The sequence below is a fragment of the Lissotriton vulgaris genome, chromosome 6 (assembly GCF_964263255.1).
Source record: "Lissotriton vulgaris chromosome 6, aLisVul1.2, whole genome shotgun sequence".
NCBI classification, from domain to species: domain Eukaryota; kingdom Metazoa; phylum Chordata; class Amphibia; order Caudata; family Salamandridae; genus Lissotriton; species Lissotriton vulgaris.
In genome coordinates, this window is record NC_141694.1 from 451,589,592 (window position 1) to 451,661,680 (window position 72,089).

The following is a 72,089-nucleotide window of genomic DNA, read 5'->3' on the forward strand; positions in this document are numbered from 1 at the left end:
AACTAGTGACAGTACACCCCAATAAGATGCAGAACAAAGTCTGCCATACTTGAAATGTATGTAAATTAAATACCTTTTTTCAAGCAGCCTGTCTACATTAAGAAGAATTAAAATGGGAGGCTAATTCTTACAATTTAAAACATGACTTCGATTTTATGAAAAACCATTAACAGGAGCAATATTATATTTACAACTATGATGACGAGCATTCAATTGGCTGAAAAAACAAGCTTTCTATTATTTAGGCCTGAAAAACAAACACTGCATTACCTAACGCTCAGAGAGGCCAGAGGACACCAAAGAACCACCCGGAGACAGAAAAATCCTCACAGTAGGTGCAGGACCAAGTTTAGAAAAATAATATGTAAAAATAATAAGTCAGCTGAATAATATATATATAAAGCGTGGACACTGATTATTATGGAAGATGAGACAGTAGAGCTAAGAAATACAAAGCCCTGAAGATAATTATGTAATGCATTTAAGTGAATTGTAAAAAGGCCATGAACTGAATACACAGCAGAACACTCTAAATGCAGACAGCTTTAGAGATAAAAATAAATGTAGAGAAAAAGTAAAAAGCTGGAGAAATAAAACAATATTTTTAAATGAATTAGACACATAAGTGAAAAATGATTTCAAACGTTTTGTCAACAATGTGAAGCAGGAACACCCATGGCCGCGTCTAATTAACATATTCTCTACTATCCCTACAGATGAAAAGGAGAGGTCACACAATACCAATGACAAAAATCTCACAAGTAAAGGGAATTGAGTGGGATCCACCAGAGAACTCGCTAAATATGGCAAATACAAGGATTGACAGGAAGCATTTTTTTAAACTATGCCAAGAGATACTATAAGCCATTCATAAATAGAATGACTGGAATCCAATATTATTTGTATTCATTACTTTACAAAACCAATCAGTCAGGTCCTTATGAGAACCCCAAACGAAATGTGAGGTTCGAAACACAATGCATTGACAACCATTCATAGAGAGCCATTCATACACATTGAGACAACCACATATAGGCCATCCTGAAAAAAGAAATTGGTTTCCTACCTTAACAAAGTGCGCTAGATAACTCCTATAGTTGAACCATGAGGGTGACTAATAATAGAGACCTCATTAGCAATGCAATCATTTGACTGGTGTAAATGTAACATGGATATGTGAATTTTTGTTCATGTTGGAGATATATTTTAATATGTGGAATGTTTATCACCCATATTTTGGTTTGATGATTTTTTTCTTTTTTTAAGTTTTTTGGTAATTGGAAATGTATTCTGCAGCCACAGAGTGGCTCGATTAATATGAAAAGGTGCATTTGAAATTTCTTTGAACAATATGAAGTCAGAAAATCATTAAACGATTAAGACAATTAAATTACTTGATCTTATGAAAAGGTGTTATATGAATAGTTTCAGATAGGGAACATGGCGCGTTTTTGAGTTTTGAGTGCCACTTTCATAAAAGCCAGTACCTCAAGAACCAACAGGGCCAAGAGTGCTCACCTCAGCCCCTGTGCCCATGACTGAAGACAAGGCATCTCTCGCGAAAATGTCTCATGGATGGATGACCCTAAACTCCTATTCCACGCAAGCACAACAGAGCTATCTTGACTTGGGCTACTCCAAAAACTACTAAGTTGAAATTCTTAATGTACAGATTGGGCCTGTTACCCTGATTCTATCATTTTCCACACTGGCGTAAGGATAAGGCGGGATCCCTCTGTCGCTTATGTGGCATGGCGCCTGAGGAGATGTTGCATCTGTTGTGTTCCTACGACAAATTGCTGGAGGAACGAAAATGTTTGCTAAAATTTAAATTCAACCAGCGAAGAATACGCTCACGAAGACAAGCAGTTCTTGCCTGCTTTTCACCCAATGACCCGCAGTTGAACTGTAGCTTTGTGAAGTTTATGAAGATGGTGGAAAAAAAATGTCAAAATCTGACTCTTAATTGTCCCTTAGATAACATTATAACACAAGTTACACCATATTCTAATAATGATCATCAAAAAATTGCAATTTTATTGATTTTAAAAGGAAAAATTTAAACAGAATATATACCATTTTATGTATACATATGAAATTTTATTGCTTGTAGTGATATACGTTCTTGCATGTAGACAAAAATTTAAAGGTTGTATTGCAATGGTTTTAATTAACTATGCAAAGAAAAAATTACTTACGTACTTACTTACTTACTTACTTACTTACTTACTTACTTACTTACTTACCGTGCCCATGACTGGGGGAGGCCGGAGAATTACCCAGTCGATTGCCTGTCTCCTGCATGGAACTCAGACAGAAGGAGAAGAACAGTATGGTTCCCACGCTGGCTGAAGGAGAAAGTCAAGTGTGAGTGAGATGGCTGGGATCACAGGGGCCTTGTGGCTCTACCTGTAGCCTTCACCACTTTATTCACTGATGTCCAGGTGTGACAGGGCAATCCCAAACAGAAAAAGAGCCCGTGGCACAAGGCCACCTACATGTAGTCTGGTTCTCCCGAAGTAGCAGGAGAGCTGATACATTTACTGTTTCCAGGATGAATGCCCGATAATGCCCTGCGGGACTTGCATTTGAGGAAGTAATTTCTGCTGCTTGTGGTGACCTCAGGAAAATGAAGGACTTGCATTGTTCCTGCTTTCATCCATTTCTGTTGCTGGCAATACCCCAGCCACACAAGTGGGTTGGAATATTTATCAGCATATGGAAGGCTGGGAGGTAGACATTTTGTGCATCTGTTTAGATTCCAGAACTGTCTGACACAGAATGTAATGAAATAAGTGATTTTAGGTAGAAGTTGAGGTTTGCATGACATTTTAGGTAAGGAACCATTGTGAGATCCATGCAGTGCGCACTACCTTTGACTCCTCTAGGTGTCTAATCTTCAAAATATCTGGGTTTGGTCCGCAAAGCCGGGTCCAAATACTGCAAATACCATTTTTGTTTATGTTTCCTTGTTGTGCTGTGGACCTTTGTTGTGTCGCTGATGCTCAGCACGCTCCCTCAAGTCAGTTATTGTTTTTATCAGGAGTCATATGGGAATGATGGGTGGGAGTACATTTGCGGTTCTCCCAGATTCTGAACTTTCCCTCACAGAAGTAAATGTAAGGCAAATGTGTACACCCATCATTTGAGGTTTGCAAGGACTTCTGTATAAAAAAACTTGTAATATCCATGAAATATATACCACACTAGAGTCCCCTTGGTGTCTAGTTGATGGAAAATTCTGGGTTTAGTAGTTTTTCTGGGGGGTAGTAGAGCACAGGCTCAAAGTCCACAGCAAGGCACATTGCAAAAAAAAGGGCCAGCTTTGAGTGGAAAACTGTGATTTGTACCTGCTGCATTTTGGTGGCTTTCTTGTTGTGGGTACAAGGCACACCCACACAAGTGGGGTACTGTGTCTATCAGGAGATGTGTGGGAAATGTGGGGGGGGTACTTTGTGAATCCCCACTGATTCCAATACATTCCTTCACAGAAATATATGGAAAATAGCTGTTTTATCCAAAGTTTGAGATTTGCAAGATCTTCTGGGTGAAAATGTATTGTTGAATCCATACAAGCCACACCATCATAACCTGCTCTGTGTTTCTATATTAAAACATTGGCTGGGCTTGGTAGGTTTCCCTTGGTATCAGGCAAGCAGGACACAACATCTTTAGTTATCAGCATCTTTAAACTAAGACATTTTTCTTTCAGATTTCTTTGTCTCCATGTCATGTTTTCAAGTGTTGTGTGTCACCGATGCTAGTCTCAGCCAAACAAGTTGGGAGAAGTTGGGAATGCTTAATGGTAGGAATTATATCGACCGACCAGCTTCTGGAACTTTCTCTCACATAAATGTGAGGAAAATGGGAGTCTTTACCCAAAGTTTGAGGTTTGCCTTCTGGTAAGAAAACAACAAACAAATTGTGGATCCACAGAAGTCACACCACCCTGGAATCTCCTTTGGTTTAGTTTTCAGATATGCCTAGGCTTGGTAGGTTTCAAATATAAGAAAAATCATGCACCAATTTAGAGATGTAAAATGTATTGAGCCCATAATGACAAAAGTTCAATCTGAAAATCTGCAGTTTTAAAGATTTAAGTGAAAATAGTGCCTAAAGGGACAACACGCCAACTGTGGTTATCTAGTCACACCACTCTTTGCCCATGTCACAACTTCAAGTTAACCACAGGGACCAAGTTAGGCTAGCTGAATAAAGTACCTTAAATCCTGGTTGTGGGGAATTGCAAGATTCCCACACTGAGGATACGTTGCACAGAGGCAGTTCAGAGGATGCTGTGGGGCTGCAATGGAAGTCCTACATTATCACTGAGGAGGCCGTCTAAGAAAGGCTTGAGATGTGAAGTCCTGCGTCAAGGAAGCATACAGCAGTGGTGGTTCTTTAGTGGAGTGGAGTCACTCGTTGGTACTGGGTTCAAGATGCAGGTCCCGTCCTTCTCTCAGGCAGCCAGGCAACAGGCTATAAGTCCTTTTCCACAACAGTGCAGCAGTCCTGCTGAGTCCCCCAAAGGTCCAAAGGAGTATTGAGGAGTTGGGTCAGATTGTCCATTATTCATACCTGGTGCCCAATTTGAAGTAGGAGAAGATTCTAGAGGATTGCACCAGAGGTGCCTGGAACTTCCTGCCTCCCTGTACTTGCCCCAGGTTGCCTGGAGTCACAAAAGACTACTGAAACCCTTTTTGAAAGGGGTCAAGCAGAGGCCCATCCTGCCACCACCTATTTCCCTTTGCCTTAATGACTGGGTATAATACCCACAGACCACCTTCCAGCTACATCTAGTCATATGTTCCACGATACAGGATGCAGTCACCAAATGTTTGGGACAAGAAAATGCAGACTTTCTAAAAGTGGCATTTTCAGAAATGCAACTTCAGTTCCGGTTTTACCACCAAAGAGGGTTTTACATTACAATTCTTCAGATACCAAACTTGACAATCCAATATCAGGACATGTAAAAGTTAAATATACATGTCCAACCTTTTACCTACTATGCACCCTACCTTCTAGATTGTTTAGGTTAAACCCTAGGAGTGACATATGTGTATAAAAAGGAAGGTTTAGGCCTGTCAAAAGCCTTAATTTACCGAAATTGCAGTTTAAACTGCAAACAGGCTGAAATGTTAGGCCTTGGACATGTTTAAAAGGCTACTTATGTGGGTGCCAAAATCAGTGCTGAAGGCCCACTAGTAGCATTTAATTTACAGACCCTGGGTACATGTAGTACCACTCTTATAGGAATTTACAAGTAGATTAAGTTGGGTGTAAGCCAATTTCACCATGTTTAAAGCACAAGCGCTTTAGTACTGGTTAGCAGTAGTAAGTGCGCAGTGTCCGAAGGCCAACAAAAGCAAGATCAGCAAAAATAAGGCAAAATGTTTATTAGAAGAAATCCTTAAAGCTGTCAAATATAACACCCACATTGTTAGAAACATCCTGATTTTCCTGGAGGAAATGTGATGTCTGCAGGTCACATTTTGGGATGTTTTGTGACACAGGTGTGAGGTCCAGCCGTACAAGTGTAGTACAGTTTTTAGCAGGAGACACATGGAAACACATAACAGTAGAACATTTGTTATCACCAATTGTATTTCTCCGCATTTTTTGTTTTTGATATTGCTGTTTTTGGAGAACCTTCAAATCATATTTATCCCGCGACTAGAATGGCCTTTAAGCCATAATGGAACATTGCTTTTAGAAATCTACCATTGTAACAAAAAATTACGGATAAAAACTATGTCATATATGGTTTTTCCCTGCTCATTTTCATAATATTTTATTTCATTGATTAGCTTCTTTGGAAAAAACTTCAGGAATATACAGAAATTGCTGAATTCAGACTTTGTTCAGGAATGAAAATTACCCATCAGTTTAACAGTTTAACACCTGTTCCTGCCACAAGATGCAAGTACACTGAAACCACAACATTTGGAAAAATGCACCACCATTTTTGGAAAAAAGCAAAAACTGTAATTCAAAATGTTTGTTATAAACCCCTGTTGGTTCCTGTAAGCTGTGATGTTGGTGATCCTAGCACATCTATCTACCTATCACAGCATAGCTTTTGTGATGCCATTTGAAGAAAAAAAATATGCTTTCTTGCACAGCATTTTTCGCAACCCTACCCCTCCCCACAAAAAAAAATTTGCTCTGGTGTGACTTTTTTCTTAGTTCCCACCTTTTTGGAATCAAAAAGGTGTAAAAAGCTGCAGGCAAGCCGTGATGATATTAAACCAGAAGAGGTTCAGTTAAATTGCAGACTGATGAAGTTTTTTGACATTGTATCTACAAGACTTACTCAACTACACGGCACAGTGATCAACGGCATGTAATAACTCGCCAATCAAGAAATAGTCTGCCAAGGTCCTGCCAAGCCAAAGCAAGCAGAGAACATTGACTCACACTTTCAATTTCACAAGTGGCTTAGAGACACTGTAATCAAGAATGATAACTTAATATGGTTTTATATACCTTTTTCCTTTAACAATACACGCGTTTTTAAGTTTATAACGATTTCAATGATGTACGTTTTATATTGTGAGTTTTAATTAACTGTACAATAAAGTAATCTAATCTAATCCAAGGGAAGCTACAAACCCTGAGTACCTTTAGAATTCCCAGGATGTTGGAAAAAAGGATGCAGACTTAGTGTGAATACGTTTTGTGGAAATAATGTGAAGGTTTAAGAGCAAACTACCTCAAGCATCCAAAAAGGGGTGGAGACGAATGTTTAGCAGCCAAGTGAGTAAGACCTCCGATATTATACTACTATATATATTATTGAGGGTATATGGTTTTATAAAATGTCATTAAGAACAGTTACTCTCGCACTGATAAATATTTTATCAAGTGTTGATGGTCTAGCATCCAAAATACCAAGTAGCTAGCTATGCTCACACATGGACATATTGATCAATCCATCGCACAACAAAACGCAACAAGCCACCTTGCCGCACTGCAAGGGCAGGAATGCACTGGATTTAACAATATAGAGTGCATTCCTGTCCTAACGCTGGCACAATTTTGGCTGCTTAGTGTTGATGCAGGAACCCTTGAGTCATGGTGCAAGGGTGCCTGAATTGTAGGCAGGTTTTTATTTTTGTGCAGGAAGGTACAACTTCCTGCACAAAATCAATACTGAGAGGCATTTTCCTCTTTTTACGTGTACTACAAGATGCTGCACACAAAGAAAGAGGAAAAAGCAAGGAGAAAAATAGCTATTTATCCCTGTTAAATCTCCCTGTTAAAGGATTTTGATGCATTCCCACATCCATCACTAATGTTAATGAGGGAATATGCCAACATTCCTGGGTGGTACACAAAAGTGAGCAACCCAATATACCCTTGAGTGTTTGGGCAATAGATATGTTATGGTAATTGGACCTTCAAGGGTTTTAATTGTCTTAATGTTTCAAACATTATTTTAAATATCTACAATTGTACGGTCTGATATATTACAACAACTGTGACAAATGTCTTTTTAAGTCAATTTCTGTTTGTCACTGAACAGTGATCTTTTTGAGACAAAAGAGAGCAAAAGAAAGGGTGTATATGAAAAAGTATTCGGATTTAATATTTGTTACAAGGGTACATGATAGATGTACAACGTTGTAAAAGAACATACAAATAAATTGATCTACAAAAATTCTCTATACAACAATTGCAGGAGCTTTTCTACCTATTTACAATCTAATTTATTATCTGGTAGAAAAAGCAATCGTCGACGTTTCGGTCTCTATTCTTGCGTTTCCGAGACCATCCTCAGGACATAAAAAATCATATCTTGGGAGACCCTAAAAATAACAAAGATGCCATTAAAAAACCATCTAAGTATCCTATGCTTAGGAAATAAGCAGTTATCAAAATATAACACCCTAAGCTCTCAATATTTTATAAAACAAAATACATTGTATATCTATTTATATATCATTCTAGAATTTGATTCAGAATTATCTAAGTTATACATCCCAAAAGGTTACTTCCATCAATTGCGATCATTGTATAGATGTCTATTTCACAGTTAAATTGTTTTCTGATTCAACACAAAATGCCTTGAATGATTTAAAAATGACCTTTCAAAAAAAGCGGCCTGCATGATTGTCAAAGCAAAAGGATAAAGAGTCACTCATGCTCGAGCTGTGGTTACATTTACAAGAAAACACTGGTTTGTAATTATACCTCAATTTCAGTTATTAAATAATGTCTATATATTTTGGAACAATGTAATCCATTATTTATTGCATTTACTTGAAACTAGAGCTTCAAAAATTATGTCTTGGCCTTAAAGAGTGTCATATATATGTATATAAAAAAATCATTACCTCAATCACGAAAATTCTGAATATAGTGGTAATGTGCAACAAGGCATGAATCAAAATGATTGTATCTCTCTTAGTAGAGTAACCTGCATCACAACCAAAGGAAATGTCTGTTTGAGAACACTGGGCTTAGAGACAATATTTTGACTGACATCGACATCCGCAAGTTAAATATGTCTTTCATGAAATCGGTCTATGAAACTGCTCTATGTCCTTTGCTAGTTTTTCTGATAACTTAGAAACAACCGGGACTGAACATTAGTCTCTAAAGGATTGAAGACATAACACTCAGTGTAATTACTAGATGCTGGTTTATACTAATTTTTCTAAAAAAACGGGGAGAGTGGGGGGGAGAAGCCTCTATTTCTTTATATCGAGCAACTAAATTAAAGAATAGAAATTTATTTATAAGAATTATCACTGCATGGATCGCATTATCGTACAAGCGACAAAGAACAAACTTTCTCAGCATGGTCAATAAATACCTGTTTGAAGTCCTTATTTGTCTGACTTCATAGATGTACAGAAAAGGAATTGGGCAGATAAAATATTTGTGGACAGGTGGAGAGAAGCGATTAATTCCTATGCTTGTGTTACCCTTAAACAAATATAGTCTATCTCACTATCATCTTATTTTGTACCTCAATCAGGCTGATCCAATATTAACCATTAGGATTTAGTTAATCAAACACATAAGTTAATGTTATGATAGGGGGCCTACAAAAATATGAAATTTAAATTACTAGTGTGGGACCTCCGATATTATGAGGTTTTCAATAGCTTTATTCAGAGAGTAACATACCTAAGAAAATTGTGAAAATCTCCTATCGTATTATTCTGGCGTTTGTAGTTACAACGTTGAGTCTATCGCAGTCAGCTCTCAACAACTAAAAAATACCAAAAATGTGTATTAGTTAAAGGTTCAGTATAGAATTTTAACCAAGCAAGTAGAAGGGAATTAGGGGGGGAATTATCTAAATTGCCTACTCTGTCAAATACCTGAAATTAGTTTGCTGCAGCCCGTCACTTCAAAGTCAGTTCAGGAGCAAGAATGAATGCATGTAACCCGAAGCTTTTTAAAGGGCTTCGTTCGGAGATCAAAAGAGGACTTTCATTTAGAGATCAAAAGAGGACTATCGTTTGTCAATGGGCCCCATGTGTCTGATAGCAAACTGGCGGCCATCTTGGAAGGTGATATTTTACTTATAATTCATATAATTCACATATAATTCGAGCTTGCTAGTCAAAGTATAAGTTTTACTTCATCTTATAACATAAAAAACATAAAAAACACAATATGGCAAAATTACTGTTCCTCAAAGCAAAATATTAAATTTTATCGATTCACTGTAATTTTTCATTGCATAATTACACAGGCTCTTATTAAAATTATAAAGTTCACCCAAGGTTGCCAAACAGTCGCAAACCCTACTAATAACTGCAAAGAAATTAACAACTTTATCTGGCATCAGTGCATAAATCGTTAGGAAGTTCTTAAACCGGCAAAAAGTATCCGTAGAGGTTTTCTGACTACAAAGACTACTAACAATGCTCCATATGTATCTGATAGAAAAAACAGTCTATATTCATATTGGCCAATTATAACCTCCACAGTAAGCATGGTTTATAGGTTTGGCAACTCAGTAGTATTGTTTGCTTCAGTAGATTGTTGTACATTTATCGAAAAAATAATATATGTTAGATGTTCAAAGTAGACAATTAGCTGTGCCACAACAATACGGATCAATCCAAAGAAAAGAGAAAAAATCCCTCCTGGATCCATACCAGTTTACAACTACTGTTGTTGAAAACAATTTTTTGAAATTTGGACACTAGCATAATTGAGAAAAACCTGAAACAACATTTCATGTATCAAAATAAGTCATCAGGATTCACAGACAAACCAAGGAGTGCCATTCTGTAGCACTGTTTAGACCTTTTTCTATTGTGTTGGTATTGCAGATATATTTTCCTTCTCTTAAGGTCAAAATCCGGTCAACATTCTGTTGCCTCTTCGTGGGTTTGACTACATCAATGACCCACCAGGTCATTTCATTAAAGGCATGTCCTGTCCTCAAATAATGTTCAACCAAGGGGGCATTTTCAACCTTGCATCTAATGCGGGATTGATGTTGCAGAATCCTCTTTTTTATGGGCTGAATTGTCTTCCCAGTATAGTGCAAATTGCACGGGCATTTTATGCAATACACCACATTAGTGGTGTTGCAGTTTGAAAATTACCTTAATGTAAAATTTACACCATTGATGTTACATGTTTTCACAGTTTGTGTGGTGTGGCAAACCTGACAGTTACTGCATTTATGATGGCCAACAATAGGAACCAGTTGTTTCATATTATCAACCACATTATTGTCTTTCGTACTGTCATAGGCTCTCACGAGACGGTCTTGTAAATTTGTACCTCTTTTGAAGGCAAAGAGTGGTTTCTGGGCCAACTCAGGAATCGATGCCAGCAGGTTCCAGTGTTTTAGGATAACTCTCTTGATAGCATTTGCATGCGTACCAAAAGTAGAAAGACAGATTAGATTCTCTTTTTTAGGGCGATCTTTCACTCTTAGCAACTCTTCTCTGGGATTGTACCAGGCTCTTTTTAAGGATTGTTTTAGGAGTTTGGACGGATAGCCTCTCGCCTTAAGTTTGTCTTTCAACTTCTTGGCCTCAGCGAAATAATCTGATCGTAGAGTGCAGTTTCTGCGAAGGCGAAGAAACTGGACAAATGGTAACCCATCCTTAAGGGCCTGAGGGTGATGACTTTGATATTTAAGGAGGGTGTTACGAGATGTAGGTTTGGTGTACAAACTTGTATATAGGCGATTAGAGAGATCATGCCTTATGTAAATATCCAAGAAGGTCATTTCATAGGTATTGTATTCAAGAGTGAACTTAAGATGTTGACTCTGGTTATTTAGCCAAACGTGAAAGTTCTGTAATTCCAAATCAGTGCCTTTCCAAACCATAAATACATCATCGATGTATCGCAACCACTTCCGGATATTCCCCAGGAAGAGGTTGGATACATCGTAGATATACTGGGATTCAAAATGGGATACAAAGATGTTAGCTATGTCGGGGGCATAAACGGCCCCCATGGCCACTCCATTTAATTGCTGGTACAAAGTATTGTCATAGATTAAAAAGTTTTCACACAATGAAATGCGTACACATTCCACTATGAAATTTGTGGGGACCTCATGTGGCCTTGGTCTCCCATCTAGAAGCTAACCAAGTATAGTAAGTACTTCTTGCTGGGAGATGTTTGTATACAAACTTTCTATCAGCTGGTTTAATTAACGTACCCTCTAATGACTGGAGATTACGTAGGGCTTTTTGATGTTCTTTAGAAAAATTGGACTTGTACTGAATCTTTTTCTTGAAAAGATTGTCTATTTCAATCAGTACTGTATTTTTGAAAACTATGACTTCTTTTTTCACTATGGAATTAAGCGGATAGAAAGTTGACGGGTTACGTAGACCCGTAGTTCCCTTGTTGTTTGTGCTGATGTTATCTGCAAAAAAGTTTTTAAGTCTTATGGATCTAAAAAATTTGAACATCTCAAGTCTGGTTTCAAAGAGGTCATTTTTGTACGTAAGAACAAAACTCAGTCCTTCTGATAGGACCTCTGTTTCCTGTTCTGATAAGACATGCTTTGAGAGGTTAAAAATAGGGATGTTCTGATTAGATGTTACCACTCGTAATACTGATTGCGAGTTTTCCTGAACCCAGGTGTATAAGCGTTCCGGTTTCATCCTCTCCTCTGAGATTGCTGTTGCGGTCTGTGTTGTTGACCGTTGTTCCTCCGGTCCTGTCCTAAAAAAACCTGTTGGCCAGAGGTGGACGCCTGTTGGTCCTGTTGGTGGAAGTTGCTATCTGTAGATTTTTCACTGCCTGACTCAGAGATAGTGTCAGAGAAGTTGATTCTTTTCCTACTCCTGTTTTGGTGGTTGGTGTTTTGTGGGGCATAAAAATCCTTTTGTAAATAGGGATATGTGCGTTCTTTATTATATCTCCTGATGTCGTTCTGAAGCTTTTCAGTTTTTTTGTGGGAATTAAATGCCTCAAAGTCTTTTATTGTTTGTTGGACCTTGTCCAAAAGGAATTTGCTATTGGTGATAGTAGAATCACCTAAAAAAAAATTCTCTAGAGCTTCTATCTCTGTTGTTAGTAATTTAATTTGTCTAGCAGCTGTTTCAATACTAAGCACTATCCAGGTGCGAGAGCACCGGTTGGCTGAGTAGCTGAAACCTGTCTTGAATTCCTCGTCATCAGTGAAAATTATTGGTATGTTACGTATTTGCAAACCTGTTGGTATTATGTTTGCACTTAAGCAATCTGTAAGAAATTTCGCATGAAGTTCTGTTCTCACAAGTTTCTTTTTCAATCTCTCGAGTTGATTAAGATCTGACTCATGGGCTGGTTGGATTGATGTTGTTTTATTGCCTAATAGTGAAGGACCTCCAGCTATTTTGGCAATATACTCTTCAGAGTAGGCTAAAGTCTCTGCCTCAGACATATAGTTTTAGTTATATAGCTAGAAAAAAACACTTGTGACAGTGGCCCACACCAGACCAGTGTCTGTGCTTGATATGGTACACAAAAGTGAGCAACCCAATATACCCTTGAGGGATTGGGCAATAGATATGTTATGGTAATTGGACCTTCAAGGGATTTAATTGTCTTAATGTTTCAAATATTATTTTAAATATCTACAATTGTACGACCTGATATATTTGATGCCATTAATGCACAACAACTGTGGCAAATGTCTTTTTAAGTCAATTTCTGTTTGTCACTGAACAGTGATCTTTTTGAGACAAAAGAGAGCAAAAGAAAGGGTGTATATGAAAAAGTATTCGGATTTAATATTTGTTACAAGGGTACATGATAGATATACAATGTTGTAAGAGAACATACAAATAAATTCATCTACAAAAATTCTCTATACAACAATTGCAGGAGCTTTTCTACCTATTTACAATCTAATTTATTATCCAGTAGAAAAAGCAATCGTCGACGTTTCGGTCTCTATTCTTGCGTTTCCGAGACCATCCTCAGGACATAAAAAATCATATCTTGGGAGACCCTAAAAATAACAAAGATGCCATTAAAAACCATCTAAGTATCCTATGCTTAGGAAATAAGCAGTTATCAAAATATAACACCCTAAGCTCTCAATATTTTATAAAACAAAATACATTGTAAATCTATTTACATATCATTCTAGAATTTGATTCAGAATTATTAAGTTATACATCCCAAATGGTTACTTCCATCAAATGCAATCATTGTATAGATGTCTATTTCACAGTTAAATTGTTTTCTGATTCAACACAAAATGCCTTGAATGATTTAAAAATGACCTTTCAAAAAAAGCGGTTTGCATGATTGTCAAAGCAAAAGGATAAAGAATCACTCATGCTCGAGCTGTGGTTACATTTACAAGAAAACACTGGTTTGTAATAATACCTCAATTTCAGTTATTAAATAATGTCTATATCTTTTAGAACAATGTAATCCATTATTTATTGCATTTACTTGAAACTAGAGCTTCAAAAATTATGTCTTGGCCTTAAAGAGTGTCATATATATGTATATAAAAAAATCATTAGCTCAATCACGAAAATTCTGAATAAAGTAGTAATGTGCGACACGGCATAAATCAAAATGATTGTATCTCTCTTAGTAGAGTAACCTGCATCACAACCAAAAGAAATGTCTGTTTGAGAACACTGGCCTTAGAGACAATATTTTGACTGACATCGACATCCGCAAGTTAAATAAGTCTTTCATGAAATCGGTCTATGAAACTGCTCTATGTCCTTTGCTAGTTTTTCTGGTAACTTAAAAACAACCGGGACTGAACATTAGTCTCTAAAGGATTGAAGACATAACACTCAGTGTAATTACTAGATGCTGGTTTATACTAATTTTTCTAAAAAACCGGGGAGAGTGGGGGGGAGAAGCCTCTATTTCTTTATATCGAGCAACTAAATTAAAGAATAGAAATTTATTTATAAGAATTATCACTGCATGGATCGCATTATCGTACAAGCGACAAAGAACAAACTGTCTCAGCATGGTAAATAAATACCTGTTTGAAGTCCTTATTCGTCTGACTTCATAGATGTACAGAAAAGGAATTGGGCAGATAAAATATCTGTGGACAGGTGGAGAGAAGCGATTAATTCCTATGCTTGTGTTACGCTTAAACAAATATAGTCTATCTCACTATCATCTTATTTTGTACCTCAATCAGGGCGATCCAATATTAACCATTAGGATTTAGTTAATCAAACACATAAGTTAATGTTATGGTAGGGGGCCTACAAAAATATGAAATTTAAATTTCTAGTGTGGGACCTCCGATATTATGAGGTTTTCAATAGCTTTATTCAGAGAGTAAGATACCTAAGAAAATTGTGAAAATCTCCTATCGTATTATTCTGGCATTTGTAGTTACAACGTTGAGTCTATCGCACTCAGCTCTCAACAACTAAAAAATACCAAAAATGTGTATTAGTTAAAGGTTCAGTATAGAATTTTAGCCACGCAAGTAGGAGGGAATTGGGGGGGAATTATCTAAATTGCCTACTCTGTCAAATACCTGAAATTAGTTTGCTGCAGCCCGTCACTTCCAAGTCAGTTCAGGAGCAAGAATGAATGCATGTAACCCGAAGCTTTTTAAAGGGCTTCGTTTGGGGATCAAAAGAGGACTTTCATTTAGAGATCAAAAGAGGACTATCGTTTGTCAATGGACCCCATGTGTCTGATAGCAAACTGGCGGCCATCTTGGAAGGTGATATTTTACTTATAATTCATATAATTTACATATAATTTGAGCTTGCTAGTCAAAGTATAAGTATTACTTCATCTTATAACATAAAAAACATAAAAAACACAATATGGCAAAATTACTGTTCCTCAAAGCAAAATATTAAATTTTATCGATTCACTGTAATTTTTCGTTGCATAATTACACAGGCTCTTATTAAAATTACAAAGTTCACCAAAGGTTGCCAAACAGTCGCAAACCCTACTAATAACTGCAAAGAAATTAACAACTTTATCTGGCATCAGTGCATAAATCGTTAGGATGTTCTTAAACCGGTAAATAGTATCCTTAGAGGTTTTCTGACTACAAAGACTACTAACAATGCTCCATATGTATCTAATAGAAAAAAGCAGTCTATATTCATCTTGGCCACTTATAACTTCCACAGTAAGCATGGTTTATAGGTTTGGCAACTCAGTAGTATTGATTGCTTCAGTAGATTGTTGTACATTTATCAAAAAAATAATATATGTTAGATGTTCATAGTAGACAATTATCTGGGCCACAGCAATACGGATCAATCCAAAGAAAAGAGAAAAATCCCTCCTGGATCCATACCAGTTTACAACTACTGTTGTTGAAAACAATTGTTTGCAATTTGGACACTAGCATAATTGAGAAAAACCTGAAACAACATTTCATGTATCAAAATAAGTCATCAGGATTCACAGACAAGCCAAGGAGTGCCATTCTGTAGCACTGTTTAGACCTTTTTCTATCGTGTTGGTATAGTAGATATATTTTCCTTCTCTTAAGGTCAAAATCCGGTCAACATTCTGTTGCCTCTTCGTGGATTTGACTACATCAATGACCCACCACCAGGTCATTTCATTAAAGGCATGTCCTGTCCTCAAATAATATTCAACCAAGGGGGCATTTTCAACCTTGCATCTAATGCGGGATTGATGTTGCAGAATCTTCTTTTTTATGGGTTGAATTGTCTTCCCAATATAGTGCAAATTGCACGGGCATTTTATGCAATACACCATATTAGTGGTGTTGCAGTTTGAAAATGACCTTAATGTAAAATTTACACCATTGATGTTACATGTTTTCACAGTTTGTGTGGTGTGGCAGGCCTGACAGTTACTGCATTTATGATGGCCAACAATAGGAACCAGTTGTTTCATATTATCAACCACATTATTGTCTTTCGTACTGTCATAGGCTCTCACGAGATGGTCATGTAAATTTGTACCTCTTTTGAAGGCAAAAAGTGGTTTCTGAGCCAACTCAGGAATCAATGCCAGTAGGTTCCAGTGTTTTAGGATAACTCTCTTGATAGCATTTGCATGCGTACCAAAAGTAGAAACACAGATTAGATTCTCTTTTTTAGGGCGATCTTTCATTCTTAGCAACTCTTCTCTCGGATTGTACCAGGCTCTTTTTAAGGATTGTTTTAGGAGTTTGGATGGATAGCCTCTTGCCTTAAGTTTGTCTTTCAACTTCTTGGCCTCAGCGAAATAATCTGATTGTACAGTGCAGTTTCTGCGTAGGCGAAGAAACTGGCCAAATGGTAACCCATCCTTAAGGGCCTGAGGTGGATGACTTTGATATTTAAGGAGGGTGTTACGAGATGTAGGTTTGGTGTACAAACTTGTATATAGGCGATTAGAGAGATCATGCCTTATGTAAATATCCAAGAAGTTCATTTCATGGGTATTGTATTCAAGAGTGAACTTAAGATGTTGACTCTGGTTATTTAGCCAAACGTGAAAGTTCTGTAATTCCAAATCAGTGCCTTTCCAAACCATAAATACATCAACGATGTATCGCAACCACTTCCGGATATTCCCCAGGAAGAGGTTGGATACATCGTGGATATACTGGGATTCAAAATGGGATACAAAGATGTTAGCTATGTCAGGGGCATAAATGGCCCCCATGGCCACTCCATTTAATTGCTGGTAGAAAGTATTATCATAGATGAAAAAGTTTTCACACAATGAAATGCGTACACATTCCACTATGACATTTGTTGGGCCCTCATGTGGCCTTGGTCTCCCATCTAGAAGCTCTCCAAGTATAGTAAGTACTTCTTGCTGGGGGATGTTTGTGTACAAACTTTCTATATCCATGGTGACAAGTATGTCAACCATGGGATCAAAGTCAAAGTTTTCAACTTCATTGATGACTGCCATTGTATCTCTGATATATGATGGTGAATCTGTGGCATATTGTGCCAGAGGTTTTAATATAGAGTTACAACCGGACACAATAGGTCGTCCTTGGGGGTTGTTAAGGTCCTTGTGGACTTTAGACAATAGATTTATGGCAGGCACGATGTATCCAACCCCTTCCTGGGGAATATCCGGAAGTGGTTGCGATACATCTATGATGTATTTATGGTTTGGAAAGGCACTGATTTGGAATTACAGAACTTTCACGTTTGGCTAAATAACCAGAGTCAACATCTTAAGTTCACTCTTGAATACAATACCCATGAAATGACCTTCTTGGATATTTACATAAGGCATGATCTCTCTAATCGCCTATATACAAGTTTGTACACCAAACCTACATCTCGTTACACCCTCCTTAAATATCAAAGTCATCACCCTCAGGCCCTTAAGGATGGGTTACCATTTGGCCAGTTTCTTCGCCTTCGCAGAAACTGCACTTTACGATCAGATTATTTTGCTGAGGCCAAGAAGTTGAAAGACAAACTTAAGGCGAGAGGCTATCCGTCCAAACTCCTAAAACAATCCTTAAAAAGAGCCTGGTACAATCCCAGAGAAGAGTTGCTAGAGTGAAAGATCGCCCTAAAAAAGAGAATCTAATCTGTGTTTCTACTTTTGGTACGCATGCAAATGCTATCAAGAGAGTTATCCTAAAACACTGGAACCTGCTGGCATCGATTCCTGAGTTGGCTCAGAAACCACTCTTTGCCTTCAAAAGAGGTACAAATTTACAAGACCGTCTCGTGAGAGCCTATGACAGTACGAAAGACAATAATGTGGTTGATAATATGAAACAACTGGTTCCTATTGTTGGCCATCATAAATGCAGTAACTGTCAGGCCTGCCACACCACACAAACTCTGAAAACATGTAACATCAATGGTGTACATTAAGGTCATTTTCAAACTGCAACACCACTAACGTGGTGTATTGCATAAAATGCCCGTGCAATTTGCACTATATTGGGAAGACAATTCAGCCCATAAAAAAGAGGATTCTGCAACATCAATCCCGCATTAGATGCAAGGTTGAAAATGCACCCTTTGTTAACATTATTTGAGGACAGGACATGCCTTTAATGAAATGACCTGGTGGGTCAATTTGTAGTCAAACCCATGAAGAGGCAACAGAATGTTGACCGGATTTTGACCTTAAGAGAAGGAAAATATATCTACAATACCAACACGATAGAAAAAGGTCTAAACAGTGCTACAGAATGGCACTCCTTGGCTTGTCTGTGAATCCTGAAGGCTTATTTTGATACATGAAATACTGTTTCAGGTTTTTCTCAATTATGCTAGTGTCCAAATTTCAAACAATTGTTTTCAACAACAGTAGTTGTAAACTGGTATGGATCCAGGAGGGATTTTTTCTCTTTTCTTTGAATTGATCCGTATTGTTGTGGCACAGCTAATTGTCTACTTTGAACATCTAACATATATTATTTTTTTGATAAATGTACAACAATCTACTGAAGCAATCAATACTACTGAATTGCCAAACCTATGAACCATGCTTACTGTGGAAGTTATAATTGGCCAATATGAATATAGACTGCTTTTTTCTATTAGATACATATGGAGCATTGTTAGTAGTCTTTGTAGTCAGAAAACCTCTAGGGATACTATTTGCCGGTTTAAGAACATCCTAACGATTTATGCACTGATGCCAGATGAAGTTGGTAATTTCTTTGCAGTTATTAGTAGGGTTTGCAACTGTTTGGCAACCTTTGGTGAACTTTGTAATTTTAATAGGAGCCTGTGTAATTATGCAACGAAAAATTAATGTGAATCGATAAAATTTAATATTTTGCTTTGAGGAACAGTAATTTTGCCATATTGTGTTTTTTATGTTTTTGATGTTATAAGATGAAGTAAAACGTATACTTTGACTAGCAAGCTCGAATTATATGTGAATTATAGGAATTATAAGTAAAATATAAATATCACCTTCCGAGATGGCTGCCAGTTTGCTATCAGACACATGGGGCCCATTGACAAATGATAGTCCTCTTTTGATCTCTAAATGAAAGTCCTCTTTTGATCTCCAAACGAAGCCCTTTAAAAAGCTTCGGGTTACATGCATTCATTCTTGCTCCTGAACTGACTTGGAAGTGACGGGCTGCAGCAAACTAATTTCAGGTATTTGACAGAGCAGGTAATTTAGATCATTCCCCCCCCTAATTCCCTCCTACTTGCTTGGCTAAAATTCTATACTGAACCTTTAACTAATACACATTTTTGGTGTTTTTAGTTGTTGAGAGCTGACTGCGATAGACTCAACGTTGTAACTACAAACGCCAGAATAATACGATAGGAGATTTTCACAATTTTCTTAGGTATGTTACTCTCTTAATAAAGCTATTGAAAACCTCATAATATCGGAGGTCCCACACTAGTGATTTAAATTTCATATTTTTGTAGGCCCCCTACCATAACATTAACTTATGTGTTTGATTAACTAAATCCTAATGGTTAATATTGGATCGGCCTGATTGAGGTACAAAATAAGATGATAGTGAGATAGACTATATTTGTTTAAGCGTAACACAAGCATAGGAATTAATCGCTTCTCTCCACCTGTCCACAGATATTTTATCTGCCCAATTCCTTTTCTGTACATCTATGAAGTCAGACGAATAAGGACTTCAAACAGGTATTTATTGACCATGCTGAGACAGTTTGTTCTTTGTCGCTTGTACGATAATGCGATCCATGCAGTGATAATTCTTATAAATACATTTCTATTCTTTAATTTAGTTGCTCGATATAAAGAAATAGAGGCTTCCCCCCCCACTCTCCCCGGTTTTTTAGAAAAATTAGTATAAACCAGCATCTAGTAATTACACTGAGTGTTATGTCTTCAATCCTTTAGAGACTAATGTTCAGTCCCGGTTGTTTTCAAGTTATCAGAAAAACTAGCAAAGGACATAGAGCAGTTTCATACACCGATTTCATGAAAGACATATTTAACTTGCGGATGTCGATGTCAGTCAAAATATTGTCTCTAAGGCCAGTGTTCTCAAACAGACATTTCTTTTGGTTGTGATGCAGGTTACTCTACTAAGAGAGATACAATCATTTTGATTTATGTCGTGTCGCACACTACCACTATATTCAGAATTTTCGTGATTGAGGTAATGATTTTTTTATATATATATATATATATATATACATGACACTCTTTAAGGCCAAGACATCATTTTTGAAGCTCTAGTTTCAAGTAAATGCAATAAATATTGGATTACATTGTTCCAAAAGATATAGACATTATTTAATAACTGAAATTGAGGTATTATTACAAACCAGTGTTTTCTTGTAAATGTAACCACAGCTCGAGCATGAGTGACTCTTTATCCTTTTGCTTTGACAATCATGCAGGCCGCTTTTTTTGAAAGGTCATTTTTAAATCATTCAAGGCATTTTGTGTTGAATCAGAAAACAATTTAACTGTGAAATAGACATCTATACAATGATTGCAATTGATGGAAGTAACCATTTGGGATGTATAACTTAGATAATTCTGAATCAAATTCTAGAATGATATGTAAATAGATATAAAATGTATTTTGTTTTATAAAATATTGAGAGCTTAGGGTGTTATATTTTGATCACTGCTTATTTCCTAAGCATAGGATACTTAGATGGTTTTTTAATGGCATCTTTGTTATTTTTAGGGTCTCCCAAGATATGAATAGAGACCGAAACGTCGACGCTTGCTTTTTTTACCGGATAATAAATTAGATTGTAAATAGGTAGAAAAGCTCCTGCAATTGTTGTATAGAGAATTTTTGAAGATCAATTTATTTGTATGTTCTCTTACAAAGTTGTATATCTATCATGTACCCTTGTAACAAATATTAAATCCGAATACTTTTTCATATACACCCTTTCTTTTGCTCTCTTTTGTCTCAAAAAGATCACTGTTCAGTGACAAACAGAAATTGACTTAAAAAGACATTTGTCACAGTTGTTGTAATATATCAGGTCGTACAATTGTAGATATTTAAAATAATATTTGAAACATTAAGACAATTAAAACCCTTGAAGGTCCAATTACCATAACATATCTATTGCCCAAACCCTCAAGGGTATATTGGGTTGCTCACTTTTGTGTACCACCCAGGAATGTTGGCATATTCCATCATTAACATTAGTGATGGATGTGGGAATGCATCAAAATCCTTTAACAGGGAGAATTAACAGGGAGAAATAGCTATTTTTCTCCTTGCTTTTTCCTCTTTCTTTGTGTGCAGCATCTTGTAGTACACGTAAAAAGAAGAAAATGCCTCTCAGTATTGATTTTGTGCAGGAAGTTGTACCTTCCTGCACAAAAATAAAAACCTGCCTACAATTCAGGCACCCTTGCACTATAATAATAATAATAATAATAATAATACTAGTATTTATAAAGCGCGAACAGCTGCCTCAACTAGGAGGCGTCCCGGCGCTGTGAGGGCTCGACAAGAAAGCTAGCTGGGAGTCTGCAACTTATAGATGCTCCGAGAACAGCCACAACTTAAGCTGTCTCCTGAAACTTGTTTCTGATTGGGCCTTTCGCAGCTCAGGAGGTAGGGAATTCCAGAGACGGGTCACGTTGGCTGAAAAGGTCCGGCCACCCAATCTGGCCCTTTTGACTCGCGGCACACTCAGTAGCACCTGATCATTTGAACGAAGGGAGCGGGACTGTGTATATCTAGGCAGACGGGCTCTCAAATAATTAGGACAGGTGCCGTAGAGGGACCTATAGGCCAAAGTAAGAATTTTAAATTTTATTCTACTGGCAATCGGGAGCCAGTGTAAGGCCCGAAGATGGGGAGAAATGTGCTCTTTAAAAGGAATGACTATGACTCAAGGGTTCCTGCATCAACACTAAGCAGCCAAAATTGTGCCAGCGTTAGGACAGGAATGCACTCTATATTGTTAAATCCAGTGCATTCCTGCCCTTGCAGTGCGGCAAGGTGGCTTGTTGCGTTTTGCTGTGCGATGGATTGATCAATATGTCCATGTGTGAGCATAGCTAGCTACTTGGTATTTTTGGTGCTAGACCATCAACACTTGATAAAATATTTATCAGTGCAAGATTAACTGTTCTTAATGACATTTTATAAAACCATATACCCTCAATAATATATATAGTAGTATAATATCGACATTAGTCACAGTTGTTGTGCATTAACGGCATCAAATATATCAGGTCGTACAATTGTAGATATTTAAAATAATATTTGAAACATTAAGACAATTAAAACCCTTGAAGGTCCAATTACCATAACAACATTCCTGGGTGGCTACATGGGAACACCCTTGCTCCATTAATGTAAGACCTCCCTTGGGCACAGTAATGCAAGGAAGTGATTGCCACTAGCTGGCATTACTCTAGATTTAGCTTGCTATATCTCACTTAGGTTTTGCGTCGCCCTTGCTCTTCCTTGCATGGCACAAGGGTGATGCAAAACCTTGAAAAATATAGGACAAAGTGTGCAATGCTGTCATGATAAACATTAAAATAGGGATTATTTAGCTCAAAACACTTCAAGGTCAACCACAAGATGCACAGGACAATGAAATGAGGACCACCAACAGTAACAATTATACAGGTGATAATACATCACCACTTTGGTTATCAAGGCACATCACTGCGCACATAACTGCCACAAAAGTCAAAGAAAGAATCATCAAATTCTTCCGTTAAATGTTCTCTGCCCTAGGTACAGTCTGTTGGTAGAGAAAACAGGGCTAAACCATTCATGACTGGTGGAGATTGCTCCAAAGGAAGGACTTAGATCTTTCTCCACAAATTGTGGAATTTTCCACTAACACCCAGACGTAAACCAATCTCGTAGCACCTTGATGCTTGCCATTGCTTCAGAGTAGTAATGCTTTGCTTTGTACAAAATATCAAGATTTCCAGCCATAGCAAAATGTGCAAATCCGTCTATACAGCCGCACCTATTGTGAGGAATAACATTTAGCGAGAACTACTTCGAGAATGCTTTATTATCAATGCACTGAGTGTTTGACAGATCACGATCTTAACAATAATGTTATTATTTTTTACATGTTGTTGGGATGCTTAGTTTCGATTTGTTATCATCACTATGTCTGTGGCCCAATAGTGTAACTTGTTCAGGCTTTACAGCAAGCACCACGGTAGAAGCATTTGATGTATGCCTTTGATGTAGTAAGATACCATGAAGGTAAAACTAAATGTATGTGAAGCATTGCTTATAATATTTTTTCCATGCTGATTAATACATCGGGAGAACTGCATGATACATAGGTAATTCAATCGTAATGGAACAGTGTGAGGTGTAACACAACAATGATGTTGAATTAGTGGAACACTAATAAAATGCGAAGTTTTTGGTTGACATAATGTTTAACATAAAGCAGATACATACAAACAAATCGTGTTTGTTTTATTCCAACGTCTGCATTTAATTTTAAAATATACTGTTGTAATTCTGATGGTTGAAAACATGTATATGACTCCATGCTGAGAAAACATAACAAATGATGAAGTACGTTCTATAATTAGTGCTTTTATGGCCATCGGATTTTAATTGACATATTCCACTGTGGTCTCATTTGTCAATAATTGCACACATCTATTGAGATGTCAAGTGCTAAGGAAGCCTTGTTTAATTTCAGTAGTTTATTTTATGATGAGAATAAAGCATCGTTATTCTGTGAAACCTGACGAGAGGTATTTCTTTGTGAAACAATTGCCATGTTCCACAATAATCTATTCAGCAGTTTTTGATTAATGAGCACATCAAGAAAATATGCATGGTTATTGACAGAGTGATACATTTGCAGTCATTGTTTCTTTCTTGTAACTCATAGGGTCTCAGTTGCTTTTACTTTCAATTTGCAGAAATAACGTTCTGATGATTTAGCTTCCTTACCCTGCTGTTGTAAAATTGCTATATTCAATTTTGCAGTAGCATTGGGGCATAACCTTAAACTGTATATTCTGGCAACCATTCGTTCCTGAATTCTTCAGAGAGACAAGTCTGAACACGTTTAGTGTTTGGCTTATTCAAACTGCTTACACATTTTGCATGCAATTTAAACTGTAATCTCTCTCTCTCACATCTCCCACATAATATCAAGATCTCATTAGCACTCGAAGTGACAGAATAACACGCAGACTACACGAGAAAATGTATGGACATCGATTCAGCAACATGCCAGTGGTAGCGGAAGTGGCATCAAACACCTATTGACATGAAATGACATTACAGGAAGTGGCATCATATGACGTTGAATCTTTACAGGAAACAGTCATATGACCTTGACAGGATAACATCATAAATATAATTAACATAATTGAAGTATCATAACAATGGTATGAGTGATAACATGGCACAAATGTCTATTTTAGATACACTTGTATTAGGGTACTGACATGATCTTGAAAGCGGTGGGGTTTAATTAATACGTGCCCTAAATTGTAGCAAGCAAATTAAGTGAATGAGCTAGATCTCTTCTAAAGGGTTTGGGGAGCAGGATGATCTCCCCAGAGAACATCTTGAAAGCAATGGGATCAAATACTGCGTTTAAAATTTTCAAATAGATATACAGAAAATCGGTGGACTTTGGAAGGACACTCGCAAAATATTCACGTCCTTTCATGGTGAGCCAATCCAATTATACCTGTCCATCCTCAGGAGTGGACTCTCCATTTTTCTAAATGAGTTATTGGTGCCGCTATGTGTCAAAAAACCTCCATAATACTAGGGCTAGCACTTTTTCATGGGTGTCACCTTGTGCTAACAATTACATACAATATACCAGAGCCTGAACTATTTTCCCAATAATGCAATCTATATTTCAAGGGTGATCCTCATGTAAAAATGTACCTCTAGTACGTCAGGACCAGCATTTTGTTATGGTTATCCCTTTGCTATATGGACTGTTGTTCTCCATTACGCCAATAATTACCTCCAATCTGCTGGTGCCAGAATTTTGCCATGGTTACCCCCTCTGCCAAGAATGTCATCAAGTATGCCAGCACCAGCATTAATCCTCAGGTGTCCCAAATTACCTCTAGTATGCCAACACCAACATCTTTTTGTGGGTGCCCCTATGCCAATAATGACTTCTAATATGCCAGCCTATTGTTATGGATGTCCCATAGGCAAAGTATTACCTTTATGATGGCAGTATTTTTTCACAGGTGCCAGACATAGTAAGAATTGCCTCCAGATTGCCACTTACTCATCCATTCACACTCATTCTCTTGCACTCACTTTTACTCACTATCTGAATGTACTCTTAGCACTAATTTTGTTGCATCTGAGGCCATGGATCTCAATTAGTAAGTCAGAGATGTAAATGTAAATGTGAATGTAAATGTTTTTGTACTTGTATAGCGCACAGCTACCCGCAGTGGGTTTCCCGGCGCTTGTACGAATACCGCAAGGGAACCCTTCCTGAACCCTTCCTGGCTTTCCCTGTGAGGTGTCCACTCCTGGGCACCCCCATGGTGCAGACCAGGCATCCCTTGCGTTGTGGGGGCCGCTGTGGAGACTAAGCAAGCTATTGCCCAGAGTTGCAGCATGGGACCCATGATCAGAATAGGAACTGAGGCGAGAATATCCGGTCAGGGGAATTAATGAGCCCGAGATCCACCAGGGCAGGAATCGAACACTGGTCCATGGCCAGAGCTCTGCATCGAGGTCTGCCTGCTCTAACCATTGAGCCACACTTCTCCACACACAGCTGCGAACTCTGGTGACACTTAAATGATGCCCATGAGAAACTATTTTGAGATTTCAAACTGTCCACAATGCAGCTGGTATTCTGAATAACAGTAATCTCTCCATCACTGTTGAAAAAGGTTCATGGATAAAGGGGCTCATTAGAATGGCGGGCGGATTGCCCCGTTGAGCAGGCAGATGTACCGCTGGCCCGGCTGGGGTGATCCACCCGCCATCCACACAGCAAAGACCCCATCATATTATGATGGCTGGGGCGGTCTGCGGCAGACGGAAAGACTGTTAATATGGTGGCGGTATCTGCAAGACACCGCCATCCATATTGCAATGCCTGCGGAGATGTGCCTTTCCATGGCGGTGTTGCCGCCATGGAAAGACATGTGGTCTTTTCCTGCGGGGGCCTGTAGTGGGCCCCCAGGATGTTGGGGGCTTGGGGGTGCACAAAGGGGGTACCTATGGTACCCCCTGATTTGCAAGCACAAGATGGCAGGGACCGCGCGGTGCCTGTCACGTTGTGCATGCAAATGCACGACGTGCATTCCCAGCATTGTGGTGGGCGGTCCTGTGAACACCGCCTGCCACAATGCTGGGTATAGAGTTTGCCACGGTGGCGGTGGAATCCTAATGCCAGGTGCGGGACCGACGCACTCCTTGCAGACGGTCCCACATTCCGTTACGGTGGCGGGCGGACTTTGTCCGCCCCTATCGTAATAAGCCCCAAAGGTCTTTGTATTCAAATGGCATGCAATTTAGCATAAAAGGAACCAACATCAAGGTCTCTCACATTATGTAAAATGTTCCCTCCAAATGGATGACCCAGTAAGATCTTCAACTGCCCCTGTGCTCTCTGGGACCATAATTCTACTTACAGCTGGCTTGTGTTGCTCCTTAAGGAATTGATTCAGTACCAGTATAGCTATTTCAAGTTTTAGTAGAAACTGGGATCGCAATGTCATAATATTGTGATGCTGAGACTATTGAGACAATAGGTAGTAACAGGGCCATGGAGGAATGAATATATATATATATATTCACTTAAAAAGCCAAAGGTTACAGTGACGATATGATTAGGCTCAGATGTCACTCGTACAAAACCAGTGAAATTCAGATGTATTAGTTACCTGAGCTAACTATAACTTACTCCCCCGCAATGCACTGCTTATGACCTCACATATTACATCACTCATGACATGGTCAGTGAAATCACTCATGACATCCCTGATGACATCTCAAATGACATCACTGATGGCATCATCAAGTGCATGTAAGTGTTGAAGAGTAATAAACATATCTACTAACCTACTAAAAAAGTTCAATTAGTATACAAGGTTCACTACTGCTCAAAGATACTATTATGTGAGTGGATGTGTAATTGTATCCTTGTGTGTATGGGTGTGTAAGTGGCTGTATGGGTGTATAAGGTGGTGTGGGAGTAGCTGTGTGAGCGAGTGAGATGCTGTCTGAGTGGCCGTCTTGGCGAATGAGTGGTTGTGTCAGTAGCTGTATGGGTGAGTGAGTGGTGGTGAGTGGGTCTATGGGTGGGTAAGAGGGTTTGTATTGACTGTTTGGGTGAGTGAGTGGGTGTCTGAATGGTTGCACGAGTGAGTAACTGAGTGTGTAACTGACTTTATGGGTGAGTGAGTGGCAGTTTGAGTGTGATTTTCGCTAAGTGAGTAAGTGTCTATGTGGCTGTATTGGAGAATGTCTGTGTGAATGGCTGTATGGGTGACTGAGCGGATGTGTGAGTGCTTGTATGGGTGTGTGGATGGGTGTGTAAGTAGTTGTGTCGTTGTGTGAGTTAGTATGTAAGTGTTAGTATGAGTTAGTGAGTGGCAATGTTAGGTTATATGGGTGAGTGACTGTGTAGATGAATAAGTGGGTGTATGAGTAGCTGTATGGGTGAGTGTGTGGCTATGTGAGTGGCTGTATGTGTGAGTGACTGGTAGTATGAGCGGTTGTATGGGTGAGTGAATGGTTATGTGAGTGGCTGTATTAGTGAGTGGGTGTGTGTGTGCCTCTGGAGGAATAAGTGGGTATATGAGTACTGGTATGGATCCGTGAATGGGTACATGAGTGGATGTTCGGGGGGTGTGAGTGGCACACAAGAGGTAGTATGGGGGATATGAGTGGGTGTGTTAGTGGTTTCTGTGGAAGATGTCATCAGTAATGTCATCAGTAATGTCATTTGAGATGCAAAGTTATTCAAAGGTTTTTTCAGATATACAACTGGGGATGTGGAGGATCTGTGCCCCCACCCAAGATCTGATGCTGATATCTGTTTGGCTGGCAGCACTTCAAACCAGGAAGTGTTGGAAGCCATCTTGTGGCTCGGTTGGGACGAGTTACGGGAAATAACGTAAACAAATTAAAGGGCAGGGCAGAAACCCTCTGACCCCCTAGGTTTCTTGGTAAAAAAATAGGCCTAAAAATAGATATTTTTTAAGTTTTCAGCGGGAGTTGTGCTAGACCCACAAATCCTGCCAACAGAATTGCAGTCTCTTGTGCTTCTTCAAATATAGGCCCCGAGTGGGCCAGGTCACGGGAACAGGATATATGGGCCCCGCCTAGGGTTTATTATGCCCTGGGGTCCACCATCTCCATTGAGCTCACTATATTTAATGGGTGGGGCATCTCAGACAACCCCAATCCATATGCAAAATATAAATTGCTGGGCCTCTTTAATCCCCCTGTGCCCCAGGGACCACTATCTCACAGACACCAACATTAATATGCTTTTGGGAGGTCTCAGAGAACATCCCCAAGCCATGGGGACCAACACCTCCCTGAAACCATCTTAATTTTAAATAATAGGAGGGGGACCAACTCCCAGGCCAGGCCCAAAACAAAGCAAAGGAGGGACCCCTCCTTGAGCCACCATACATGGCCCTGGAGACCACCACCCCCTCGGATGTCCACACATGGGACACTACTGTTTGCTATGGCTTGGCAGGAACTTTACTTGCTGAAAGCAGAGTAGAAACGCTTTTGGACAGAGGAAGCTGCATGTTCAGCAGCTCCCAATTTCTAAAAGCAATGCCGGCTCCTGCAGGACGTGGGGAGATGGCAGGGACTTTCTATTCTATTTCCTAACTATTGCAGCTCAGTAACCTTTGTTTTTTTCAGTGAATTTCTATGGTTTTTTAAAGCTAATTCCTAACTATAACGTCCCTCTAACCTTTGTTTTTTCAGCTAATTTCTTAGGTGTTTTTAAATGCTGTTTCCTAATTGTAACATCCACTTTATTTTTTAGGGAGCCTCTAAGATTTTCATATGTTGTTTCTATTATTGGATATTGGATATTATATTCATATTATACACCACTCATTTTTTATTTGGTATGTGTTTTTATCAGAAAGTACATTGATAACTGGTTTTATGTTTATAATTTTTCTTGAGTCAGCACAACATTGTCGCATTCACTGTGGAGAATCTTTGATCAGCAAATGTATTTCACATACTGAAAAATACATTTTGAGAATTTCTTTTAAATAAAGTTTAACTGTAAATATTTTATAACATATTGTTTTAATTTTTCTTTCTGTGATCAATTTAGAAGAAAATGACCTTTAAAAAAAAAATGTCACATTTGTGACTACTGACGTCATCACAGTGACATCGGTAGTCGCGAAGTGCTTGTGTTTTGTACAAAGTGTGAAACACATATATATACATATTCTACAGTAGATTTAACAGTAGAGCTTTATTAGTGAACTTTTAAAACTCATATTTTTGTAGTGAGTTTCCAGAAAAATTGACTTGAAACACTATTTTCTGTTTATGCGAAGAGAGCAAAAGTCGCTATGACTTCGGTAATTGCGGATACTGCGTGTTTTTCAACAAATGAAACACATATATGGAGGTATTATGACAAGTTTCGATATAGCTGTTCACTGTTCTAATATTGAAAGCTCTGTTTTTCCTTCCATTTTTAAAGAAAAGTACTTTAAACTTGTATTTTGGATTTTCAATGCGGCTTGTTAATCACGAATATTTTGGTTACTGTGAATAACACATTACTGGGAAAGCAAGGAATATCATTGGATAATATACTTTTTAGCAAAATCAATAGGAAGTACACACCCACTCCTCCTTCTTGAATCTTCTTTCATGCAACTTTAATCCGAGCAGGTGGATTGAACTTGCTGTGGAAAGTTAGTGCCCTTTTTCATAATTAAAAACAGCACCACAGGAAAGAGATGGGGTCAGCAGCTACAACAAAAGGGCCAGGATGTGGAGTAGGTGAAGCCTGAATATTTTGAAGAAGAGGAGCCTCCTCAAAAGAGAGACTTTTCAAAATCCCATCCGGTTAGTCTAAAACTGCTGCAAAACTAGTGCAATGCACAGTCTGTGACAATACCCTTCGTAGGTAAGTGGACAACTTTTTTTCATGTGGGATGACGTCCATGTTATATCATCTTAAATCCTATCATAGAAAATGTCTCCAACTGGTGATGAAGCAGAGGGAAACTAGAGGGCCATCTACATAAGTGGCAGCAGCAATTACCGGCTGGAAAGTCCCTTAAGAGGTGCCGAATTCTACAATGGATGGCTCCAGAGTTTTCAAAAACGGCCAAGTACTACATGGACTGTAGTGTTGTTGTAAGTGCTGGCGGGCAGTTTGTTACAGCTATTGGCAATTCTGCAAAACATCATACATTATATTTTTCCCCTTTTAATTTTTTTGCACATGTGCATGTTTTTTAATTCCTCCTGTGCCAGTTGCCATTTTTGCTATCATAAAAAATAAGAAAAAAATTATAAAACTTTACAAAAGCACAAAAAAATCAAGAACAAAAAAGCTCTTGTTGAAACCGCATTTTGCAGAAAAACTATGTATATATGTTAGAATGAGTGTATGGCCAGTGTATCGTAGATTGAATGACTGTTTAACTGGTGCTTGGATGTTAAAATGAGTCCAGCAGTGGTGTCTGAGTGAATCTATGAGTGCATAAGTAGTGCTTGTGTGATTAGATGAGTGCATGGGTACTGCCTGTGTAATTGGATGAGTGCAAGGGTACTGCATGGGTGATTGAGTTAGTTCATGGATAGTGCATGGGTGAGTGCATGCATGGTTCCTGCGTGAGTGGATGAGTGCATGTGTAGTGCCTTGGTGATTGGATGAGTGCTGGGTAGTGCTTGGGTCATTGGATGAATGCATGGCTGGTGCCAGGGTGATTGCATGAGTACATGGGTAGTGCCTGGGTGATTGCATGAGTGCAAGGGTAGTGCCTGAGTGAATGGATGAGTGCATGAGCACTGCATGAGTGAATACATGAATGCAATGCTAATGCCTGGGTCATTGAATGAGTGCATTGGAAGTGACTCAGTGAATGGATGAGTGCATAGGTAGTACTTGACTGAATGGATGAGTGCATGGGTAGTGTCTGAGTGAATGGACAAGTGCAAGTTAGTGCCTGAGTAAATGTATGAGTGCATGTAATATAGTTGTGTGAATAAATGAGTGAATGGGTAGTGCCTGGGTGATTGAATGAGTACATGGGTAGTACCTAAGTAAATGAATGAGTGCAAGAGTAGTGTCTGGGTGAATTTATAAGTGCATGGGTAGTGCCTGCCTGGGTGATTGATTGAGTGAATGGATAGTTCATGGGTGATTGGATTAGTGCAAGGATAGTGCCTGGGTAATTGGATGAGTGCATAGGTAGTACCTGTGTTACCGGTTGAGTGCAAGAGTAGTGCCTGGGTGATTGGATGAGTGCATGGGTAGCACCTCATTGAAAGGATGAATGCAAGGGTAATGCCTGCATGAATGGGTGAGTGTTGGGTACTGCCTGGGGGATTGGATAAGTGCATAGGTAGTGCCTGGTTGATTGCATGGGTAGTTCCTGAGTGAATGATTGAGTGCATGGGTACTGCCTGGGTGATTAGATGAGTACACTGGTAATGCCTGGCTGATTGGATGAGTGCCTGCATTGTGCCAGAGTAAAAAGATGAGTGCTTGGATACTGCACGAGTGATTGCATGACTGAATGGGTAGTACCTGGGTGATTGGATGAGTATGTTTGCAGTGCCTGGGTGAATGAATGAGTGCATGGATAGTGCCTGAGAGAATGAAAGACTGCAATGGTAGTGCCTAGGTGATCAGGTGAGTGCATGGATATTGCCTGGGTGAATTTATGGGTAATGCCTAGGAGATTGTATGAGTGTGCGAGTAGTGTGAGGGTGATTGCATGAGTGCATGGGCAGTACCTGAGTGAATGGATGAGTGCAGGGGTAGTGACTGGGTGATTGGATGTGTATATGGGTAGTGCCTGATGAATTGCATGAGTGTACAGGTAGTGCCTGCGTGATTCACTGAGTGTATGGATAGTGCCTATGTCATTGGATGAGTGTATTACTGATGCATTGGTGATTAGATGAGTGTATGTGTAGTGACTGGTTGATTGCATGAGTGCATGGGTAGTTCCTGAGTGAATGGATGAGTGCATGGACACTGCCTGAGTGACTGGATGAGTGCATGGGTAGTGCCTGGTTGATTGTATGAGTCCCTGGGTAGTGTCTGAGTGAATGATGAGTGTAAGGGTATTGCTTGTGTGATTGCATGAATGCATGGGTACTGCCTGCCTGATTGCATGAGTGCATGGTTGGTGCATGGATGACTGTATGGGTGTATCGGTAGTGCCTACGTGAATGTATAAGTGTACAAGTAGTGCAGTGGTGATTGTGAGAGTGCATTGGTAGTGCCTGAGTGAAAGGATGAGTGCAAGGGTAGTGCCTGGATGAATGGATGTGTATAGGGGTAGTACCTGGTTAATTGCATGAGTGCACAGGTAGTGCTTGGGTGATTGGATGAGTGCATGGGTAGTGCCTGAGTGAATGGACAATTGCATTAGTAGTGCCTGAGTGAATGGATGATTGTATGGGTATTGGCTGGATTATGCAATGAGTGCATGTATAGTGCATGAGTGAATGCATGAGTGCATGGGTAGTGCCAGGGTGATTGCATGAGTGCATGGTTGGTGCCTGGTTGACTGTATAAGTATATGGGTAGTTCCTATGTGATTGTATGAGTGCACAAGTAGTGCAAGGGTAATTGCATGAGTGCATGGGTAGTGTCTGAGTGAATGCATGAGTGCAAGGGTAGTGCCTGGGTGATTGGATGTGTGTATGGGTAGTGCCTGGTTAATTGCATGAGTGCACAGGCAGTGCATGGGAGATTGGATGAGTGCATGGGTAGTGCCTGAGTGAATAGACCATTGCATGAGTAGTGCATGAGTGAATCAATGACTGTATGGGTATTGGCTGGATGACTCAATGGGTGCATGTGTAGTGCCTGAGTGAATGGATGAGTGCATGGGTAGTGCCTGAGTAAATGGATTAGTGCATGAGTAGTGCCTGGGCGATTGGATATGTTTAGGGGTACTACATGGGTCATTGGATAAGTGCATGCATAGTGCCTGAGTGAATGTATCACTGCATGAATAGTGCCTGAATGAATGGATGATTTTATGGGTAGTAGCTGGGTAACTGGAGGAGTATATGAGTAGTGCCTGAGTGAATGGTTGAGTGCATAGGTAGTCCCTGAATGAGTGGATGAGTGGAAGTATAGTGCCTGGGTCATTGGATAAGTCAATTGGTAGTGCCTGAGTGAATGTATGAGTGTATGGTAGTGTTTGAGTGAATGAATGAGTGCATGAGTAGTGTCTGAGTGAATGGGTGACTGCATGAGTAGTGCCTGAGTGAATAGATAAAAGCATGGGTAGTGTCTCAGTGAATGGATTAGAGCAGACGTAGTGACTAGGTGCTTAGATGACGGCACGTGTACTGCCTTCGTGAAAGAATGAATACAAATGGAGTGCCTGCATGAATGAATGAAAGACTGTAAGTGTAGTGCCTATATGATTCCATTATTGTATGAGCAGTGACTGAGTGAACACATTACTTATGGGCCGGGATGCCCGCCACCCCTTTCACCACCAATCCCAATGGGAGGAGACAGACACAGTTTGAACTTTTGGAAGGCAGGGGGGCCTCACGACCCCCCCGGCCGTATTTATTAAAATATGAAACAAAATTTAAAACTTTAAATTAAAAACGTTTCATGTATCATGTACAAATTCAACATTGCATTACATTTGATGAAGACAGGTATTCAGGCTAACCTTAAAAAATCTCTAATACAAAGATTTCCTAACAGAGTCTAACATCATGACAAATGCATTATATACGAATTTGACATCCTAATGTTAGGGGCCAACGGCAAGGTCTTAACCGGTGTCAGATCCCTATCACCAAATTCCTGCCCTCACGTGTGAGTGGCGCATGCGCAGAGGACTTTACCCTCGTAGCCAACTGTAACTTCCCTTGTCGTGGGGGCCCCCTTTCACTCGACGCCATCTTAAGGTCATCCGAGTTCCCGTGCGGGGTATCCGTAAGAAGGACAGCGCGGACTCCCCCCTTTTCCCCGCACTCTCTTCCGCTGGAGCGGATATCCGGCCCCCGGGAAATTCTGGGGAGGGGCATATACCCGACTCCCCCTGGGAGGGGCCTATGGCCGTCTCCCCCTGGGCGACCCATCCGTAATGGGTGCCGCCCCCGTGGGAGGGGCCAATGGCCGCCTTCCCCCGGGCGCTCCCATCCATAATGGGTGGCGCCCCCCCTAGGGACCTTGAAATCACTGCTCACCGATCACGACCTTACCGCCCGACCGAAGACTAAATAAATACGACAATTAGTTACCTACTAGGGGAAAGAAACCTGTGCTTACTCTTGTAGTACCACTCGATATATCCACTGACTTCAACATTACTACAAGGGAAAAAAGGTCCTATAGCACAAAACAATTTTTATTGCATACATTCCTTAACATTTCTATAAAGGAAAAAAAAAGGCCTATAAGCAAGTATTCAGTTACATGCATACTCTTGTCATCAATTTAAGATGAAAGCAATGATTCCAACAAAACATGTTTTATTACAATCAAATAGCAACATAAGACTTTGTTCACTCCAAATATTTTGCAACAGGGGCTGGTGGGTGGGTCAAAAAACTGCAGCTTGTTCCCTTGAGGGCTCACGAGCGACGAGTGGTGCCCCCTTCAAAGCGCATGAACACGAGGACGTTTTCCTGGATTCCCACGCCTTTATCCAGCAGCGGGAAGGCGGGGCCGCGCCCCTATCCCACCCATCGGTACACGGACTTCCGGGCGGGTGTTTAGGACATCCCTTTTAGGCGGCGGGGGCGTGCTCCGACCATGCCGCTATGGGCATACCGGACGGGACAAGCCCCCCGCCCGCAACGGTTTCCCGGGGGATCGGGGCACCAATCCATACATTTGGGGTGACCGAGTGGTCTCCCCTTTCCATATGGGCCGGGATGCCCGCAGCCCCTTTCACCACCAATCCCAATGGGAGGAGACAGACACAGTTTGAACTTTTGGAAGGCAGGGGGGCCTCACGACCCCCCGGCTGTATTTATTAAAATATGAAACAAAATTTAAAACTTTAAATTAAAAACGTTTCATGTATCATGTACAAATTCAACATTCCATTACATTTGATGAAGACAGGTATTCAGGCTAACCTTGACAAATCTCTAATACAAAGATTTCCTAACCGAGTCTAACATCATGACAAATGCATTATATACGAATTTGTACATCCTAACGTTAGGGGCCAACGGCAAGGTCTTAACCGGTGTCAGATCCCTATCACCAAATTCCCGCCCTCACGTGTGAGTGGCGCATGCGCAGAGGACTTTACCCTCATAGCCAACTGTAATTTCCCTTGTCGTGGGGGCCTCCTTCTACTCGACGCCATCTTAAGGTCATCCGAGTTCCCGTGCGGGGTATCCGTAAAAAGGACAGCGTGGACGCCCCCCCTTTCCCCGCACTCTCTTCCGCCGGAGCGGATATCCGGCCCCCGGGAAATTCTGGGGAGGGGCATATAGCCGTCTCCCCCTGGGAGGGGCCTATGGCCGTCTCCCCCTGGATGACCCATCCGTAATGGGTGCCGCCCCCCCATAGGAGGGGCCAATGGCCGCCTCCCCCCGGGTGCTCCCATCCATAATGGGTGGCGCCCCCCTAGGGACCTTGAAATCACTGCTCACCGATCATGACCTTACCGCCACAGGCCAGATAGTTGACCGACTATCTGGCCCCCCCACACCTCCTATAGGTCATGTCTCCTCAACCCCACTAGCCAAGCTATCATGTCTCCTATCAATAAGTCATTTCCCACCCTGGACAGGTGTACCCCATCATCAGAATAACAGTGATCACCCCAGATGCACCCATGAGATATGCTTTGAAGATGAGCAGAGCGAAACAATTTCTCCATTTTATTGTTGACCCTCTTTACCGAATGGTTCAACGCTGTTTTGGACAAACCACCCCGCCATACCCTCCTCGGAATCATGTGAGACAAGGCTATTGTACATCCCTGGAGCCTCTTTGCTAACCAGCTAACTGCAGACAGTATGTGCTCAACTAAAGCTTGTCTGCCCAGTCTCACCAAGTCATTGCCCCCAATGTGCACTATCTCTACAGATGGCGGTGACCTGTGCCACCCTAGTAATTCTTCCACAAAACTTTGCAGTCGGTCAATACACAGGCCGCCCTTCCCATGGAAGGACACCCTGAACCCATATTCCTCAGATGTGTGGATCGCATCACCTGTCTTGAATATGTCCCTGGCACGCCTCACGTATGAGTGGCCCACGACCCAGACCACACGTCTTCCATTCCTTATTCCTGGAGTGGTGGTTAGCTGATGCTGGGCCGGTCCCAATTTTCGCCCTGCGTCACAGGCTTGTGAAGCTGTAATCCAAACAAAAGACAACAAGCGTGAGTGCACTTCATCAGTAACTTACAACATGTGCAGTCGCACGTACCTCTTGAAACAGTTCGAAGACCAGCGTCCTAACTGCTTAACATTGTCTGCCTGCAGACCTTGAGCCGTAGCTTCTGTAGCGGCCCCTATCCTGAATGAATGGGTCCCAAAATCACTCGGGTTCAAGCCCGCAGCTGCAATCGTGATTGCCAGCACCCTCTGAAACTGAAACCCAGTCAACGGGAGGCCGTCCGTATGTTGCAGCAAGCCCCCCCCCACGTTGTCACCCTTTGTTTTAGGTAGGCTTCAACATGCCTTACTGGACAACCGGGACTACCTGGAGCGCGGTGCAACAAAACGCTATTCCCCTGTGCCTCTTGGTCCGTCTTTGACCTGGCTATCGAGATCAGCAAAGAATCCCCCCTTACTTGGATGTGATCCCTGCGCAGACCCCCTTCTGTATCTCTTCTGTTGGCAGCCACTAGTTCACTCACCAGCAGGGCCCCATAGAACGCCAATGCGAACGCTGCCCGAAATAGTATAACCTCGCTAGGTGAGGAGCAAGTCTCCTCTAGTTTAGCCAGCATGGAGGTCAACTTGTCAAACTCTATTGGGTGCCTGTTATCCTTTCTGCACCCTTCTAAGCGCCGCCAGCCGCGCAGAGCCTTCCTGACTAGAAAGGAGTCCGTCGGGTCGCTGATCCTATGGAGCTGAGGCATAAATGATATGGCGGCCTTATACCGATTTGAGGTTGCCGCCGACCGGCCTTCCTCATGAAGTGCCACAAAAAATTGGACAAAGGACTCCTCCTGACCCCATCTATGCTCCCCTGCCTGGCCCTTTAAGGCGCAGTACGAGAGGAACGCCCCTTCATAAGATTTCCTTGTCCTGGGCGCTAAACTGGCTGCCACAAGGTTTTGTAGTCCGGGGCACCGATTTGCCATAGTGCTTCGGGAAATGGAGCTGCCACTAGCTCCGCTGAGGGTAAACAATCCCTGAAAGCCTGCATTTTGAAAAGAGAGAGCGCATCAGCTGCATTATTCAGTACACCCGGCACATGTTTTGCCCTGAATTGCACGTTTAATCTCAAGCATTTCAAAACAATTTCTTTCAACAATCGCAATATCCATTTGCAGCGTGCTGCCTGCTGATTAATGCACTCAAACACAGTCATGTTATCGGACCAAAATACCACTGAGCGATCTCTGAATTCCTCCGGCCATGCCGACAGAGCCACCCAGATGGGGAAGAGCTCTAGGAAGCCAATGTTATTCGTCAAACTGCTTGTTTCCCACCATGCTGGCCATCTCTGGGCCGATCAATGGTTTCCGAGGATCGCTCCAAACCCCACGCTGGCCGCCGCGTCAGTCCATAAGCCCAGTTCCACCGACGAGGCCGGGGGTTTGCTCCAGACCACTCGGCCGTTGAAGTCCGCCCGGAATGCCAGCCAGATGAGCATGTCCTGGCGAACCTCCGCCGACAGTCTTGTGCGATGGTGCCCTTCCTTGAGGCCTACCATGGACTGGGCAATGGATTGTGAGAAAGGGCGAGCCATCGGTATCACCCTTAGTGCAAAGTTAAGCTGACCCACTGTTTGCTGTAATTGGTGCAATGTCACTTTCTCGTTCCGGAGACACTGCAACAAGGAAGCCCTGAATTTGGCGATCTTCTCCGCCGGCAAGCGGAAGCAACCCTCCACGGAGTCTATTTCTATGTTCAAAAACTCCAGGGAGGTAGCCGGCCCCACTATCTTACCTGGCGCCAATGGTACCCCGAAACCCCGCATGAGCACGCAGAAGTCCTGCAATGCCCGTGAACAGTCCCGAGTGCCCGCTGGGCCGGGAAAGAGGAAATCATCAAGATAATGCATCACATGTTGGTGCCCTGTGGCCTTTGAGAACACCCACTCCAGAAAAGAGCTAAACATTTCAAAATAGGCACACGAAATTGAACAACCCATTGGTATGCACATATCCATGTAGTATTTCCCCTGAAACGTAAAACCCAGCAAGCGCTGATCTTGGGGATGCACCGGAAGCAACCTAAATGCAGATTCAATATCCGATTTTGCTAACAATGCTCCGGGACCTAAGCGATTCAACATTACCACTGCGTCATCGAAAGATGCATACTTTACACTGCAAATGTCAGGATCGATCGCCTCATTGACGGAAGCCCCCCTCGGTGCCGACAGATTATGGATGAGCCTGTACTCCCCCGGGTCCTTTTTAGGCACCACCCCTAATGGGGAACATACAAAATCAGCCATTGGTGGGTCACCAAAAGGTCCTGCAACCCGCCCCAAGCTAACCTCCTTAGCGATCTTTTTGGCGGCAACCGCCGGGTTGTGCTGAACAGACAGTTGGTTCTTACATGAGGGGACCCCCCGAAAATCACCCGCCTGGATCCTGAAGCCATGTGAGAAGCCATCTCGCAAGATCCCAGCGGACGCATGATCAGGGTATCTGTTCAGCCATGGGGTCAAAGCCAGGATATCTACGGGTGAAGGTGTGGACTTCCGGGGCACTGTATCAATCCTGCTTGGTACCCCCTTTACCTCCAGTACGATTGGCCCTGGATCGGCAGCTAGTTTCAGGGTGTGAGGTGTTACCACAACTGGAGCACGCATGCCTGAACTTACACATTCCTTGCAGCCTGCTACACGTCCCCTTATTGAAACCCCAACACACTCCTCGCTTACTTCCGTTCCCGCCCGATCTAGGCTGAGACTCCCCCCCCGTAGCTTGGCCGAAAGGGCTGCAACTGTTTCTGTGGAAAGGCCCTGGAGCCGTTTGTGCTTGACCCTGAACCACCCGCTGATCCCGGCAAGAGCTGCGCATGCCAAGTTACCGTATCTAAACAATCCCAAGTTAGTGTTTCATTAAACTCTTTTGCTTTTCTAAACGCCATGTCATACCCTTTCCATTCTTCTCCTCCATACTTCTCATGGAAGCTCGTGATCCTGCTCTGGTAACAAGCCAGGTCACTCAACACTTCCGGTGTACTTTCAGCGAAAATCGCTACAAAAATAGAAAAGGCCCTGATCCAGTTCATCATCGACTCCTCGACCCTGAATTCCACCATTTTTCCCCGCCATACACTGGGGTGCCATAAATCCTTCTGAGTCTTGGCATATTCTAACTCTCGATGATCAGGTAACAATGAAAACATGTTAATATACTTGTTAGCCAACACCATCTCCTTAGTAACCATGAGAATATGTTGCGCCAAGCTTTCCCGCCTTGAGGGTGCCGTGCCCTCACTCATTATTGGGAGTGATCCCTTACCGGCTTCCGCCGCACCTCCAGCCGACTTATTCTGGTTTTACGCCTGCGACCACCTTCGCCACCTGTGGAGAGATAGAAGGCACGTTCGCCGCCCCAGCACCCCTTGTCTGCCTTAACTGCTCAATATTCGGTCTAGCTTCTTCGTCCGGGTCTTCTACAGCCGCGGATCCCCCCGCTCCCTTCTTTAACCAGGGTAACACAGCCGCCAACTGAAGCTCTAATTCGGGAGGCAATTGGTTGTCATCCAGCGGTGTGATAACCACCGGGATTGGCAATCCCCCATTCGGTGTGGGTACCGGGCTGGACGCTGGTGCTACTGGGACCGTGGGACCTCCATCGGGACTGGGTCCTCGCTAGGACCCGCTTTCACCCTCTTCTTTTTCCCCTTATCCCCCCATTGAGTAATGTTTGGCAAAGCAGGCCCTACGACCCTCTTAGGTCGCCCCGAGGGCCCCGCTTGTGTCTCAACTTGTTTCCTGAGGGCCGCTAAGCCGCGACCCAGCTGGTCTACTTTACCGAACTTCCTGTCCATCGCGACACTTGGTTCACCAATGTGCGCAGCATACGTTCCACCTCGGAGCTCTTTCCAGTCTTCTTACCAGGCATGTCCGCGTTCAACGTTAGCTCAGCCTGTCCTCCAGAAGTGACTTGGATCCCAGCTACACCTTGATGACTGAAACAGAAAAAACAACGATTACTCGTTCAAAAAACTGCAGCTTGTTCCCTTGAGGGCTCACGAGCGGCGAGTGGTGCAGCCTTCAGAGCGCAGGAACAAGAGGACGCTTTCCTGGCTTCCCGCGCCCTTATCCAGCAGCGGGAAGGCGGGGCCACGCCCCCATCCCGCCCATCGGTACACGGACTGCCGCGCGGGTGTTTAGGACAACCCTTTTAGGCGGCGGGGGCATGCTCCAACCACGCCGCTATGGGCATACCGGCCGGGACACCCCCCCGCCTGCAACGGTTTCCCGGGGGATCGGGGCACCCATCCATACGTTCGGGGTGACCGAGTGGTCTCCCCTTTCCATTATACATGCCACCTGGGTGATTGGATGAGTTCCTCAGTAGTGGCTGGGAGATGGGAAGGCTGCAAGAGCAGTACCTGAGTGATTGGATGACTACCTCAGTAGGTACTGAATGATTGGATGACTGTAACTGTACTACCTAGGAAATGGGATGAGTATATGAGTAGTGACTTGAACAATCACAAGATTTGTGATTTGACATACATTATATATCCCGACCTCCGAACACTGTGAAAAAATATAAACAGATGTAAATGTATTAGAATTTAATTTTGAACACCAAGCAACAAAAAACATACAATATTTTTTCGACACAACTTTAATTCAGCATAACAACATGTTTTACTGTTTTTTAATGTTTTCATCTTTCAAAATTCTTCAATATCAATGGTGCTTCGTATGAAGCATCGTCATTAAGCAATGGGAAAAACAATGGCTTGTAAAAAAAAAGGTGAACACTACATCTTTACAACTATGTCCTAATGTTCACTGCACTCACTGCAAGCTTTTTAATACTGGCTTGCTGATAGGTTAGTCTATGTTAAAACTGTTTCTAATATTTTTATATCAGGTAATTATGAAACAGTGTTAAAATCGCATATCCTTTTGTAAACATCATCCCTGTTAGGACAAACTATGGTAAATAGATTGTTTACATGCAACTTAGGGCTTCTGGTATTATAGTACCTCCATTTACTTTTTATCTGTAGTAAAACAATATAGTCCTCAAATGTTTTATGAATTCCTTTCCCGCAGTTAAAAAGAGTCTTTCATTTGTAACAGCTTTCTCTGGACAATACCCCTAATAGGCCAAATAATGTCTCGGAAACACATAAACAATATATATGTCAACATAATACCACATTTTCTTTCCCTAAATTCTCTTTAGAACTTCAGTTCTAGAAATAGCAGATATGAGTTTGGTAACTTTTTAGGTAGTCTCGATTTGAATGTCACTTGTATGCCATTGCACCCTGTCCATCCTATTTGGCATCTTAAATATATTGTGTAGTGCCCAGAGGTTCTATTAACTCCTTCATGATATATGATTGCTATAGTTCTGAAAGTTTTGTTTGAGATGGAAATTTGTATAGCTTTATAGCTTGTAATTTGAGGTCATAATTTAGTACCATCCACTCTGCATTGTTATAGTATAACTATGACATATTTTCTATACCTTTGTGGAACCAACGTTAACCATAGTTTTGATATGCAGTTTGGGCAGGTTAAATTTTCAAAGGACACATATTTACAAACTAGTAATGTCAAGTAGAGGAATCATTCTGAATTGCTTTTAGTGCTATCAGTAAAATCACAATCTCCTCAGTTATTGATCCATGTATAAGTTAAAGCAAATATTTAATTGATTTTCACATCTTCTTTATCTAATAGTCCTAACATTACCATTAGAAATTGTTCAGCATCCTGCTGAAGATTTTGAGCGTACACTATTAATCCAGTCAGTGATCTGTGAGTTTTCTTATTCCAGTAGCAAAATGTATAATATTTCTGTCACCTCTTAATTCTTCAAGTAAACTACACAGTTGTGTAGACTTTTTTTATCTACGTTTTCTTTTATAGAATTTGTGAAATGCAGCAAATGGTATACTGTATTTACCTTTACATTAGCATAACAGTTCCTCCGGATTTATTATCAAAATTATACCCACCCATTTGCTCGTTGTACTGTAGTTTTCTTTTCTTTCCTCCTTGTTTTTTTCTTATTGTTCATCTTTCCATTCAACTCGGATACACTGCTTTGATAATTTCTGCTTTGGACACAGTATCGTTTTTTGAAGCACAGGATACTGGCCCAAATGAGGAGCATATTGAGCTCTTTATCGATTATACTCCCATCCACAACTCACATAAGCACCTATTTTCTTCTCATTAAACTCCATCAGGAATAAACTAGACAATATTCTAATTCGTGACAAAGCACCATATGACGTTCCTTCTTTGAAAACACTACTATCAATATTAACAAGACCTGTATCTACACTTAAACCTTGTGATTTGGGAATGGTTAGTGCATATGCTAAAGACTCTGGGAACTGCTTTTGCTGGACATACAAGTCTTTCACAAGTAGGAACCGTACAACTCATATACCAATCTGCTTAACTTCAGAAATGTCATCATAATTTATGGATATATATTCCACATCAATTATGTTTGGATAATTAATACATTTCATAGCTTTACCCATTGCATCATTCACTACTCCTTCGTCAACATTTAAATTACAATGTAAGATTAAACAAGAATTTATATAAGTACATAATGTTTTTTTAATCCTGCAATTTTCGACACAGACTTTTCTAAAATATCCAATTTGCATTACAGTTTTTCTGTTAGTAGCACTGTAACTCATTGATGTTCTATTTTGTAATATGCTGTAATTTAGATGAGCTCTTCTTTTTCCTGTGATAAAAGTCGTTCATTGAATTTACTACACTCCTCAAGGGTTGGCATCAAACGATAGACTTCTCTTCCTTAGCATATTTGTACATTAGGTCTGCAGCTTAAACATTACTTGGAAACACATTTTTGATGGGACAGGTTTGTAACACTGCCTTTCCCTCTTTTGTGAAGACTTCACTCTTACGTCATTTAATATTTCTCTATAATGCATATCTGATGTTAGGCGAATATTTTGGAGTAACTCTTTGTATTGAAAGCTTTCCCAAATGTTTACATTTCCAATACTTTCTCGTAAATTCTGTGTTTCTTTATGTAGTAGTTTTTTTTTGATACAGGTTGTCCTTTTATGGGACTTAGTTGTAGCAAGTCTTCATGAATATCAGGGGCTTGATTCACAAAAGTAATCTGAGCCAAAATCCTATTTTACGACTATCTGTATCCAGAAGGCATTTAGTAGTAGTAAATTTAGGATTCCTAACTTTACTACTACTAAACTCAGACAATATCCTAACTTTGTGACTTTCAGTATTCACAAAAGGCATTTAGTAGTAGTAAAGTTAGGAATCCTAACTTTACTAATACTAAATTCCTGGATGCGCTGTAGGTAAAAGGTTGAAAATGTACCTTAACTGTGAGCCATGTCACGGTAATTAAAAACAAACTATTTGGTTTCTCACTGCTTTGAGGCTGCCCTCTTATAAACATACATTGGGGATTCCCTGGCATATGGTTCAGTGGTAATTCCTGATATGAGAGGGGTGGCATGATCAAGTTTGGTATGTTGGAATAGTGGCAATAAATGCTGCGTAATGGTATTTGCAGATTTATTATCACCATTTTTGAAATGCATCTCTTAGAAGTAGGCATTTCTGTATGGTGTGTGTCTTTGTGCCTGCCTGTTGTGTATTGCATGTCTGGTTTTGAATGGCACGGGCTGGGGAGGTGCAGTGATTCCAGAGGGCCTGTGTGAGTCAGTGCTAGGCTGAATAGGCCTGATCTGTATTGGAGCAGTGGGAGAAGTAGTACCTGGACATGAATAGGACTCTGCTTGCCTTCCACAATGCTGGCTCCACCCCCCTGTGGTGTGTCTGGGGTCAGAGCCTACACTAACAATGGCAACTGTTGTGCACTTGTCAAGTTCCCCCCAGAACTGGTTTGTACTGGGCCCAAGGCCCCATGCCAGGGCACAACAAAGACTTGAGGATATAAATATTGGGGCTGTTAACACATGTACTGGTGGTACCTGCTTGGAACTGTGCTTGCTGAAGGACTGCTGGGCACCAGGAGGAACTGTCACTAAGGACTTCCTCTCTACTGGAGGGGCCTGTGAGCTGGCATGCCTGGGCCCAGCACTCCTCTTTGCCAGTCTTGTGAGAGGGGCGCAGTCTGCCCCTGGCTGTGTCTCGCCGTTGGGGACACAAAGTGCTCTACTTTTCCTTGTACCTGGGGCCCTTTCACTTCTCCAATGAGAGGAGCATTCTTGTGGCTCTACTCCCTGCTAGACGTGTGGGGAGCACTGTGCCTGGAATCCAATGGTCTTCAGAGGTGCAGGAGAGGGGTTGTGTGTTCCGATCTGAGTATAATTAATTTATGCCAGCGTGGTTGCTTGTAAGCAAACCCAGCGTGATGAGAGGCCCCCAAGGGAGAAGCTCCCGTAGCGGACCAGATGTCAGGCGGAATGAGCCTGACCATGGGTGGAGCAGGAGCCAAAAGTCAGGCGGAGGTGCAGCCTGTTTGTGGGTGGGGCTCCCGTATTGCAGAGGAGACCCCCTTGTGCTGCCTCAGCCTGCTTGTGGGCAGGGCCGGGAACAGGAATGGTTCGGAGCCTCGTGAGCTCCTCGTGCAATCCAGAGAAGGGTCAGCTCTCCCGCAAGAGACAGAGGAGACCCCAATGAGGAGCCCTGCTACCTTCATTTGACTAGAACCTTGCAGGCTCTATTCTACAACTTCCCACCCGGTGGAGGGAGAGGCCCCGGTGAGTTGGGCCGGCGAGGCACAACATTGTCACACCTGTGTGGCAGGGTTGTGGGCAGCTGCAATGTTGGGGGCATTCTCCAAAGTGGAGACAAGGGTGAGTTGCACCCCTGCTCCATTACATTATGGGCCTGTTGGAGGCACTGTTTTCGCTGCATCTGCAGCTATGGGGGTAGTTGAAAGCCTCGGGTCCACAAATGGGACATGCAGTTTGGAGAACCCTTACTTTAAACTAGGGCAATGCAAGGAAGCTCAGGACGGGCCCCGAGGATGAGACTATCCAATGTCTGCCCCCATGTTTTGGTGGGACATAATGTCATTATGTGATGTTTGCACCTAATAAGTTTTCATGGTATTATTCTGCTGATGAGGTATAGGCCAAAGGCGTAACTGATGTGAATATTATGTTTTGCATAATATGCTGTATTAGGTGATGCTATGATGTTCATGCCTAAGGTGTTTATGCTAAGTTCAATGTTAACAATAGTTACTGGTTCTCTGCACTAGCTGCTAATTTTAATGGTTACAGCAGTGGCCCGATTGGCACTGTAGTGTATATAATCCCTGTAAAGTCATACCGAGTGTATATATGTAATATGTTCTAATGTATTTTTTATGCGAATACAAGGGCTATTATTATATAACCTTGTGTGGAGTTAGTTTTGTGCTTTACACAATGCTTCTGGGATAAACCTGTCAGCTCTGCCAAGTTACCAATGGGGTGAGCACGCGTTATATCAGTGTTTATCTTCTTTGCTCTTGTTAAATATTGCAGGGATTTGTTAGCATGAGCTGAAAGCCATTTTGTAATTCTGGCAGCCATCTTGTTTGCCATGAGCTGCCACGTGCTCGCCATGTGCTCTGTTCTCCCTCAGTGTTGACTGCTCTTGTAATCTGCCTAGAAACGAACTATATTTAGCATCTTCTACCTTCGCACATGCTCAGAAGGGCCTAGCTAGTAGAATGCACCTGCCTCTCTAGTATAACTGTCAGGCTATTTTTGCTGCCGTATGGAGAAGTAACTTTCCTCCCACTTTGTTTAGCAAGCAGATCGTGCATGCCCATCTTAGGCATTTTGCATGCTTACATGAACCAGGACTGCCCCTTGGTCTTATGCTGACTATGTAACCCTAAGCATATATAAGGACACTGTTTTCTGTACTCCTGAGACTGCTTCATTCAGTTGCTAAGGCTTCTGTGTGACCTCGTCTCCCTCATCTGAGGTGAATAAATGCATTCTTTTTATATTTCGGATTCTGTGGCAATTTCTTCTTTGTTCGTTTGAAAGGACCAAGTATCAGTGGGACCCCTGAGAAGGTTTCTATGGAGAAGTATCAGTGAGACCCCTGAGAAGGTTTCTATTTTCTACACCCTGACTAGAGTGGTGGTTTCTGCCTGGCTAAGGCGCATGCCTTAGCCATCCAGAAATCCCATTTCTAACCTTATCTTTCGATGGTTGATTAAATTTCAAAAAGACACATTCTTTCCAGATGAAGACTTCTTCTTGGATAGTATGTATCAAGCACGTTTCTTTTTAGAATATCTGTTCTGTGTGGCTCAATTTGTGCAAGAAATTGAAATTCAGGAAAAGGCTTCAGTACTCTGTTACGAGTATTAGCAAGCCCTAAACTCACCCATAGAACTCTAGATTTATAAAACAAACTCCTCCCACATCTCCTTCATCTCAGTTTGCTCTGACTTTGTAATATAAATGTAACATACCGAGCAACAGCAATTGAGTAGTCTGCAACAAACTGTACATTCATATTTGCATTACACATCTTCAGAATCACAGGGTTGTAGTAACTAATGTATTTGAAGGCTTTTGTTTTTCTTAGGTTGTATGTATTTTGCATTGATTTCCTTTTAAGTGTATGCCTGACTACAGACAAAACGCTGTTGACTCTTCCTAGTGAGATGACAGGTGGCGGGAATCTAAAATGACATCTTGTATAAACTTTCCCCTTTTGCTCTGTATTTTCACTGACAGTATTTTCCACATCTGTGATTTAGGAATTGTAGAACTAGTTGTCTTACTATGTTGTCAATACTCTACTTTGGGATGGAGCAAGTTACAACAAAGGCGCATCACTGTCACAACAGCATGTGAATATGGGGAGCACCTCTGGCTTGGTACTCTTTAAGACAAAAGAAAGCAATCACTTCACCAAGAGGAGGTTTTCTTTTGTTCAAGATGAAAGACATAATTTTTTTTAATCTGTTTTAAATCTGTTGTTAAAATATTTGCAAACATTTGCAGGGTCTAGTGAGCACAGTTCTTCTGGTGTCTTCAGGTGAATGTCTTTTATATTTGAATTTGCCTCCTGCCAGAATTCTAGCAGGTCATCCCACGTATATTCAGCACAACTCAGCATCAGGAACCAAGTAGGTGCTCCAAGGCTCCTCAACATGCACTTGAGTTCACCATGACACGGACACCAATAATAATTAGTCCCAAGCTAACATACCATTAGGTTTGTTAAATTGTATTACAAGTGCTCATCTTTTCTTTTTTTTTCTTATTTCTTTTTATTAAACTTCGCCATCGACATACACAAATTAAATTAAACATAGGAGACAGTTATATTGTATTGCAGGTATAGATTCCAATAGATTCGTACAACAGCTCACAATGGATACAGATTTATGGGGTAAGCGCTTCCTGTTGGTCAGTCTATAGTGGGGGGTGCAGATATCCCCTCTATAGCTGTTCCAAGGACTCCATCGGCGAGACCACTTTTTTGGACAGTCCCGGGCAACATACACCGTCTTTTCCCTGAACATGCACGGCTCCGCTCGCAACACTGTATGATGTCATCGGAGCCATAAGAGGATCTTGTTGGATTGCTGACGTCAGTTCCACCCATTTTTTCCGTGTCACCGAAGCAAACATGCAGACTGACACATTTTCACATGTATACATAGTATAATAAATATATATATATATATTCACTGAAAAAAACATAGGTTTCAGGCACCTTATAGTTAGAAATTAGCATTTAAAAAACCTTAGAAATTCACTGAAAAAACCATAGGTTTCAGGCACGTTATAGTTTGAAATTAGCATTTAAAAAACGTTTGAAATTTCCAGAAAAATACATAGGTTATACTTAGTTGGACATTTCACTCGTACAAAACCATAGAAATGTTCCCATTATAGTTAGTTCCGCTAACTATAACTCGTGCACCCTCAATGGACTGCTAATGACGTCACATATTACATCACTCATGACATGGTCAGTGACATCACTGATGACATCACAGATGACATCTCAAATGACATCACTGATGACATCATGCAGTAAATGTGTGTTTTTCTGAAAATTTAATATGTTTTATATATGTAAATCTCAAGGTCGATGGAAGAATAAATGGGTATATAAGTGTCTAAATGGATAATTTGTTTGTAAAATTGATTGTATAACTGTCTGATTAAGTGTATCTTAGTCAATACAGGGGTTAGTGAGTAATGTTTAAATATGTAAATATCTGTTTCAGTCTCTCTTTTTGTGTATAAGTGGCTGCATGGGTTGGCAAGTAGCTACATGAGTGTCTATATGGGTTATTAGTTGGTTTTTTGAGTATCAGTATGAGTGTCTGAGTGGTTCGGTGGGGGGTATTACCTAGTGCCTAGATGCATGAATGAGTGACTCACTGTTTGTATATGTTGAAGAAAGCATGTGTGCAGGACTGTAAAGGTAGATGAGTGTAAGTATTGGTGTGTTAGTGAGTGAATGACTGTCTCAATAGTGTATTTCTGAGTAACTACATATGTTTTAAACTAGTATATGTGAGTATTGGTGTATATAAGTGAGGATAAGTCAGTGGGAGAGATTGGAAGAGTCCCTGTACAAATAGGTACGTGTTTCTATAAGTGATTGTTTAAGAGAATAAGTATGTGTAAGTTTCTGTAGAAGTAAGTGTGTTAGTGTTTGTGTATAACTGTAAATGCAAGTAAATGGATGTTTGATACTTTGTTTGCATGTGTGACTATGCGCCTGAGTAACTCTATGGATGAGTGGTGGTGTGTAACAGTATGTATAGGTGTAGGAGTACATATGATGAGTGAGTACATGTATTTGTAGATCTTGGAATTACTGAATAGATGTGTTGTAACTGCTATTGTTAAGTACATTGTTTTGAAAATGTTAGTTTGTATTTTTGAGTGTGTGTATCAAAGGTTATATTAGGTTGAGAGGAGGTCTGCCACTCTATCACAAGGATGATGTCATCAGTGATGTAATTTGATTTATCATCAGTAATGTCATGAGTGATGTCATTGACCATGTCAGGAGTAATGTAAAATGTGACGTCATCAGCAGTGCATTGCGGGCGCACAAGTTATAGTTAGCTGAAATAACTATAACAGGGGAATGTCTATGATTTTGAACAAGTGAAATGTCCAACTAACTATACCGCCCCTGAAACCTATGTTTTTTTCAGTGAATTATATATATATATATATATTACCTACTGGCGGTCGCCAGTAGGTAGTTATAGTTAGGACCTAGTTTCCATAGGAAATCCGCAACATTCTACTGGAATAACTTGGCGCCAGTGGATTAATCTTTGCGAATTTCTCAAAGAAGATGGCCCGCTCCGCTCCTTCCCTGAAAGTTTTGGGGGGATTCGTCAAGTTGGGGCTGAGATAAAAGGGGGGGTCCCAAAACGTGTTTCCCCAGGTTTTTTCCATAGGACGATTAGACACGGCTTCAGCCCAAACGGCTGAACAGAATTACAAGATATTTGGCAATCGGGTAGAGTTTGGTTCGCAGATGACCCTTTTCTTTAAATGGTGTAAATCCCTCCAGTAGTTGCTGAGAAAATTGAAGTTGAAACTAATTATATATCTATAAGTGCGCACTCTGCGCGCACCCGTGCGCTCACCCTTGTGCACGAGCAGAATTCTGATTTGCTGTTTGATGTCTGTCAACATTCGATTCAATGGAAGTCAGGAAGTGTTGTCCGCCATTTTGTCAGTGCGAGGCAACATATTGAAAAAAGCAAAGGTGCATAATGTGAAAAGGGGGCAGGGTGGAGACTCCCTGAGCCCCTAGGTTTTCTCAGGGGGTTCATTAAGGACCCCGACAGCCCAAAAAACCCTTAATTTGTAAACGATCGCGAGGTGCGCGCACGTAGCGCGCACCTCCGAGACACAATAGTGGGAAAAACTATAGTGGAGATCGTGGAAAGGGGGTAGGGTAAAGACTCCTTGACCCCCTTGTTTTTTAGGGGGTCCCTGAAGGACCCCAAAGGGCAAAAAACATTATTTTTTTCGTAAAATATCACGAGGTGCGCGCACGTAGTGCGCACCTCCGTGTTTCAAGAGTGTGAAAAACTATAGTGGAGATCTTGTAAAGGGGCAGGGTGGAGACTCCCTGACCCCCTAGGCTTTCTGAGGGGGTCCCTGAAGGACCCCCAAGGCCACAAAAAAATAATTTATTTTGTGAAAAAAAAGTGAGGTGTGCACATGTAGCGTGCACCTCCGTGGCTCAAGAGTGTGAAAAACTATAGTGCAGAACGTGCAAAGGGGGCAGGGCACAGAGTCCTTGACCCCCTAGGATTTCTCAGGGGGTCCCTGAAGGACCCCAAAGGCTAAAAAAAACATCTTTTTGAGAAAAAAATATAGCGAGGTGCGCGCACGTTGCGCGCATGCTGAAAAAAAGAGAAAAATGTACAGTTAAATAACATGTTTGAGTGTTTAGATTTTGGTTTGCTCTAAAAAGAGCTGTTGTGTTTATAGTGTTTTTTGTACCTACAAGTAAGTACCGATGCAGAGTCATAAATTCAAAAGAAAGACTCTGTTCCCGTCATCTGTGAAATGTACACCGTGTCCTCTATAAATGCCTTGCATGTTGTAATGCAAGTTGTTTGTCTCTGAGGAAAGCAGAAACAGACTTATTCACATGTTTCCTTGCTTTCTCAATCTTTGGACAATATTGGTTGGACCAGTTCCATTTTTGCCTTTGGCATATATTAGAATATACCAAGGCAGTTTGCCCAAAGGTGTCCTTTAAAAGCATTTCCAGAACTACCCCAGTCAAAGTGCCGAGTCATTTCCACCACAGTGCACAATTATGAGGTCAGGGTGTGGGAAGATGTAAAAAGGATTTTACCAATGGCATCAATTGGTGACATCTTAATCCTCTTTGGCCAATCCACATAATATACACATTTGGTAAATCAAGGTTGAGAAAGCATCTATTTCCTGCATACCTTTTACTCCAGACAATATAGCTGTGTCCTATAATCCAAACTTTAAATTTTTTTAAGGCAGATCCGGTAGTGCCCAGATGGGCTGTGGAAGTCAAATGGCAGTTTGAAGCTGAGAGTTTAGAAAAAAATGTGGATGAGATTCAGTGCAATTGAAAAACTAGAACTGATTGGTTGTTTCTTAAAATTTAACATTGAAAACTAATGCTAATGTTTTTTTAAAAGGATAAATGCTATTGGTTAGGAAAACGTCATCAAAAGTAACATAGCACTGGATAAGCAGGTGTATTGCAAGGTCAAACAGCCTTGCTGGATATATTTGCAACATTGAGATATGAACTTCTGACCTGTGTGTCCACCCAGGCGCTGTATGGAGTGTTACCATGGTAACAGGCAGAGAGGGCAGAGGGGGTGGTTGAACTGTATGTGAATTTTCAAATGTTGAAAGGAAGAAACAATTGAAATGTTAGTTTGGTTTTGAAATTGTGTGGGAAGAAATTTGATTGGTTATGTACAAGAATATGGGTCTGAACTGAGAGGGAATCAGTGCAATTACTGGTTGCAGTGTCTGAGGTACATTTCAGAGATTCTGCTGAAGAAAATCTGGTGTGTGATTGACACTGTTCTAAATCTTCAAAAGCATTTTTAAAGGTGAGATGTTAATTTATAAGGGGATCTATGTTTGTGCAGTTTAAGTTAATAAGATACGTGTGTTCTAATGTGGCAGTCCCTCACTGTCCCTGTGTTTGTCTCTCCCACTGTTTCTTTCAATCACTGTTCTTTTTCTTTCCTCTCTTTTTCCATAAATTTTTATTTTTCCCTCCTTTCCCCTTTCTCACCTTCATATATCTTCCCTTACTGACACTGTCTTTCATTGAATTTCTCCACTCTTTCCCCACCTTATGTTCTCTTCTTTGTACATCACTCCCATTATTTTTCTCCTGTTCCCATTCCCTTACTGCCCCTCACTTTTTTTTGTTCCCTGCATCTGTTAATCCACTTCTTTCCTCATTCCCCTCTGTTTGCTTTATTTAGCCTCTGTATGCCACATTGCTTTCAATGTTTTCTGCATTTCTTCTGTGGTGTATCATTTCACTGTGTGTGTGTACCTTATCTGTGTTTGCTTGCGCCATCTGTGTCTCTCCTTGAAGTATGTCGCCTTCTCTGTGCACCATCTTTACTTTCTGTGTGTGCACTATAGCTCTCCCTCTGTCTGGCATATTGTCATGTGACTAAGATCACACTCTGCATCAAGATTCATTTAGGACATGTAGAGCTAGAAAGACATATGCAGAATGTGTGTCAGGCCTCTTAATTTCCCAATTAGTGTCTATGCTGCTCAAAAAAGATAAAGGGTGTGCTCTTGCAATGAGAAAGGAATGTAATGTCTTGCTTATATATATGGTCTCTGCTCTGCCTCTAAAATATAGTTTTTGCTTGCATCATGTTCTTTTCTGTGTGCACTATAGCTCTCCCTCTGTCTGGCTTATTGTCATGTGTCTAAGATCACACTGTGCGTCAAGATTCATTTTAGATGAATCTGGTTGAATAATTTGCTTAGTTGATGTGTTTAAAAATATGGTAATGATGTATTCTTGTAGTGAGTAAGGCTATAGGACATATATAACTAGATAGACCTATGCAGAATGTGTGTCAGGCCTCTTAATTTCCCAATTAGTGTCTATGCTGCTCAATAAAGATATAGGGTGTGCTCTTGCAATGAGAAAGGAATGTAATGTCTTGCTTATATATATGGTCTCTGTTCTGCCTCTAAAATATAGTTTTTGCTTGCATCGTTTTCTTTTCTGTGTGCACTATAGCTCTCCCTCTGTCTGGCATATTGTCATGTGTCTAAGATCACACTGTGCGTCAAGATTCATTTTAGATGAATCTGGTTGAATAATTTGCTTAGTTGATGTGTTTAAAAATATGGTAATCATGTATTCTTGTAGTGAGTAAGGCTATAGGACATGTAGAGCTAGACAGACCTATGCAGAATGTGTGTCACGCCTCTTAATTCCCAATTAGTGTTTATGCTGCTCAATACAGATATAGGGTGTGCTCTTGCAATGAGAAAGGAATGTAATGTCTTGCTTATATATATATATGGTCTCTGTTCTGCCTCTAAAATATAGTTTTTGCTTGCATCATGTTCTTTTCTGTGTGCACTATAGCTCTCCCTCTGTCTGGCATATTGTCATGTGTCTAAGATCACACTGTACGTCATGATTCATTTAGGATTAATATGGCTGAATAATTTGCTTAGTTGAAGTGTTTAAAAATATGGTAATGATGTATTCTTGAAGTGAGTAGGCTATAGGACATATAGAGCTAGACAGACCTATGCAGAATGTGTGTCAGGCCTCTTAATTTCCCAATTACTCTCTATGCTGTGCAATAAAGATAAAGGGTGTGCTCTTGCAATGAGAAAGGAATGTAATGTCTTGCTTATATATATGGGCTGTGTTCTGCCTGTAAAATATAGTTTTTTCTTGCATCATGTTCTTTTCTGTGTGCACTATAGCTCTCCCTCTGTGTGGCATATTGACATGTGTCTAAGATCACACTGTGCGTCAAGATTCATTTTATCTGGCTGAATAAGTTGCTTAGTTCATGTTTTGAAAAATATGGTAATGATGTATTTTTGAAGTGAGTAAGGCTATAGGACATGCAGAGCTGGACGGTCCTATAAAGAATGTGTGTTAGGCCTCTTAATTTCTCAATTAGGCTCTATGCTTCGCAATAAAGATACAGCGTGAGCTGTTGAAATGGGAAAGGAATGTAATGTCTTGCTTATATATATGGTCTCTGTTCTGCTTCTAAAATACAGTTTTTGCTTGCATCATGTTCTTTTCTGCGTGCTCCCTCTGTCTGGTATATTGTCATGTGTCTAAGATCACACTGTGCATGAAGATTCATTTAAGATGAATCTGGCTGAATGGCATCAATTGGTGACATCTTAATCCTCTTAATTCTCCTCAGGGGTCTCACTGATACTTAGTCCTTTTTAACCCACAATAATAAGAAGTTGGAACAGAAGCTGAAATTTAAAAGATCATTTTTATTAAACTCAAATGAGTTGAGATTATGTCTCATAGAGGCCTTAGCAATTGAATAAAGCAGTTTAAAGAGTAGAGAACACTGGGGCCTTATATATGTGAGGGTTACATACTCAGCATAAAACCGAGGGGCACTCCTGGCACATGTAAGCATGCAAAATGACTAAGTTGGGCATGTAAAATCTGCTTGCTTAGCAAACTGTGAGGAGAATTACTACTCCATATAGCAGCAAAAATAGTCTGGCAATTATATTAGTGTAGCAGGTGTATTCTATTAGCTAGGCTCTTCTGGGCATGTATGAAGTGGAGGATGCCAAACATAGGGGCCGATTATGATCGCGGTCTTCCCGCATCTTCCGGGCCTGCGGAAGCCACCGCCGGCCCGGAGGATGCGGGAAAACCGCTGCGGAGCCTTCAAAGACCCTCCGCCAAATTAGGATGGCTGGTCGGTCTTGAATTCCGTCCGCAGCTTTTCCGCCGCGGGTGCCTCGTCTATCAGACACCGCCAGCCATATTAGGATGGAGGGAATCACATGCTTTTCCGCCGTGGAAAAGCATACAGATATTTACTTCGGGGGCCCGTTGCGGGCCCCCTGGGTGAAGGGGGATGGGGTACACATGAGGGGTACCTATGGTACCCCCCTGCCTTTGCGTGCACGAAGCGGTTGGAACCGCACGATGCCTGCCGCTTTGTGCATGCAAATGCACTGCTTTCGTTTTTTACATTGCTGCAGGTGCTGCTTCAAGCAGCACCCGCTGCAATTTAAAAAATACAGGATGTGCCCGCCAGGGTGGCCGTCAAATCCTAATTGCCATGGAGGGACCGACGCTGCCCATGCGGATGGTCCCTCTTACTCAGGGGTGGCGGACGGACGCAAGTCCGTCCGCCATCATAATTGGGCCCATAGTTTGTGTCTAGGCAGGCTAGAACAACAGTTAACAGAAAGGTAGGGCAGAGTACATGGCAATCAAAATGGCAGCCAGAAATACAAATTGGGTGCCATGTTAAATCTTTTTTCTTCTGTGGGTGTAGTCTCACACCCTCTGCTTGTACCATTTTCACTATCTTCCCCTTTGCAGAGGCCTATAATGATATGGCTGCTGGTGTGTGTTACACAGTGCTTACATGTTAAATCTTTACCTTCTCTGCCTGTAGTCTCGCCCATTTTGTCACTGTTTGCACTTTGTCTCCCTCTGTTTGCTAAATCACCTAAATCGGTGCACAGACATAATATCGACTCCAAAATATCGTTTGGACAGAATATCGAGTTTTAAATATCGTTTGGACAAAATATCGACTAGACAGAATATCGACAGCCAAAATATCGTTTTTAAGGTAAGTGAAGTAATATCGACTGTAAATAATATAGACAGTGAAAATATCCAAGTATATAATCTAGATAGTAAAAAATATAGTTTTTAAAATAATATTTAATTATTTATAGTGTTTTTATGTAATAATATGTGTGAAAAGTGTCATTTTATTTTATAATTATTTTTAATTAATGATTTTTTTAATTATTGTGTCATTTTATTATGTAGCGGGTTGTGGGTTTATAGGGGAATAGGGTGGGAAGTAATTTAATTATAATTAATTAAATATGTAAATTCATTAATTGGTAGTAATAATTAATTAATTGGTAATTAAATAATATATGTTAATTATTTAAAATTTAATTGGTAATTAATTTAATTTAATTGAGTAATTTCTAATTATGTAAATTAAAATAATGTCTTTTCTGTAGCGGGTTGTGGGTTTATAGGGGAATAGGGTGGGAAGTAATTTAATTATAATTAATTAAATATGTAAATTTATTAATTGGTAGTAATAATTAATTAATTGGTAATTAAATAATATATGGTATTTAATTAAAATGTAATTGGTAATTAATTTAATTTAATAGATTAATTGTTAATTATGTTAAATTAAAGGGGTATTTTTAGGGTTCAGGGTCAGTTTTTAGTTTTTGGGTAAAGGGGTATTTTTAGGGTTCAGGGTCAGTTTTCAGTTTTTGGGTAAAGGGGTATTTTTAGGGTTCAGGGTCAGTTTTCAGTTTTTGGGTAAAGGGGTATTTTTAGGGTTCAGGGTCAGTTTTCAGTTTTTGGGTAAAGGGGTATTTTTAGGGTTCAGGGTCAGTTTTCAGTTTTTGGGTAAAGGGGTATTTTTAGGGTTCAGGGTCAGTTTTTAGTTTTTGGGTAAAGGGGTATTTTTAGGGTTCAGGGTCAGTTTTCAGTTCATGGGTAAAGGGGTATTTTTAGGGTTCAGGGTCAGTTTTCAGTTCATGGGTAAAGGGGTATTTTTAGGGTTCAGGGTCAGTTTTCAGTTTTTGGGTAAAGGGGTATTTTTAGGGTTCAGGGTCAGTTTTCAGTTCATGGGTAAAGGGGTATTTTTAGGGTTCAGGGTCAGTTTTCAGTTTTTGGGTAAAGGGGTATTTTTAGGGTTCAGGGTCAGTTTTTAGTTTTTGGGTAAAGGGGTATTTTTAGGGTTCAGGGTCAGTTTTTAGTTTTTGGGTAAAGGGGTATTTTTAGGGTTCAGGGTCAGTTTTGGGTTTTTGGGTAAAGGGGTATTTTTAGGGTTCAGGGTCAGTTTTCAGTTCATGGGTAAAGGGGTATTTTTAGGGTTCAGGGTCAGTTTTCAGTTCATGGGTAAAGGGGTATTTTTAGGGTTCAGGGTCAGTTTTCAGTTTTTGGGTAAAGGGGTATTTTTAGGGTTCAGGGTCAGTTTTCAGTTCATGGGTAAAGGGGTATTTTTAGGGTTCAGGGTCAGTTTTCAGTTTTTGGGTAAAGGGGTATTTTTAGGGTTCAGGGTCAGTTTTTAGTTTTTGGGTAAAGGGGTATTTTTAGGGTTCAGGGTCAGTTTTTAGTTTTTGGGTAAAGGGGTATTTTTAGGGTTCAGGGTCAGTTTTGGGTTTTTGGGTAAAGGGGTATTTTTAGGGTTCAGGGTCAACAAATAAGATTTAAAAAAATTATTTTTATTATTTTCATTTATTATTTAATTATTATAATTTAATTTAAGTCGTTTTAAGTATATTTTAGTAATTAAAATTTAATATTAATTTAATTTAACACTGTTTTTAATAAAGTCGATATTTTTTACATCTATATTTTTGTTAACGATATTTTTAACTCGATATTTTTGTACTTACCTGTTTGTAGATACAAACTCGATATTTTGACTGTCGATATTTTGTCCACGATATTTTGGCAAGTCGATATTTTGTCAGTCGATATTATTTCAGTGATCCACCTAAATCATGAACTGAGTCATGGTTTAGGTGATGTTGTTGTAGAAAGTCCTATGCAGTATGTGTTTCAGGCCTCTTAATTTTCCAATTGTGTTTAAGCTGTGCAATTTAGATGCTGGGTGTGCTGTTGAAATGCAAAAGCAACTGTGTAGCATGTAGTAATCATTTCAGTGAATTTGATTTGTACATTCTCAGTCCCACCTTAACGCACTACACTGGTTTAAGTCCACTTCATTGTCCTAAACACTGAAACTCCATTCCTAGAAAAATATTCAAAACTCTTGCAACACAACTGCAGTGTTTTGATTAAATGCTGGTATAGAAATAGTGCTGTAAATTGGAAAAGATGGTGCAGAGAGAGGGTGAGATGGTTCAAGCATAGACACAGATAGTGCAAGCAGACACAGACATGGTAGACACAGAGGATAGATGGTGTAGGGCTGCAGACAGAGGGACAGATGGTGCAGTCACAGAAAAGATGGTGCAGAGAGAGGGTGAGATGGTTCAAGCAGAGACACAGGCAGTGCAAGCAGACACAGATATGGTACACACAGAGGATAGATGGTGGAGGGCTGCAGGCAGAGGGACAGATGGTGGAGTCAAAGAAAAGATGGTGCAGAAGGAGGATGAAATGGTTCAAGCAGAGACACAGATAGTGCAAGCAGAGATAGACATGGTACACATAGAGGATTGAAGATTGAGGGCTGTAGGCAGAGGGAGAGATAGTGCAAGAAGACACAGACATGGTACATACAGAGGATTGATGGTGTAGGGCTGCAGGCAGAGGGACAGATGGTGCAGTCACAGAAAAGATGGTGCAGAGATAGGGTGAGATGGTTCAAGCAGAGACACAGACAGTGCAAGCAGACACATATATGGTGCACACAGAGGATAGATGGTGGAGGTCTGTAGGCAGAGGGACAGATAGTGCAAGCAGACACAGACATGGTACATACAGAGGATAGATGGTGTAGGGCTGCAGGCAAACTCCTGCAACACAACTGCAGTATTGTAAACTCTGAAAAAATATTTACATCAATATTTCCTACAGTGTGAGTTATTTAAGAGGAATGTGGCAGAACAATTTGTGTAGTTAGTGTGTTTAAAAATATGGGAATGCATGTACTTATACAATTGATAAAGGTAGTTTTTCATTATCTATTAGTGAAAATGATATTATTAAGTGTTTATATTTTTTTCAAGGTGCAACAAAATTCTCATATTGGTACAATGGAACAGCATCAGGAGAACTTTGCTTTAAATGTTGACCTCTCAAATGAACTAATAGAGGAGTTAAATGGACCTTTTGTAGAGGAAATTAATAATGAAAATACAGATTTCTTTGATGAGACTTTGGACAGTGAATTTCTGGAAGCAGTGGAAGAAATTGCATTTGAAGATCAAAATTTAGAAATTGAGGAAAATCAAAATGAAATACCAGATGAAGTGATGTTGGAGGTTTTATTAGAATATGAAAAAATTGATGAATACATTTATAATTTATAATAAAAAATTATTCCGTACCATGTAGTAATCATTTCACTTCCTCGGTGTATGTGCTTTAAGACATGTGAATACATGTACTCAGGGAGTGAGTTAGACTTTAAGACATGCAGTGCTTTATAGTCCTAGCCCTTGCATGATACCATACACTGCCGAAGCACAACTGTATTGCTCTAAAGTCAGAAATATCTATCCTACCATGACTTTCTACACTGTCTAAACAGTACTGTACTGTTCTGAACCCTGAAACACCATTCTTAACAAATTACCCAACAATTTTAAAACACCATTGCACCGCCATAAACTCAGAAACAGCACTCACTGCATGATTTCCTACTTTGCTCAGACACTGTTGCTGTATCTTCATCTTACTTATGACATGAATCAGTGTTTACATTATATAGTTGTTCTAATTGCTATACAGTATGTTAGTAGTGGTCTCTAACATGTTTTTTTTCTTCATAATAGATTGTTATTATCTACAGAAAGAAAAACAAAGATGCCTACCAAGGATACTAAAAGAAGAAAATATAAACAGGCTTTATTTTCCAAGAAAACACAATTGCAAGATGTATCTAAACAGCATTGTACAGAAAAAAATAAGAATGCTCTTGGTAAGATAACAAAGGATTTTTTAAGGAAATTAACTGCAAGAAAAAAAAATGTGGATAATGTGGAAAAGATTAACAAAACATCTGTTAGAGGAAAGAAGTAGGAATTAAAAAAGTTGCAAAAGTGTCTGGCGATGAAAATGGCTATAGTAATAGGCGCAGAAATCAGTTTCTTGAAATTCGTGAGAGAATGTTTTATAACAGAGTAATTTATGGAAAAGTGGAAAGACTTCTAAAAGGAAAACAGCTTTTTATAAGCTAAAAAAAAAGAATAGAATTTATTGTTGATCAGGCGTTTGAATTGAAAAATAAAATGTTTATTTTAGTCATCAATAGACTTCGTACACTAGACAAGGCAATTAATCTTTTGAAAGCGAAAAGTAAGTGGAAAAGAGTAATTAATAGAACTAATTTGTGTAATGTTTTTTTCTGGAGAATGGAAGCATAGTTCAAGTTCTGAGCCATTTTATAATGAAGAGGATTACTTTTACACAAATGATTTGTTGCATGCTTTTGACACCAGTGGTCGAGCATATGAGGTGAAGTATGGTTGCCCAATTGAAAAAGAGAAAATTGTCCCAAGGAATTCAGAAGAGGTGTTAGTTGATGAAGTTTTAGGGAGACGTCCTCAGGCTCCAGTGTAGTCAAATTTGTAGTGTACGACTTGATTCAAATGATTTTATCTGCAATTTCTTACGTAAGTATACTAAGAAAAGTATTAAGCAGAAGATTAAGATGTTGCAAGAATTAGACCCCTGCAGAGTGAGAGAAAAAACAGGTTTGCAAGGTCATTCTCTGGCTTGTCTTTCTAAAAAAGTATGCCAGAGTGTTTTTCACTATTTTAGGATGTTAGCAGTGCATCATACTGAAGTGAGGAAATTAGTGAAAAGGATGTATTATGCAAAAAGTCCAGCACTTAAACTAAAACAGTTAAACTGTGCTCTTTTACATGGATCTGTATTAGAAGTAAAGAATGTTTGTGAAGACATTGAGGTTAGTTACTTTTGTGAAAAAGAGGACAGTGCAGAAACTGATACAGTAATAGACGGAAATGTGGAAGAAAATGTACAACATTTTAGTACAGAACATTTTGACCAAGAAATTACAGCGTTTAAGCGGTACAAAAGGGGGTGGTAATGGACAGAGCATCTGAATCAAGTCAAGTCAAAACCACTTTATTCGATTTAGTTAAAAATCATAAAAGCATTCTACAATCACAAAGAGAAAAGGGCAATACAAATTCATGAGGAATTACAGAAATCATCGATCAATAATATTTACATATTCACAATATAAAAGATGATTAAAAAACATCAATAGTAATTAATTAATTTACAATATAAAAATACAGTTTAAAAGAGTAAATACTCAGTAAATATTTTTTAGATAAAAACAACATTTCCATTTCAACCTTCTGTACAAAACCCTTATGTTGCATTTTTAAGTCTTCTCCTCCTGATCCTAACCGCAGCAACAAGATAATTGGCCACGCTAAACATAGCCAAAGCAGAGTCCAGTAATTGGAGATACAGGAGGGCAGGTTTTGCCTGGTAGAAGGCTTTATCCTTCAGTAATGGTACCAGGTATTTCTTTCTGGGCGAAGTAAAAAAATTACAAAACAACATAAAGTGCATATTATCTTGCGTTGAAAAGTTATCGCAATTACAGACAGGGGCGTCCTCCTCCTTATACCAGCCTTGACTATCACAAAGGACTGTGTAAATCTGATTAAACCGAAGTTTAACCAGAAGCCACCTATGAAAGGGGATGTTGACGATGGTAAGGTACGGTTGTATAGTAAGGCAGGTAATGGTCAAGTAGTGGGCTCTGGCCATGGGCTTAAGCAATTGACGTTCCTCCCTCTCCACATTTTTCAATGTAATAAAATTGACCTTCACCCAATCTAAATCAGATTTCTTTAGACCCTGAGGGACCAAAAAAATATCAGGACGTCCCAGGTCCAGAGAACACTTTTGTATGTATGATAACCAAATAATATTTTTGAAATTGTCCAGTTTTAAACAGTCCACCAATATTTTATGATTTAGACCTAGATTGTTATTGGTCCAGATCCTTATCCACAGCAAGATGGGAGCCATTAGAAGGATGTCAGATATGTACCCAAGACCAACTTCCTGGTGAACTGAGAACGTGGCTGTAGATTGGGGGAGCCCTAGAGTGGAACGGAGGAACTTATTTTCTTCCCTTTGAGCTGATTCACTATTTACATAGCCCCACAAACCTGAGCCGTACCTGGCTATTGCTACAGATTTCGCCCTGTACAAGTTTAGTAAAGCACCAGTTGGCTTCCCGCCCAGTCTCCTGGAGAAACTTAAAATAGCGTTAGCCGAGCTCCTAACCGCTTTAGTTTTAGCTACAATTTGAGGAGCCCAGCTCCCCTTGGTGTCAAAGATTACACCCAGATACGTAAAAATGTTGACATTAGTGATCACGTCACCATTGCAATAGAACTGTTTTGAATTATTTTTGACAGCCCCAAAAGCCATGACGTGAGATTTTGAGTTGTTTATCACTAAGTCAAGTGATGACATGAAATCATTAAAAGCATTTAAGAGTTTTTGCAAACCTATGGGGGTCCGAGCTATCAAAGCTGCATCATCCGCGTACAGGAGAACAGGAATACGAGTGTCCCCTGCACGCGGAGTGTCCAAGGTAGCAGTTAAAAGAGTCTCCTCAAGTGAATTTATATACAATCAAACACTCACACCCAGTCAAAAGATCTGGGTTTAATCCATCACCGTTCTTTAACCCACTCTGCCACCCAAGTTCAGACATGGCTATATGCAAATCAGTCTGACCCTGTGCCTCATGGGAACAGTCCAGCCCAAACTGCCAAGCCACGTCTTACCTGGACCGGAAACAAGCTTCTGAGGACCGGTTTCTGGCATCCCAGCCATCTTCAGCCTGGCTTGCTTGAATCCAGTGGCAAAGTGAGCAAGGAACTCATGTCTGAGCATACCCTGCCACACCTATGGCGGCCAAAGGCGGTACAAAAGGGGGTGGTGATGGACGGAGCATCTGAATCAATCAAACACTCACACCCAGTCAAAATATCTGGGTTTAATCCATCACCGTTCTTTAGCCCACTCTGCCACCCCAGTTCAGACATGGCTATATGCAAATCAGTCTGACCCTGTGCCTCATGGGAACAGTCCAGCCCAAGCTGCCAAGCCACGTCTTCCCTGGACCGGAAACCAGCTTCCGAGGACCGGTTTCTGGCATACTAGGTTTAAGGTCATTTCAGAAGAAAGGCCCAATTTTTCTTGTATTTGTTGTAGAAGCATTCATTATAAAAATCAGACCAGATTAGTTGATCTATATTTAAAAAGTGTAAAGGATAATAATAATGAGTGGAAGGAATTTGCAACTTATTTGTTGGTAGAGGATTGTTTTGATTTGGGTTCTGATCAACGTATTTGTAAATATTGTTATAACAAATTAAATTAAAACAAAATGCCAGCTAGAGCTGTACATAATAATCTTGAGTTGGTAAATATTCCTTCTGAACTGATGGATTTAAATATTTATGAGTCCATTCTGATTCAATATGTGCATCCATTTTAGGCTATTGTTCGTATGGACCCCAAGACAGGGAAATTGCCTCCTTCTGATTTACAGATAGGATTAAAGGGAAGAGTTGTATATTTGCCTCTAGATTTAAAGAAAAATATTGAAACAATTGATGTTGAAAATGTGGAAGAAGAACCTCTAGGTATTCTAGTTAATGGCGTACCTACAAAGAGTAAGAAAATCTGGCGAGAATTAGTGGATGTTAGGAAAGTGAAAAAGGCAATGTTGTATTTGGTAAAAAACAATGAATACTACAAAAATTCTAATGTAGGAAAAGAGGAAACAACTATAGAAGAAGACAGTGATTTGTCAGCTGGACAAATTGAAAAAGTGGATGTGTCCAGGAGTGAACACATTTTTTAACATTACAGTGTTCATCCACTGCATTAAAAAATAGTAATGGGGAATGCTATTGAGTTATTCCAAATGAAAGAAGCAAAAGGAAGTCCTATTAGTGTATGGGAAGAAGGCTTGTAAGCTCGTTGTTTTCCTCAGTTAGTTCCAACAGGTCGAGGTGGACAATATGATGACCGACCTGTGCAGATACCAGCATCTGAATACTGGACATCAAGATTGTATGCAGAAGATCTAAGATTTCGACAATGTATTCCATATTTGTTTCATCTTCTGTTTGAGAGTGATTTGTCTAGACTTTCCTATGCAGTGAACTACATACTAAAAAGTGGAGTACATCTGCAGAATGTTTCGGGAAGGGACTTTATGTATAAAGTTCAAGAAAAAGACACTGTTTTAGATTCTCAGCGAATTAATCTCATGGTATGTCAGCTTGGTACTAACGAGTATTGGTACCGTCATCATTGGGAATTGAAATGTATGCTAAGAAACTTAGGAACTCCTACATGGTTCCTTACTCTAAGCTGTGCAGAGTATGCTTGGGAAGACTTACTTCAATTTCTTCGAGAGGCAAATGCAAACATAGAAAATATAGAATTCAAGACACTTTCAGAACTGTGCTCTTTGGATCCAGTTAATGTATGAAGGTATTCCAATCATAGATTTGAAGCTATGATGTCTTTTATTACAAACAAAAAAAATCCTCCTCTTGGCGAGGTTCTGGATTTCTTCTGGAGAAAGGAGTATCAAGCGAGAGGTGCTCCTCACATATATATGCTGCTATGGATTAAAGATGCCCCAAAATTTGGAACAGATTCTGATGAGAAAGTGATGAGTTTTATTGAACAGTATTCTACATGTGCTGTACCGAAAAGTACAGATCAAAAGAATTTAAAACTTCAAGTTTTACGGTTTCAAACTCATCGTTGTGGAAAATACTGCTGTCGAAAGTACAAATCCAAGGAAAAGTTCTACACAAAATGTAGTTTTAGATTTCCACGACCAGTTATTTCAAAAGGAAGAGTGAACAATTTTATGTCATCTTTGCGACATACTATCACAAGAAAATCACCGAAAAATACCTACAACTTAAGAAGAAGTGAAGAGTCAAAATACATAAATGACTATAACCAAGTCATTTTGTGTATGTGGAATACTAACATGGAAATTCAATATATTGCAGACAACTCCGTTGCTGTGGCTCAATACGCTACATCTTACATTACGAAATCTGAGAACACAGAACTAAAGGAAATGTGGGAAGAAATTTCTCATGAAAAGATCTTAAGTAAGAAATTGTACAGCTACAGTTTGAAGATGTTGTCTCATCTAAAAATTGGAGCACATGAATGTTCAGAGCGCTTATCATCTGCAAGTCTATATGCGAAATCTAGAACAATCATTTGGGTGAGTTTAGGTCTTGCAAGAACACGAAGCCGAGTTTTGAAACCTGGTCAAGAAATTGAGTATTTAGCAGAGAAAGAACGAGACAGTACAGACATTCTGAAGACAAATATGGTAGATACATACTATCCAAATAGAAGTAATCATCTTGAAAACGTTTGTCTGTATGAAGTACTGCAGAGCTATACTTAGAAAAGGAATATTACAGAAGATATCAATAAAGGTGCATATGCTGTGATTGGATGTGAAGGATGTCTGGTGAAACAAAGGAAAGGACATTTGATTAATCACCGAAAACTGAGTTGCGAAACTCTTGACAAAAGGGAATTTTACTATTTAGCTCTTTTGCAACTCTTTAAGATTTGGCGTACAGAAGATGAACTACTTGGAGATTTTGACAGTTATGAAGATTCATTCAACGCATCTAAAATAGTATAGAATGTCCTATTTGTAGTAATTATCTACAAATGTTGAACAACGAAATACAGCAAGAAGCTACAATTGCAGCATAGATTGATAGAGACAGTTCTCAAGACAGTCAAAGTTCTGCTTCATTGAGTCAGGATCCACTAGGACAACCAATTATCCAAAATGAAGCAGCCACTGCCATGGATGAGGTCGAAAGAGCAATGGAAAAAGCTCAGGAGGATGTAATAAACTTAGAAGAATTGGAAAAACAGCTAAATGTTGAGCAAAAACAAATATATGATGAAGTGACAGAGCAGATTGAGCATGGTTTACGTCATGAGAAAGAAGAGTGCTCATGTATGTCATTTCAACCTGTCCGACTATACGTGAGTGGAGAAGCCGGAACTGGTAAAAGTTTTCTAATTAAAGGAATTGCAACTTATCTACAGCAAAGAACTTAGTCGTCTGTCTCCTGTGATGTTACGGCTCCAACTGGATTGGCAGCATAGAGCACGATAATACATTAGAATACCACAAGCTATCTGGAGAAGCTTGTTGTGAAGTTTCCAGATTCCTAAAAAAAATGAAACTTCTCATTATTGATGAGGTAAGCATGGTATCAAATGTAATGCTTGCCTTTGTGCATTTAAGAATGCAACAAATTCTTAAAACAAGAGTATGATGTGGTATTTGGAGGCAAACACGTCTTCGTTTTTGGTGATCTACTACAGCTAACTCCTATGAAAGGACAACCAGTGTTTAAAACTGTTACACATGAAGACACCAGAAAGTGCCTGGGAAGCATTGGAAATGTTAATATATGGTCACATTTCAAATATACAGAACTTATTAAAAATATGCGACAGGCAAAGGATGCTGATTATAGAAATATTCTTAAAGATATGAGAATTGGAAAACTGAGTGAACATGGCAAAGAAACCTTACAGTCAAGATTACTTTCAAATTTGTTTCCAAACGAAAATGTTGAGCCAGAGAATATATATAGTAAAGTGGCAGAAGATAAGTCAGTGATATGCTTGATGCCAACTCTACAAGAATGTTCAATCTCCAATGAAAAAATGTTAAAGTTAGAAAATCAAGAAATTAAGAAACTGGAAGCTAAAGATAGAATAGAGCATGAAGGAACTTCTATTATTTTGTCAGAAAGGTTGAAGTTAAAATTGGATTCTTTAGAGAAATCAATATCTAAAACTACTGGTTTAGAAAAGAATCTGTATGTATGTTTAAATTGTCGGATTATTTTAAGAAGATATTTACATGTAGAAAGAGGTTTAGTAAATGGAGCAATGGGTCATGTTGTTGATTTTGTGAATTACCCAATATGGCCGAGATACCCGCCACCCCCTCTCAACACAATCCCCAAAAGGAGTGAAACCGGAAACAGTTCTTGAAGTTTTTGGAAGTGGGATGGAGTGACCATCCCGGCCGTATTTATTAAAACAAAATTAAAACATTAAACGTTTCATGTTATGTACAATTTCATTACCATATTGCGATGTTTGGCTAACCTTAACAGATTCTCTAATACAGAGGTTCTCCTAGCCGAACTAGCAACCTACAAAACATTTCTTGACATATTGAAATTGTACAACCTAACGTTTAAGGGCCAACGGCAAGGTCATAACCGGTGTCAAGATCCCTAACCGGACTTACCCCTCCCACTTGGGATGGGCGACAGCACGGAGGCGTACCTCAAGTGCAACTACTACCAATTTCCCTTGACTTGACGGGGGCACCTAAAACTCGACGCCAGTTAAAGGTCGTTCGAATACTCGTGTGAGGTATCTAGAAGGTATCGTGGCCCTTATCCCAACCCCACACAACTTACCGCATCTGCCGTCGCAGATGTCACTGGCCCCGGGAAATTCCCCAGGAGGGGGCTGTAACCCCTCCTACAAAGGAAGGGGCCTTGACCGCCTTTCCTTTACTTCCGGCGACCCATCCTTAGAAGGGACCGCCTCCCCATTGAGGGGCCAATGGCCACCTCTCCCGAGCGCTCCCATCCGTGTTGGGTGACGCCCACTCATAGGGATCTACTAATTAGTGCTCACCGATCATGACCTTACCGCCTACCAAAATAAATACGACAGTGCAAATTAACCTAAGAATACATTGGCCACTATGCCCGAAAGAGCATACGTCAAAATTCGACACTAAACTGAATATCTTTAATGGCAAACATACTCAAAACGAACATTCTTTATTAACTCAAAATCAACATGGCACTACAACCTGGAAACGAAAACAAAACAAAATTAATCAACTTTATTATACACAACTGGCTGTCTTCAGGGGCTGGTGGGTGGGTCAAAATTGGCTCTTCGTTCTGTCCCGAGCTCACGTGCAGCGAGGAGGTGCAGCTTCAGAGCACAAGAACAAGAGGATGTCTTCTGGTCTTGCGTCCCTTTTTATCCGTCTTCAGGGCGGGCGTATACCCGCCCCTGCCTGCCCCTGAGGGCGTGGCTGGCTGCGTCGGTGTCTAGGCCAGCCCACTCTAGGGCGGGAACGAGCGCGCCCCAGCTACGCCGCTTCGGGCATACCAGCTGAGACGCGCCTCCCGCCCAAAATGGCTTCCCGGGGGGGATCGAGGCACTCGGCCATAAGTTCGGGGGGACCGATTCGGTCGCCCCTTTCCATATGGCCGAGATACCCGCCACCCCCTCTCAACACAATCCCCAAAAGGAGTGAAACCGGAAACAGTTCTTGAAGTTTTTGGAAGTGGGATGGAGTGACCATCCCGGCCGTATTTATTAAAACAAAATTAAAACATTAAACGTTTCATGTTATGTACAATTTCATTACCATATTGCGATGTTTGGCTAACCTTAACAGATTCTCTAATACAGAGGTTCTCCTAGCCGAACTAGCAACCTACAAAACATTTCTTGACATATTGAAATTGTACAACCTAACGTTTAAGGGCCAACGGCAAGGTCATAACCGGTGTCAAGATCCCTAACCGGACTTACCCCTCCCACTTGGGATGGGGGACAGCACGGAGGCGTACCTCAAGTGCAACTACTACCAATTTCCCTTGACTTGACGGGGGCACCTAAAACTCGACGCCAGTTAAAGGTCGTTCGAATACTCGTGTGAGGTATCTAGAAGGTATCGTGGCCCTTATCCCAACCCCACACAACTTACCGCATCTGCCGTCGCAGATGTCACTGGCCCCGGGAAATTCCCCAGGAGGGGGCTGTAACCCCTCCTACAAAGGAAGGGGCCTTGACCGCCTTTCCTTTACTTCCGGCGACCCATCCTTAGAAGGGACCGCCTCCCCATTGAGGGGCCAATGGCCACCTCTCCCGAGCGCTCCCATCCGTGTTGGGTGACGCCCACTCATAGGGATCTACTAATTAGTGCTCACCGATCATGACCTTACCGCCACAGGCCCGGATAGTTGACCGGCTATCCGGGCCCCCCACCAAAACTCCTAGCTAAAGGTCATGTTCCAACGTTTTTAACCATGCTAAGAAGTCTCCTATGAGTAACTCATTTCCCACCCGAGACAAATGCACACCATCCCCCATATACATACTGTCATCATTAATACAACCGTGCGGGATAGAATGCAATGTCCTGGAACGGAACAACCTACTCATTTTGTTATTAAGTTTCCTAACAGAATGGTTCAAAGCAGGGATCGAAATAGCCCCCCGCCACACTTTTCGTGGGATCATATGAGACCACGCAATTATGCACCCCGGAACTTTCCTCGCCAACCAACTTACGGTGGAAAGCATTGCCTCCAGGAGAAGTCATCTACCGGTGGTGACCAAATCATTGCCCCCTAAATGTACTATGACTATAGATGGCGGTGACCTCATCCGCCCTACCAAACCCTCAAAGTAAGCCTGAAACTGGTCAATACAGAGACCGCCCCTTCCGTAGAAGGACATCCTGTACCCGTATTCCCCAGCTACGTGAATCATGTCACCTGCTTTGAATACGTCTGCGGCACGCCTCACGTATGAGTGGCCCACGACCCACACCTCCTTTCTCACAGCCGGTGATGTCTGACCGCTGGCCCGGTGTTGGGTCGACTGCATAGTCCGCCCCGCCTCGAAGGCTTGCGTAACTGAAAACCAAACAAAAGACAAGAAGCGTGAGTACATTGTTACAGCTTCACAACATGTGCAACCGCACATACCTCTTATAACAATTGGAGGACCAACGCCCCACTCGTTTTACTTGTTCCACATTAAGACCCCTGGCTGCAGCTTCAGTGGCAGCCCCTATCCGAAAGGAATGGGTCCCAAACTCACCCGGGTCCAAGCCTGCTGCGGTAATTGACATCGCGAGCACCCGCTGAAACTGAAACTTTGTCAGTGGGGTGGCGTCCGCGTGTCTCAACATTGTCCCCCCCCATGATGCCACCCTTCGTGCTAGGTAATCCTCTAAACACCTCACCGGACACATGGGAGACCCTGGAATCCTGCGAATGACTATGCAGTCTCCCACCCCACTTTGATCGGTTTTTGACTTGACAAAGGATACCGTCATAGTCTCACCCCTGATCTGAACGTGTTCCCGGCACAAACCCCCCGCCACATCCCGCTTGCTCCTTGCCACCAGCTCACTTATCCTCATAGCCCCGTGAAATGCAAGCGTAAAAGCGGCTCGGAACAAACAGGCCTCGAACTGAGACGAGCATATGTCGGGGAGTGTGGCCAGCAACTGGGACAACCTATCCAGACCTATCGGGCGCCTCTCATCTACTCTGCGACCCTCAAGGCGTTGCCACCCACGCGGCTCTTTCTGTACAACAAAAGACGCTGTCGGGTCCTGGATATTATGAGCCCTGGCAACAAAGGAGATGGCAGCACGATGCCTCTGGGCTGTAGCCACCGACTTCCCAGCCTTACGCAAGGACATCAGAAAATGTACTACCCAATCCTCATGCCCCCAAAGTCCCCCTCTCTCAGTCCCCAAAAAGGCCAAATAAGCCCGAAACGCCCCTTCGTATGCCTTCCTCGTCCTTGGTGCTAGACTCTCTCCCACGAGGTAACGAAGTTCGGGGCACCGAGAGACCAGAGAGCTTCGGGAAAGGGTGCTGGCTCGGGGTCCGCTGAGGGAAGGAAACCCGAGAAAGCCTGCATTTGAAAACGAGACAGTGCATCAGCAGCCTGATTCATCACCCCCGGGACATGTTTTGCTCTGAATACCACGTTCAGTTGCATACACAGTAAGACAATTTCTTTAAGCAGCCTCAAAATCATTTTACAACGTGCTGCCTGACTATTGATGCATTCTACAACGGTCATATTGTCAGACCAAAATATGACAGAATGATTTTTGAATCCATCGGGCCAGGATCTGAGGGCCACCAAAATAGGAAACAGCTCAAGGAAAGCAATATTACTCGTCAGCCCCTCATCGTGCCACCATGTTGGCCACTTTTGTGCCGACCATTTTGTGCCGAAGATGGCGCCGAAACCCATGCTTCCCGCTGAATCCGTCCATAGACCAAGCTCTTCAGAGGACAAGGCCGGTTTGTTCCAGACGACTCGACCATTGAAATCCGCCAAAAATGCTAACCAAATACGCATGTCTTGGCGGACCTCGGCCGATAACCTCGTGCGATGGTGACCCTCCTTTAGGCCGACCATCGCCTGTGCAATCGAACGGGAGAAGGGGCGGGCCATCGGGATCACCCTTAAGGCAAAATTCAACTTCCCCACCAATTGCTGCAATTGATGCAGCGTAACTTTAGATGCAGTGATACACATTTGCAGTGCTGTCTTGAATTTCGATACTTTGGAAGCTGGTAAACGAAAACAACCCTCACTAGAGTCCAACTCGATCCCAAGGAACTCGAGGCAAGTCGTGGGACCCACAGTTTTACCTGGTGCCAACGGCACGCCAAATTGATTCATTAAAACACAAAATTCAGTCAAGGCCCGGGCACATTCATCATCCCCAGCGGCCCCAAGGAACAGAAAGTCATCGAGGTAATGCATCACATTCCGAAAACCTGTTTTCTTCGTGTAAACCCATTGCAGAAAACTACTGAATTTCTCGAAATAAGCACAAGATATCGAGCACCCCATTGGCATACACCTGTCCATGTAATACAAACCTTGAAACATGAATCCC